Raw genomic sequence first — 72,089 nt, 5'->3', positions numbered from 1 at the left:
CACATATTCCATTCTTCTCTATACAATTTTTGCCATTTACCTTATAAAAATTGCAAAATAAGTATATCATTAATTCTTCTATCTCCTAACATTCAATAACACAGCCTTAAAAAACCAAGTGCGTTTCATACACTTGGGGGTAATTCATGGAATAAATGTGCACCGAAATCAGTGGCGCAAGCAGACGCAAGCGTGAAAAAGCCAGCGCACGCGTCTGAATCGCACGCGTGCAATTCATGGAAGGATCTGCGCGTATAATTTCTGGGATGTGCGCCAAAACCACGCGTGGCGTACACCCGCGCACGTGTCATTTCCACATCCCGAACGCCATGCGCGACACGGACAGCGAAAGCGCACAACGTCAGCGCACACATCAAAAAGGGGGCGGGAAAAGGGGCGGAACACGCGGAATGGGGAACAACGCAGGAAAATAAGGGCGTAACAGGGGAAGTACAGCTGGGAACTACACAGAACGCCCACACGCACACGACCTACACGTATTCATGGAATCAAATAGGGAAAATCTGCGCACGTCAAAACGCACGCACATGCACAATTACGTCCGCCACACGAAAGCAGGCGAAGCGCCCTCCCTCAGTATAAAAGTGTGTACAAACAACAAACAAGCATATACAGCTACGATGAATGTCCCGTTCCTCGCAGCAGTGATCGTGGGACACCGCAGGAGGAGAAGAATAGCCAGGCCCCGCATTTTTTTGCCCAGGACCAGCCTTTTTGGGATGCCAGACAACCAGGTCTATGGTAGGTATAGGTTTCCATCTCACATCATCCTAGAGCGGGTCAGCGAGTGGGAGGATGAACTCACATCACCCACCCTGTGCTCCCAAGCATTGAGCCCCTTGGAGAAGGTGCTCAATGTCCTGCCTTTTTTGGCCACTGAGTCATTTCACCAGACAACTGCCATAGTGGGGGGGGTCTCACAGGCCACACAGTCACGCTGCTTAGGTGTTGGCAATCATCACTGCGCGCCCTTCAGTCCGCAGGCACATATACATGCCCAGAACACCCACAGAAAGGCAGGCCGTGGTCCTGGACTTTTACAGGGTGGCACACTTCCCCAAAGTGCTCAGTGCCATAGATTGCACCCATGTGGCCCTACGTCCACCTAGGACCACTGAGCACATCTATCGAAACCGCAAGCACTGGCATTCCATCAATATGCAGGTGGTATGCGATGCCAAGGGGATCATCAACTCTGTAGATGCAAACGTCCCTGAGTCCACCCATGACAGTTTCATATTCAGAATTTCTGCCCTGAGCCAGGCCCTGGAAGCTGGGAAGCATAGCGACACATGGCTCCTAGGTGAGTACAAATGCCTGTCCACATGCATACTTGTCACACACAGACAAATACAAAAGCCCCACTAATGACAACTATTATCACCTTACCAGGAGACAGTGCCTACGCTCTGAGCACCTACATGATGACGCCCATACGGAACCCCACCACACCACCCCAGTAAGATACAATGCAGCCCATATTGCAACTAGGGCCATAGTGGAGCACACATTTGGAGTGCTCAAGTCACGTTTTTGCTCCCTTGACCACCAGTAGTGTGCAGGATCATTGTGGCGGCATGTGTCCTGCACAACATTGCAACATGGCATGGCGTACCGGTGGACATGGTGGTGCCCCCACTTCCCCAACCACACGCACGGCCACTGCGCATGGGAGGGGAAAGGGCATGTGGCGAGGCAGCCCGTACCCAGGTTGGGGCCACATTTTTCACCTAAACTCCAACCCCAGCGGAGTGCACACAGGCCTGGCACATACCAGGTCACAATCGATTATGAGAAAGGGACAGTTAACTGTCACTACCTTACAACTCTGAGAATGTGTCCATGGAAGTGCCACATTGTGTGCATCCCTAGATACTTAAACACAACCAATCCCATGTGACCAAAGGGAACACATTCAAGGCATCCCCCCCCCACCACCCTGGCTAAACAGGGCATGAAAAGACTGGCATGCCACCCAAACCCTCCCAACACTCCTCGACCCTGACTGCCACACCATACCATGGCATGCAACGTGAAAACATCCAACCATATGCACCACACATGACACAATAGTCATGAAGTGCTATGAGAAATGTATGTAGTCACCAGACAATGATACCTCACCTGGAATCGGAAGAAAGGAGTGACCAAAATCTCACACCCAGAAAATGGTGCCACAAATGCATGCCACCAGTCGTTTAAGCAACAAAAGTCTGAATACCTTTTGCAATGCACACTGGACAATAGCAAATGGCCATATCAAACACTTCACACTGCACAGCACAGTGAGTGTGCATTGCATTTGTGAAAACACCTCTGCATCAGTTCAAAAAAGGCATACAAACAAATATCACCCTTCCATGCATGTCCACGAATAATGACTCGGAAGTGAACATGGAATGTCGTGACACAGCATGCATGAGAAGGCAATCTGGGTGCAATGTCTCTGGGTGCAGTGTTGCCTAAGTGTATTTGTCCATATGGACATGTCTAGAATACATGATTGTGAAATTAAGTGAATGCCAGTGTCCCGTACACAGCACATATGAACATAGCACCAAGGACCCCCCTGTGTCTCAAACCTCAAAATTCCCCTAAATCGTCAAAACAAATCAACACATTGCATCAGCCATTGACCAGCAGAACATATCATGTACAGAGTACACCACATCGGCAATGGCAGACAGTGACCCATCACTGAATCATTGAAATTGATGAAATGAACAACACACACACTTCATCAAATTGCATCAATGAGGGTGTGAATAAGGGAGAAGAACAGTACATTCCTACATGTCCTTCAAACAGTCCACAGTGTGAGAATGAACTGGAAAAGCAAAGTACTTGCCAGGACTAATATGGGAGAGCCTAGGGACGGATTGTAGGATGACATAACTAGCATCAACATTCCCATGCCTGATGGGAACAGTCGCAGTGCAGGAGTCACATAAGGAGGGGAGTGACAGAAGAGGATAGAAGAGGTGAGGAGAGTAACAAAACAAGTGACAAACTATGGTAGGTCTACAAAGATTCAAAAGGGTGCTGGTGAGGTGGAGAAGAAAGAAAGAAGGAAAGGGGGAAGAGATGACCTTTAATCAGTGGTGGAGGGACTAATGATCAAATAAGCTGTCAAAGCAATACTGAAAATGGTGAAGGTGGAGCGTGGAAGGACTGAGGCAGAAGGGCAAATGCCTGCAAAGAACAAGCGCCTATGTATAACCATGGTCAATGTCAATTGGGATAGTGGTTGAAAATGATAGCCAGAGTACAAGGAGGAGGCCAAAGGGGGGTGGAGAGGGAGAGGGTGGAGAGAAGGGAGGAGGGGGCCAAGCTCAAAATGACCAATGGGGGAGATGGTGAAAGAAAGCACTCATAGGGGGTAGAGGGAAACCTGCCGGTAAGGAGAGTAGGGGATGTGATGATGAAGGGAGGGAGACAGAGGGACACTGACAGGGGCAGGGGAGACAGGGTGGTCTGGTCTTCAAGTGACTGAGAAGGCATGTGGACAGGTCTAGACAGGGACACCTTAGTGGCCTTTTGATAGTGGTGGCAGGCTCAACCATCCTGATTGGCCGGATTGTGACAAGGGCGAAGTGCAAACAATGGAAGGGGAGGGGATCAGGTCCAGGACACAAACTGATAATTAAAATGACAAACAACGTAATCATAACTCAGATGTCACATCCAAACACCAGCTAGGGCTGGGAAATGGCCAAAGTGGTGGTAGCAAGGAATGGGCGATTGTGGAAATGCGTGGTGACAGGGGTAACTCAGCGTGCAGCCTTCATGTGGCATATCAAAATCACTGTGGGAATACTGTCCCAATTCAAAATTCTATGCATATGGACCCCTCCCACCATCGTGGTGTAGTATGCAGACAAAGGGTGCATGGTACCAGCTACAGCAGGAAGTGCATCAACATACACATTCAATAAATAACAAACATCTCAAGCAACATGATGAAATGTACAGTTAACTGCAAACATGCATAGGAGAACCCATCAGGAATACTCACTAGCGGTGTACACACAAGTAGAACTGCAGGCTGGCCACATATATCACGGAAGCCCAATGCCCATGTGTGATATGCTCTTACACCGAGCCATCCTTGCAAGCCCATGGAAAAGGGAAGCAGGAATAGCATATGTGTCAGGACCCCAAGCAAAACACATACACAAGACAAGCCTGAATGGGCCGAGCAGGAACATACAGTGGATGCCTTTCGATGCCACAAAGCACCACACTGTAACATGTACGCACAATAGACAAAATGAAAAAGAAAAAAATAGAATTTGAAAGAAAACACAAATAAATTCAAATAATGTATTGAAAGAAATAAAATGAAAAGAGTAACGAATTAAAGAAAAGCAAAATGAACAAAAAAAATAAAACATGAAAAAAATAACATAAATTAAAGTAAGTCAAATAATTCAAAAATAAAATTGCAGGAAAAAAAATAAAAAAATGGCCATATATGACCCATGGGGTAGGGGAGCACCTAGGAGGGGGGAGGTCCAGGGTGCACCTCTACACCCACATGCGTAGATGTTGAGGTAAAAAAAAGAAACTCACTGGGCTCAGCGCCTGCACGGCCCGACCTATGTGGGAGATAGGTTGTCATCGTCGCCCTCTGGATCTGATTCAGAAGGTGGAGGTGGTGCAGTTGATTCACCACACCTACCCACGCATTGTCCCTCAATGGCAGCAAGTAGGCGGGTCTGGTAAGCCAGGTCCTGGCGGGCAATGAGACTGAGGCCAGCTTGCATCACCTCACGTGTCACTCGTGCTTCCTCCTGCAGGGACTTACGGGTGAGACAGAGTTCAGCTTGCATGGCCTCACATGACAAACGGAGTGTCTCCCGGCTTGCACGGAGTTCAGCTGAGTTGGTTCTTTCAAGCTGTGCAAACCTGTCTTCTATCCGCCTACTCTGATCCATCATGAGGTCAGCTAGAGTAGATTGGCCTGTTGTTCCACCCTCAGGGCCTCACGGTGTGCCTCTGCTTGAGCATCAAGTGCATCACACAGCGCTGCCATTTCAGCTCGGCGTGCCCTGTCATATGCCGTCATTCCCAGCCTGAGGGAGCGGCACATGGACTGCGTAGCCCGCTGATGGAGCACCATTGCCTAACAGAAGGGAGAATGGAATGGGCCACACTTTCCATACCTTGAGCAATCATCTCAACTGCTCCCCCTGTTGCTGTGCTATGGCAATCATGGAACGCTCCCACTCAGTTGACCGCATTGCCAGACACCACACCTGCTGCTGGGCCCAAGGAGACATGGTCCTTGCCGGGTTGGAGCCGCCTGCGGCTGCAGGATTGCATCCCTCCTTCGACCTGATGCCCCAGGAACATGGCCAACTGGTGTTGAGTTTGACCGTGTACCCGTAACCACCACAGGTGGACATTCCAACCCTTCCTGGCCCCCAACTGCAGATGTCGCAGACAGAAGACCATCCGACACAGGATCACCTACCGGCAATGACACCTCATGATGCAGATCCGGCTCAACATAGTGGTCAGAGGATACATCAGAGCCTGACTCAGAGTCAGTCTGGACACAATGGCTTGGAGCACCTGTGGGTTCTCGTGGGCTGCCACACCACGACCACCACTGGTGCATGTTTGGTCATGTGAACTGACCACCGTGTCTGGTATGACATCTTCATCCTCCGCCACCAGTGCGTCATCACCTGCAACATAAATAGAAAAACAAGAATACGCACATCAGTACCTCATACCACACACATAAAGTTCACAACATTGATAGACAAACAATGAAACAGCCATGTCACAGGCAAAACAAACCACAACATGCATCCAGTAGCATTGCAAAGCAGGGCCATTCCAAAAGCATTAAAGGATGTGTGCAAAATGTGAATGCAACACATGTATTGCATGTTGCACATCACCAGCATCACACACAACTTCTAGAGTGCATACATGCAATCCAAATATGAGAGATGGTAACAAAGATTCGGCACCTAGCATAAGCATGTGTTACCACACAGAGAGACAGAGCTAGAAATGTAACCGAACACACCATGATACATGTAACATGCATGTTCATGTGTAGCACTCTACTACAATCAACTATGCACAGTACATGTGTCATAGGAGGCATCTACGCTAGTGCATTTCAAAACTGTGATGGGAGGGACATGGTGACATACATGTCAGGTCAACATCACACAGCAACTTCATGATTGCACACGTTCACAAGTGGATCAGAGCGCAAACAAGCAAAGGGAGGGGAACAAGGGAGAACACGAAATCAAAACAACTATCAAACTGGGCACAGTGACATACAGAACACGCTATTGCATGGAGAAGAGATAAAGGGTTGAAGACCCAGGAAGGGGGAGAAGGGGAATGTGCAAAACAGAACAGACCAAAGAAGGCAAATGAAGTGCAATGATAGAATGTACATTCAAATAGTTGTAGTGCAGCCAGCAAGTGGCAAGTGTAAGATGATTTGGACAGGGCAAATCAGATGAGTGCAGACAAACAGTGCTGGACTGCATGGGGAAAGCACTGGACCCATTGATATGGGAGGCCTGTAGGCAGTGCAGCAGGGAGGCAGGGTGAGCAGGTCTGATGGACAGAGTGTGTGCAGGGGAACAATGCCAACAGAGGAAACTGTTCAGCTGGGTAGAAGAGGGGCTAATGCAGGAGCAAGAAGGAAGGTGTTGAGGTGATACCAGAGGCAGATATATCTCCCCTCAAGATTCAATGAGGCCAGTTGGCACTTCAAAAGTGAGCTTCAAGCTTTACACACACATCTGCTCCTACCTCATTCATTATATTTCACGACTGAGCTTCAGGGAGTGTGGGGTAGAGGATGAAAGGACTCAAGGGGGGATGAATTGGTAGATGGATTGTGTAAGGTATCTCCTACCCTGACACAAAGAAAGCTTGTGCACAATGCAGAGCGTCTGAAATAACATCCTTGCATCCACTAGTAGCCAGTGAAGGGGTCACATAGCTGGAATGATGGGATCCAAGGGCTTGTGGCCAAGGACAAGTCTTGCAGTCCTGTACCGGATTAGTGGTGGAGGGTGGAAGCCGGTCGATTATTGAATGAGACTGTCACAGTACCCCAACCATGAATGAACCAGAGCTTGACAGACTGTGAGCATGTAGGAGAATGTTAGGGAGGGCACAGTACCCTTGAGGTGGTGGAGCAATAAGTTAATCCATTCCAAGATACATTACAAATGTGTGGGTAAAAGGGATGTGTTGAGTCAAAGGTGACCCAGAGGTTCATGGCCTTGCAGGTGGAGGCAGGAGGGGGGCCAAGTGGGGCTGGCCAGAGATTGATTGCAAAGGATGGAAAAGGTGCATCAATGAGGAGGATTTCAGTCTTGCTGGCAATCAGAGAGAGACCGTTGGTAGAACACCAAATGCAAATGGCAATGAGGCTATCTGAAATAAGGGAGGGACAAGAGGTGACCAAGGGCAGCCAGGAAATGAGTTGATTGTCATCAGCATAGCATATCAGTATAAAAAAATGATAATGCAGTAGTCAAGAGCTGTTGGGTTCTCTTTGTGATTTGAGGCCGAAAGTTCAGACCCCTGGTGAACAACACAGGTGGAGAGGGAGATTGAGGATAGGCTAAGAGGCAACTTGTAGCTGGTAGGCTCACACATGCCAAACACACTTGTCATTGAGTTGCACGCATCAATACTCACCAGATGATGCATCGTAGTCCATCCTCTCTCCCACTCCACAGATGTGTTCCTCTGGGATGAACACTGAAGTGATCTCCTTATGCTGAGTAAGTTCATCCTCCTCTGATGGTGGCCCACCACCAGTCACCAGAGACATGGAGTAATTGGAGGCACGCTTTTGCCTAGCACTGCATTTGAGGTCATTCCAGTGCTTGTAGCAGTCCTGAGCTGTGTCCCATGGATGTGACGCCATGTGCAACACGCTGCCAGTGGATCCAACGCTGGTGATGTGTTGTATTGCACTGTGGGCCCACAAGCATATCGCGTTGGTGTTCCGACACGTAGCCCACAAGGAAGTCCAGTTCCTGATTGCAGAAAGGCTTCTTCCTTGATCTGCCAGAGGCAGGGCCGTATTTGCGGTCCCAGCCTCTTGTGCAGGAGCACACTTCCTCCTTTTGGATGGTGGTACTGACCATGAGGGGTATGGCCCTGTTCAGTGAGGGCAGTGGCGCTGGTGGACTGGATCAATGCAGTGTGTGGTATGAGGACATAAGGTCTTGATCGGGTCTGAGTCACTGCCGGGGTAGTGTTGGCTGCATCTGCACATGCAGTTACCACCACCCGGCTTCTTGAGGCAGCAGATGTCAGTACTGCCCCAGATATGTGTGCCACAGTCACAGCCACAGTGGAAGCACATGAGCCCACCTTCTGGAGAAGATGGAAATCATCCTGGGAGTCCTCCTCACACAACGAAACATGTGCTGCCTGACCCAGAGCCCGGGTGGAGGTGTCCACAGCTTCACCTGTAGCTACCACCACCGGTGGGCCTGTGACAGCAGAAGTAGATTGCTGTTGGGTGATATGGGCGCCAGGTTGAGATGCAACAGCTGCATCACCAAGAAACACAGGGGGGGTGGCATGTCTGCACCAGCGCATGGCTGTGCACCCTGTCCCAGAGGGGCACCCCTGCCTCTTCTACCCCTGTAGCCAACCTGGCCACCCTTAGCCTTTGGTGGCCTCCCAACCATTGCACTGATGTAAAATGGGCTATGGGAGGTTCACTCAAAAATTGTCCTGAGCAATTGGCTAGAAGGGGGCAGGGTACTTGATGGTATGGGTACCCAAGTTCCCCTGCAAGTCTGTCTGTGATCCCTGGCACCCAGGAACACAAAAAACATGTACGCGTGGAACTGGCGGGCTACAATGACCTCTAAATGGTACGCTTGCACAGGGGGTACCACAGTGGGAAAAAAGCATATGCGACTCTCCGTCTGCCCTGCATGGAAAAAAAAGAAAAAAACACACTCGCTTGTGCGCGTAGGCAACACCCCGCCAAAAGAAGAGGTACGGGCTTCAGACGCTGTGAAGTAATCGCGCGTGATTCCAGCAGAGTAAACACAAGCATCGCTCTCCACGGACAGCACGTACAGTGTTTTGCTGGCCTGCGCTCACCTTTAACCCGTGCATAGAGCAACACCTGCACACGTAACGTCACAGACGCGCTTATGCGCCAAGGGCCTTTACTCGAATTACACGCATTAACAAGCGGATGTGCTGTTTTTTCACGTGCTGAATCACTATGCACCCGTCACAGGGAAACGCCCGCGTGCGTAATGTCACAGACGCACCTACGCGCTAAGGGCATTTCCTTGAATTACACGCTGACGTGCAGTTTTTCCACGTGCCAAATCACTCTGTATCAAGCTGGCCACGCAACAACAGAAGGAAGACCACGCTCCTGCCCAGAAGGCCATTTTCCTGCCCCCAGAGCCCTGACCACGCTCCCACCTGCCATCTGCTGCTGCCTGCCTGCCTGCTGCCCACGTGCACTGCTGTTTGGTGCCTGCACGTCAGCCATCTGCAGGGGTGCAGTTGCTGTGACCACCCCTGCTGGAACAGAAGACTCCTGACTGGGATACCATCGCTCCACAGCACAGCCCCAAGACCCAGTTGCCCACCCACACCTGCCTCGGGGGTTGCCATGTCGGACACAACACCATCTGGCACCAGTGGCAACCCCCAGCAGAGAGGCAGAGGGCTACCAGCTTCAGTGCCAATGAAGTTGGTATCCTGGTAGAGCAAGTCCTGGGGCAGTATGATGCTCTCTTTGGAAGTTTGCACGCCGACAATGAAGGATGGAAGAGGATCTGGATGGACATCGTGACTCCCATCAACGTGGAGGGGGTGGCAGTCCATGACATTCAAAATGTCCGGAAGTGCTGGGAGGACTTCAGGTCCAGGACCCTCAACAAGGCCTGGCGCCTCTTGAAGGCAGCGGATGCTGAGGGGTGCCGGGTCCGCCTAACCAACAACCAGATGAGGGTCCTGGAACATATACGCCCAGCGCTCCACCTCCAGGTCCTTGAGAGGCAGACCCGTCTGGAGTCGAACGGTAAGTGTACATGCGTACTGATTGGACGCAGTGCATATTGAGGTGTGGCAGGAGTGTGCAGGTTGCACATATGTCTTTGTAGGGCCATGTATGGATGTGTATGTACAGAAACATGAGCCTGACCCATGTGATCCTCTCATGTGTGAGACACATCGATGGTGCATGTGTTGGTAAGCATGCCGCCCAAATGCAGGTGTGGGTGCACACATTTTAAAATTTCTGTCTATGTACTGTGGCATGGCTGTGGTGTCACACATGGATGCTGCTTCCATCTGCATGTATCTGCACTATGTACATTTGCATGTGTGTATATTTGACAAGTGTGCAACTGTGATACACAATGGATGCATGTGACAGTGACATGATTGCCAAATGTGACATGGATGGCGATGTTATCAGTGCAACAGGTGGTGGAGATGTACAGATGCATGTCTGTCTGGTGGCGTGTGTGCATGTGTTCTGCACTCCCCGTGCTGCATGTGACGTCAGGCTCACCTTTGGCTGCTCATGCTGTTGTTTGTGTATGGATGGTGCGTCCTGGTGCAACATTCATATTTATTTGCTCATGTGTGTGAGTTGAAATGACATGTGTGTTGAGGAGTGTGATGCCATGTGTAAAGTTTGACACTGCCACTCATGTACAACAGTCATGTGTGTATTAGACCATTGTACAGTACCCTGATGCCTGTGTTCTATCTCTCCCTGTCTGCAGCGTCAACTGATGAAGAGGGCGGAGACGGTGCTGTGGAGCAAAGAGGCAGGGATTGCACCGCCAGCCAGAGACGCAAGGCACAGCCCTCCTCCCATGTTGTCATCTCGTCGGGGAGTGAGGAGTATGGTGCCATGTCTATGGCCGCAGATGCCGAGGGTAGGTCCAAGAGGCAAAGGTCAGAGGTGGACTCCTCGGCAGCAGAAGAGGCAGCTGAGACCCCACAGGGTCTGATGGAGGAAGATGGCAGAGTCATCCAGGTTGCTGGGGGGTTTGGTTGAGGAGGAGGCCGTGGAAGGGACACACACGGGGTCTGGAAGGGGTATTCCATCGGTGCTATTGGTGCAGTCCAGGTGCAGGGACTTGAGGAAGCACAGGCTGCCACGGAGGTGCCTGTGTGTAATCCTGTCCCCGATCCTGTGACTGCCTCATCCCGCACCAGCAGGGATGCCTACATCCAGACCCGTTCTCAGGGAGGGGATGAGCGCACAACAACTGGCCTTCCTCTCCCTGCGGACGTGTCAACGGGGCATGCGAGATGACCTGCAGTGTTTTTGTGAAGACACTGCACGTCATCATGGATGCCTCTTTGACCGTGTCGACCTACACTAGACGGGACACCAGTGCTGGATTCCTCTGGGTGCTGGACCTTGTACCGACCCCCTCCTCACCTGAACCCCCTATGCGCCAGTCATCCTCCGTGCCATCTTCCGTCCCATGTATCACCTGGGTACCCTGTGGAGCTGCCTCTGACCCAGCAGCCAGGCTGGTGGAGGACACATCCCTGCCACAGTCGGGAGTCGAATGTCCAGCAGGGGTGGCCACACCAAAAACTGCACCCCAGCAGGAGGAGGACATGCAGGCATCAAGAGGCAGGGCACAGGCACAGCAGCAGCAGGCTCAAGGTGGGAGCTATGATGGCTCGGGGCCATCAACATCGAGGGGCAAGCATCGGCCGGAGGGCAGGAGGACCCTGGATTGGGAGAGTCTTCCGTGTGGCAGCGGTTCGGCCAACACATAGATGCGGAGCGGTGGCGGGCGGAAGAGGCACGGCTCAATATGGTCAGGACAGAAAATCCATGCGCAGGGTGCTGAGGCGGGCCGAGTGCCTCGAGGCAATTCGCAGGGAGTTGGACATAGGGTTATCCCTGCGAAACCTCGGCACCATGGAACAGGCCTGCTTCCAGGACATAGAACAGGAGTTTGAAGATGCCCTGGCCCAGGAAATCGACAAGTGAGCCATAGGACTTGCCCGCCGCCATTGCATATAGTTAGTTAGTGTTAGGTTTCAGTTATGTTTTTCTTTCATTTGGGGTGCTTGGATTATGCCCCACCTTTTTGTACATAGTTCTTTATTAGGTAGTCTTTTTTGTAGGTTTCATTTCAATAGTTGTGCTCATGGTCCCTGGATTTGTTATTTGTATATAGTTGAACAGTGGATTTAGGATTTATCATCATTTTTTTTTTATTTCACCATGGAGGAATGGATTTTACTTATTTCTTTCCCTTTGGATTTGCTTTGTTGGACAGAGACTTTGGACACATTTTCATTTGGATTTATTTGGATTCTGATTTCATATATTTTTTTCATTTTGGGACATGCATTTTATTTCTTATTTCCATTATTGTGTGTTTTCATTTAATTCCATTCATTTTGTGTTCAAGACATTTTTGTTTCATACTTCAAGGTGTGGTATTCTCTCATTGGTTTCATGCATGTCACGATGTGGGTTTTCACACTCATGGCACCCATTGTGTGTGTGTGTGACGGACATGTGTTGATGGACATACTTGCCATTTGGGTTGTATCATGTAATAGGCATTTCAATGTGGGGGTGGATGGAATACTTGGTTGTGTCTTTGGACAGGGGTGGTGTGCGTTGGGATTTGGGTGGCCATAAGGCCCATGCTTGTGGATCATGATGACATGTTGGGGGGGACCTGAGTCGGGGCCTGCTGGCAGGTGCCTGTCGCTGCTGGGTGGGTTGGGGTGCAGGGGGACATGAGTCGGGGCCTGCTGGCAGGTGCCCTTCACTGCTGGGTGGGTGGGGGTGCAGGGGGCATGATTTGGGGGCCTGCTGGCAGGTGCCTGTCACTGCTGGGTGGGTGGAGGTGCAGGGGGACATGAGTTGGGGCCTGCTGGCAGGTGCCCGTCACTGCTGGGTGGGTGGGGGTGAAGGGCGACATGAGTCGGGGCCTGCTGGCAGCTGCCCATCACTGCTGGGTGGGTAGGGTGCAGGGGGACATGAGTCGGTGCTCACTAGTGCATGGTGACATGTGGGCTGGCTGGGGGGCATGCCCAGGGTGGATGGGTTACCTGCTGGGCATGGACAGGGTGGATGGGCTGCCTGTGGGGCATGGCCAGGGGTGCAGGGTAGTCCCCTGTGGTGTGGGCTGCCTGCAGGGCCTGGGGAGCAGGGAGAGGGCACACCTGGGAGGACCCACACTGCAAATTCGCGTGTGAAACTCCACACGCACCCCCCAGAAATACACGTACCCCGCTCGACCAGCGAAATCATGTGTGTAACTCCCCGCGCACCCCCAGAGATACACGCATGCATCCCATCCACCCTCAACATTCCCCACCTGCAGCCCATCACCCCAGTGCATGCCCAACTGGCTGCCCACACCAAAGGGTGGAGTTTTAAATGCATTTTCGCTAGCGTGAGAGGGGTACGTGTATTCTGAGGAGTGCGCAGGGAGTTTTACACGTGATTTCACTAGAGCGAGTGGGGTATGTGTATTCTGAGGGGTGCACGGGGAGTTTGCCACACGTTTTCGTGGTTGGGGGCTGTATGCTGGTCCACTGGCCTTTGCGCCATGTACTGGATTTGTGCGCTGTTCATGGCACATGGGGCGGGGTTGTGTGCGTAACTGGCGCTGCTGCAGGGTCGCTGCGCCTCTCTGCTACACAACTGGTTTTGGATGTTAAAATCCATGTATACGCTGTGCGCTGAAATGGTTTTTGGCGCACGCGGCTGGTGCAGACTGCCGCACGCGCAAACAGTGCACCAGCCGCATGCGCCACTTGTGCGCCGAATTCTATGAATGACCCTCTTAGTATTCTACTCATTTGCAAAGCATATTGAACTAACATATTGAAAGTAAAATGTAAAGCCTGCACATAGTCAAAGGAAACTGCAGTCACACACTGTGTTCACTTATCAAACAAGAATATTACTACAAAAACATAAAAATAAACGTCTAAATTAACATTAGTGCTATAAACACACAAACTTACTAACTTCTTTCTTTTACAATTGCAGTACAGACCACTCTCCTGAAAATCAGCAACATCTGAAGTACAAACAACAACTCAGAAGAAACCTGCTCATTCCAAACAAAAAAAGTAAGTACAATACTACCATAATATTGTTACTGTTACTTAAACTCACTGTGCAGTTTATTCATGGAGTTTGTGCGCCAAAAAACAGATTTATACACCATTCTACCTACAAATCCCCATTTGTTAAACAGCGATGAACAGGCAGAATAGCACACAAATTCCCGTTTTTAGATGCACAAATGACATACCTCAGCCCCTAGAATGTTAGAATTACAGAACAAAGAACTATTTTAATTCTATACCAATAGATTTAGTATTAGTACTTCTGCTCACCACTAGCTTACTTTGTACTGTCATGTGAACCCAAGTATATTAACACACAAGTACAAGAATAGACTTCCCAACTAGTTGTAGCTGCCCATCGCACAATCACACACCACCACATACATCTTTACCATCATACCTACACACTCATGCACACAGCACACATACATTGCACAACAGCTCAACTCATACATTCTTTTTTTTCAACAGACCCCAAAGAATGCCTACCAAGAACCAAGTCCGTAGAAAGCAACGCAGAAGTAGAGCAAATGGAAATAAAAGTGTCCAAAATAAGCATCCATCTCTAGCAGAATTTGTACAAATACTTAAAACAAAAGATCTAATATAGTCATTAAGTGAAACAAAACAAGGTTCTATACAAAAACTTTCCCTCCTCTTTCAAAATGTAAAACAAAACAACAATTCAACTACCACTACTGCTAACACTGCTCCTATAAATCTTGATGTAGTGACAAGTAACCATACCAAAAAAAGTATATTAGAAAAAAAATTTCGCCACATAGTCCTTCAAAATCTTATAAAAACAAGAGGGAAATCATGCACACCCCTTAAAACCTATCATAGAAAATTAATTTTAGAAGCTTTGATAGACAGTGCAATCCTTCTCAAAAGGAGGTTATTTATTTGAGTGTTAAACAGAATGAAACCACTAACAAAACTAACTAAAAAGACTTCTAAATAAATGGAATGTCAACAAAAATAACTTCTTAAATATCTGTGGAGGTGAATGGAGTCACACCACCAGCACAGATCCATATTTCAATGAAGCATACAAAACAAAAGCAAACAAACATAATTGCCATACATAGCAGCGGAAGAGGCTATGAAAAACCTAATAATACCATTATGGAACAAGAAATACTGCTTACAAAAATGTCCCCAGAAAATTCAGTATCACCTCTCCATTCAACTGTCCCAGAACGTCCAGTATACAAATGGCCATGCACGTCAATGTGTAACATGCCAAAGAATCTTTCAAATGTTTACGCCAGTTCCTCAATCAGTATGTGAAAGGCAAAGACAAAATCAAAATGAAACTACTACAAAATATGGATACCTGTCCATTGTGCAAATACACAGGACTACAAAGACATTCATTAGCCTGCATTTCAGGAACTATTTGCAAAAGCACTTTCCATCATATCAAAATGATATCAACACATCATTCAACTATAAGAAATCTAGTCTATAAACTGTAATATGCTAAAAGTCCTGCTTAAGCACTAGCCAATTTAAATAACAATCTTCTACATGGTACAGACAAAGATCTACTTGAAGAATTAGAGCATATCCAGAGAAAGTATTTTGGAAGTGAAAGGCACTTACAAAATGCAATACCTTTACAACAAACTATCAACAATTGTACAGATGGCAACCTTCTACTACACACCTACAAAAAAGAAATACTAAAATTTAAAAGTACATCCGCTGAAATACAAGACCATGTGTGTGTGTGTTGCCGCAGAACTTTTTTATAAAAGTAACACAAAAACTGTAGATGTGACATACAAAATAGAAGACAATGAAGAGTGCAAATGGTTTGAATTAGCTCTGTACCTTATAGCAGAAAACACATATGAGACAAATGACCCCTTAATCCTTTGCACTTACTGCCCTATAAAACTTGACAACAACCAAACTCCTTCAGTTGCTATCACAAATAACTTGGAATTATTCCCACTACCAAAACCCCTGTAACAACTCAATTTATATGAGAGCATTATAATTCAAACAGTGCACCCATTTCAATCAATAATACGCCTTCAGCCAAAAATAGCAAAATTCCTCCCTCTGAATTAGTGAAAGGCATTTGTGGCAAAGTTGTTTATTTACCATTAGATCTGAAAGAAAATGTAAACATTCTGGGACTACAACATCCAATAGAGAAATCTTTAATTGTAAATGGTGTACCTACAAAAGACAAAACAAATTGGCAACAAATAAATAAATAAATAATAAAGTTAGACAAGTCTTGCAATATCTAAAAGACAATAATGAATATTATAAAGAAATGAATAGTGAAGAAAACTTGAAGGAAATCACTAAAATAATTCAAGAGTCACCAGAAAGTGATCAATTTGAACTTCTAGATTCTGCTACAGTATCCAATATTTTAGATCATTATACAATTCATCCATTACACCCTAGTGACACCATAGATGATGTACTAGAAACATACCAAATGTGACAAACCAAAGGATCACCAATCAGCATATGGGAATAAAGTATAGAAGCATGTGCTTTTCCTCTACTCTTTCCTACTAGAAAAGGAGGAAGGTACGATGATAGACCCATTCAGATAACAGCATTAGAATACCGCTCATTACAAATGTATTCTGAAGATCCCAGATTTAGACAAAATGTGGAATACATATTCCACCTGATCTTTGAATGTGAACTAGCAACTCTGTGCTACGGAGTTGCAAACACATTAAAATCAGGTACCCAATTTCAAAATATGTCAGCTATGCAATTGCTACAAAAAGTACAAGAAAAAGAGGAGGTTCTACAATCAAGCATAACAAATCTGTTAGCAAACATGCGTGCTACTAAAGAGTACTGGTTCAGACGTCACAGAGATGTACGTTGTATGATAAGAAACATTAGCCAGCCCACTTGGTTTGTTACATTAAGTGGTGCAGAATATGCATGGGAAGATTTACATGATTTCCTACGCATAGCAAACAAAAACAAAACAAACATAGATATACTAACACCTGGAGAACTTTGCTCTCTAGATCCTGTTAATGTTTCAAGATATTTCCATAATCACTTCATTGCTATGCTACACTTTATTTGTAATAAAACTGTTCCTCCCCTCGGAGAAGTGCAACACTTCTTTTGGAGAAAAGAATACCAAGCCAGAGGAGAACCACATATCCACATGCCTTTATGGATTAAAGATGCTCCTAAATTTGGTCAATACAGTGATGCCATGTTTTACAGATTATCGAAAAATATGTCACTTGTGAAATTCCATCAGAAGCAACAAATAGTGATCTTCATGCACAAATTGAACAATTTCAAAGACACAAATGTGGGAAATATTGTCATGGCAAATACAAAAGCCAAGGGAAATACTACACCAAATTCCACTTTGGTTTCCCTAGACCAGTTACAGAAACAGGTGAAGTGAACAACTTCATGTCTTCAGTTAGACATAGTGTTAAAGGTAAATCACCTAAGAACACATATTACATAAAAAGAACAGAAGAAGCAACATATATCAATGATTACAATGCAATCATTGCCCACTTATGGAATGCAAACATAGATGTGCAGTATATTGCAGACCATTCCACTGCAGTTGCACGATATGTTACAGCCTACTTAACCAATGCAGAAAAAATAGAGCTGCAAGACATCTGGAATGACCTATCATCAGACGAAACACTGTCTCAGAAATTGTACAGCTTAGGCATAAAAATGTTCTCACATAGGGAACGTGGCTGGTATGAAGTTGCAGATTGTTTAACCAGTACTGCTTTGTATGGAAAATCTGAACATAGAGTACGGCTAAGTCTTTCCTGCTAAATCTAGAAAAAGAGTTTTCAAATCATACGAAGACATAAAAACAATAGCCAAAAATGATCCAGTCAAGACATTTTGAAAAATTATTTATTAGACATGTACTACCCAAACATAAGTACTACTTTGTAAATCATGTGTCTATACCACATAGCCCAAAACTTTACATACAAAAATAATATAAAACCCAATGAAAACAAAGGTAGATACAGAGTGACAAATTGTGAAGGCAGCTTAGTGAAACTTACCAAAAGAAACTTTTAATTTAACTTTTAATTAATCATATACAATTGTCATTAAAAACTCCTCAACATAAAGAACTATATTACATGTCCCTGCTACAACTTCTTAAACCATGATGAAAAGAAGAAGAGATACTAGGTATCTATGACTCTTATGAAGACGCTTTCAAAGAAAATGAAAGCACTATAACCGATGTAAACTTTACACAGTACAAAACAATGTTGCACAAATTGAACAGCAACACGAAGAAGATCTGCAGGCTCAACTAGATAAAGACACTCCTGACAGTAGTCAACCTTCTGAAACAGGAAGCCAAGAACCACTGGGACAGCCACTAATAGCAAATGAGGCAGAATTAGCTATGACAGAAGTAGAAAACACCATGTGTCACTGTGAAGAAGATACAGAATACTTAACTGTACTACAATCAAAACTAAACAAAGAGCAGCATACCATTTTTCAAGAAGTAACAAAAGAAATTGCACATAGTGTACAACATGAAAATCAAGAATGTACCTGACAAACAACAAACTGTCAGCTGTTGTAACTGCCCCCACAGGTTTAGCTACGTAGAACATAGGCGGTGTCACCTTTTACAAACTTTCTACAGAAGCTACAATGGAATTACGCAGAGTGTTAAAACAAGTGAAAATGCTGCTAATAGGAGAGCATGGTAGACATTCTAATGTTGGCTTTGATTCACCTCAGATACAAGAAGTACTCAAAACAAATTACGAAGAGCTCTCCGGATGAAAACACATTGTTTTCGGAGATCGTCTTCAATTGACACCAGTGAAAGGTGAACCTATTTTTAAAACCTTAGGACACAAACTCTGCCATAAAACTGTTAACCTTTGGCAACATTTACAATACAGAGAATTAAGAGAAAACATGCACCAGTCTGCAGACCTCACCTACGCCAACATTTAAAAACATTTAAAAAAACATTAGAGTTGGTGTACTATTTCAAGAAGCACAAGCAATAGTAAAAACCCAGCACATCCATGCACTTTATGGCCATAACCCACATGCTACTGATGTGATGGAACAATAAGGGCACTCAAATGACACTTGTATGTCCTTGATGCCAACTCTTGTAAGCTGTTCCAAGTTCAATGAAACAATGTTGAAAAAAGAAATGCAACCAATAATTGAAATTTGCTCTACAGACAAACTGGACGTACATGGTATGACACTACCCATGTGTCAACAAGCCACAACAAGATTAAATGCCTTAGAAAACTCTTTCTCCAACACAGCTGGTTTGGAGAAAATATTAAAATTATCTTTAAACTGTAGAGTAATGCTTAAATATAACCCTGAAGTGGAGCAAGGGCTAGTTAATGGTGCACTTGATACAGTTGTTGGCTTTCAAACATAACCATGTGACAACAACATTCAGTTTGTCAATATTCTCTTTGACAAACTATCATAAGTAAAAAGAATAGGACACTTAACAGCTCGATTCCTTCTTTTCAAAAACATGTATGTATGCAGAGAGCAATTTTCTCTAACTCTAGCATACGCAGTCACCATTCATAAATCACAAGGTCTTATCCTAGATGAAGCATTGATAGATATTGGGAACACAGTTTTTAAAGAAGGCACGTAGAACTATCATGCTTACGTACACTTGACGGTCTATTTCTAATCAACTTTGATGCAAGTAAAGTAAATGTTGATATTCCTTGCATTTTAGAATACAATAGATTGCGTTCACTATACACCCCGATCTAAAAACCTATCCTGTTCCACAAAAAGCAAATTGTTGTAAAAGAAAACTACTTCAAACAGAAATGCAACAGGATCTCACTGCAAATCCTCCAAAGAGAGTAAAAGAGCCTAATACTTCATCAATTACTACAACCAAAGAAAAATCTACTGCTCAAAGTAACTCAGATACTTCTTCAAAGAAGCAACACACACTCTGAAAAAATGACTTGGACACAGAACTATCTGGTCCATTCAAATTTTCAAATGTAACTGGTGTATATTGCTACGCAAATGTAGCAATAAATATTCTATTTCAATTGCCACCAATTATTAACCACATTTACTTACACAATACTGACCAATTGTGTTTGCAAATGTTAGTCCTTCATAGAAATGCAACCAACAGTCCTGATAACACTTACAGTGTTCATGGAATAAGACAAGAATTAGACTACTCTGCTGGAATGGTGAAATTCACTATAAACTCACAAGAATGTCCACAATAATTTCTAATGTACTTACTACAAGTACTGGAAAACAAAAATATACCTATACATGAAATCTTCCAGATTTCGTACATGTGGAAACATACATGCACTCTCTGCAACAATGTGGCATAGGAACAAATCCCTAATGAACGCTTTGTGTATGTATCCATACCTAACTGTGAATCCCTTCCATTTCAGCAACTTGTACAAAATGCAAACCATGGCAGATTATGTACTACCTGTAATTCAGATAATCGCTCCACCTTACAAATACAAAAACATACTAAATACTTAATACTAATGCTTCTACGTTATAATGCAGATGGTACCAAAAACAACTGCAAGCTGACTGGATTCACACATGGTCAAGTATCACTTGGTCAGAAAACCTTCACAACAGTAGGCATAATCTACCATGCAGGAGCCACAACCAATGCAGGTCACTACACTGCATAGATAAAAAAGAAATCTGGATGGCTTGAATGTAATGATAATACCATTACTCTAAAGCAAAGATTACCAGCAAATCTTCTAAACGCTTATTTAATATTCTTAAAACCAAAATGTATTAATGAATCTCTGCATAAACATTAATAACATTTCAATTAGAAAACTATAAACAGTTACAATAGGCCAACAGGAATCTAACTGCCTCCAAATTCTGCAACAAGCAAACAGATAAATCAACACCACTAAATTATAAAAAGAAATACACAGTTTGAATACACCAACATGTATCTAACTGCCCCATGATTTTCAAACAAACAAACAGGTAAATCAATAGCACTAAATTATAACAATAAATAAACAGTTACAGTACGCCAACAGGTATCTAACTTCCCCAAGAATCTGCAACAACCCACAGGTATATTAGCAAAGTTAATAATATAAATACAAAACTATAATCAGTTACAATTCGACGTCACGTATCTAACAATCTGCAACAATCAACAGATTAGCCAGAAACAACAACTAAACACTAAAAACAAACAAAAAATGTACCATACCATAACATTAAAAGGGTTTTATTAGTCCAACATGGATTTTTTTTTCTCCACAGACCCAATGATTAAAGCACCAAACACAGAAACTGAGAAAATTACACAGTAGCATGGTTTGTAAACTACTAAATATGACGGTCAAAATAAAGCAGAAATGTCTATCATGTAATGTAATACGTTTTATAACCTATCTACACTAACATGATCTTTTCTTTTATCACAGAAATTGAAAAAGAATATCTGCTCCAATTACCCAAGTCATGACAAAAATACATCCAATCACAAAAAATCAAACAGTAAGAATATTATAATAAATACAACTCATAAATACTGTTCCATAACACAACCATTGAAGCAAACATCTAACCATACAGCACAATACAAAATGTTTACTTCCATGGATATGTTATACTGCAGTGCTTGTTTCCAAACTCTACAATTTTAATGACATGACATAGCCAAAGCATCACATACAAACTATACAAATCAAACACAACACAAACTGTATATTTGCAAATATTTGATAGATGTTTGATTCTATGAGTGTGATATGCTGCGGTGGTTGTGGCCAGGGCCTAGAGTCTTGGGTGCATGGCCTACAGCCTACAGCCTTACGGCTCTTCCTATGGGATTAGCAATTTAACCATAACTACACGGCCACTAATGTGGCCGGGTAATATATATATATATATATATATATATATATATATATATATATATATATATATATATATTACATGGCCTGCGGTAGGAAGAGCACTTTTTGGGTGGCTTGTAACTTTGCATCCCCTGAACTATCCTCACCAGACTTTGCAAAGAAAGTATATGGCCCACTCTGAATCGTTATGCAAAGTTTGGTGAGGTTTGGTCAATGGGGGGGCAAATTTATAGGGGGTCCCAAAATGTATTTTTTCCCATAGACACAATGGGAAAAAACGTTGCTCACACCTACAGCCCAAACTGCTCGACAGATTTTCACCAAATTTGCGGCAGGAATGGCAGCTGGGTCCTGAAAGCGTGCTTATGTTAATTTGGTGTAAATACATCCAGTAGTTCTTTTTTAAATGACCGAAATGTAAGGCAACAAAATTAGTGATATCTATGTCCACTCCGCGGACACACTTCCCTGTTCGCTCCGCGGACAGGACACTGATTGTGTTCGCTGATTGGTTGGAGTGAAGTGTGAGGTGAGTCAGATTTTTGGGAACCCTCGCCATCTTGGATTCACGGACATCGGTTGGTGTCCGCGGATATCGCGGTAAAAACATATTAAAAACACAAATTTGCACTTGTTAAACTTAACAAATAATCTCTGGGGATCAAGGGGTGAAGAGGATGGGATGGAATATGGCTGCAAGAAGCAAAAAAACAGGTGATTTTCACCATGAAAGTCTGCAAACAGTTTGGATGTTTGCGAACAGTCCTGTGAAAGTTTGTGGACACCTCCGCATTACTGGTTTGGTGAAAAGCAGTTCTTGGATGGCTTATAAATTTGGCGCCACTTAATGGAACTGCATGTAACTTTGGATTTATATTCCTGACCGATTCCGAATGAGATGCCAAAGTTTGGTGTGATTCTGTCAAGAGGGGGCAAATTAGAGGGGGTGTCCCTAAATAATGTAAGGCTTATAAATGTGGTGCCATTTGACAAATCTACACAAAGGTTTGCAAAAAGATTATAGATCTAGATATAAATGTTTTCGTAAAGTCTGAATGGATTTTGTCAAGTTGGGCCTAGGTTATATGATGATTGTATGTGCATCATTTGACACTTTTGAAAAAATAAAACATGGGTGGATTTCCAGCAAACTTGTGTGAGGAGCATTGAGAAGTAACTGAAAGCATGGTTTTGCAAATGTGCCCGTGTTTTATTTTTGACAAGTGTCATAATGTAGGTACAAAAAATAGTGATATACCTTTGTGACTGAGGTGTAGCATGTGGCCATGTGCAGTGGCCAGATTCTCTGGGTCATGGAATAAGGTAATGATCCCGACAGTCTGGCTACTGGCCATTACCACGAGGGACAAAAGATGGGGTTAAAGTGGCCATGTCCACCTGGGACTGGCTTTGTGGTAAAGTTATTCGAAATTGGGATAGATTTGAAAAGGAAGAAACATGTGCTCGTGGTAATATGGTCATAGAGTTCACTTTTTACCTTCTGCAGGCTGCCATGGAAAGCAAAGAGGGTATGAAACCCTTGCCTTCCCTTTCCATAGTGGCCATCTTGGAAAATGATTTTCCTTCCTACACCGGGACGCCAGCTGTGTCCCGGTGTAGGAAGAAAAATCCATTTTTTAGCACCCTGGGTTCCCACTTTGGGAACCTAGGGTGCTAATGGCCTTCATCCCCCATTACAGGGGCTGGACTGGGTGGATAATGGTCCAGAGACCTCGTCGTCCACCCTTGCTTCTCTTAGGCTAATGAACGCCACAATATTCCCATTAGCATAACACAAAATGCAAATGGAAATGTTGGAATATCTTATTGAGTTTATGTATTTTACTGAGAAATATAAAGTAGATGGAGTCTATATGTTTTTTTTAGTTCTATTTTTTAACAGTGAAAGGTGGCTCCTAAAAGAACATTTCTTTGTTGTTTTTGGATGTATTTATTTTGGCAGGAGAGCTAAGAATGAAAGGTGGGGAGGGAAATGAGGGAAGAGGCACCAAACACTAATATGGAGGGGTAGATGAACAGGGGAAAATGTTGCACATGTGTTATTTCTATGGTAGGGGGCAGTGTTTCTCATGCTCCTTGATTACAGCAGTGGTGGTGTCTCTTGGGGAGGAGGGATGGCATTAGCTGATGTCATGTTAAAATAAATAGCAGTTTTGTTGTAGGAAAATAGCATGCACTGTTAAAAACCCATGAAATTCACTGAAAAAATGTGTTAAAGGGATGTTATGGTTAAGTTGAACTAATAAAATTCTATACAATTCAATGAAAACATTTTGGATAGTACAATAATGAATGCTACCTTATCAGAGTTTTTAGTAATTTTCAACATGTAATAACTAGCTAACAATTCAAGATTTACAACACTTGTGCTGGTACAAACAATACATATGAAGAACCACAATGCATATAAATGAGAGGGAAACTAAAATAAGGAAGAAAGAAACAGTTTAATCATAAAATGTTAATGACATTAAAGTTTATGTTTATGTATACAAATGAATTGTGTGTTTGAGTCCTGCTAATTTTTCCATGTATGTGCACCATGATCTGAGACCAAACCCTAAGGAAAGTACTTAGAGAATATATCACAAGGTTAACTTCTAGATATATAGCACCTTTTTCAATTTTAATATTCTGACTGTCAGTGAACAAAACCACTTGGCCTATATATGTCAGTGAACAAAAACAAGTGGCCCAGATATGTGATGTCATCAGTGATGTCATCAATGACATTTGTGATGTCATCTTTGATGTCCTGTGTGTTAGTCTTAGCAGTGCACAGTGGTGGCGCGAGTGTTGCTTAGCTTACCGTAACTGGCGATTTTCTGGGGGGTTTCGGTTTTACTTGTAACCATAACGTCCCTTTAACAAAGGTTTTTCATTGAATTTCATAGGTTTTTATCAGTGCAACTTAACCATAATGTCCCTTTAACAAAGTTTTTTCATTGAATTTCATAGGTTTTTATTAGTCCAACTTAACCATAATATCCCTTTAACAAAGGTTTTTCATTGAATTTCAAAGTTTTTTTTTAGCGCAACTTAACCATAACATCCCCTTAACAAAGTTTTTTCATTGAATTTCAAAGTTTTTATTAGTGCAACGTAACCATACGTCCCTTTAACAAAGTTCTTTCATTGAATATATATATATATATATATTGTATTTGTTTTTAGAGGTAGCAAGTGAGACCTCAGGGGTAGCAAGGGAGCCCTCAGCATCGTAGTTGTGACCCCTAGCGACCCCCAAATGATGTCCCTGCAGGTGAATCACATAGATTAAAAATCATTAAGTTCATTAATGTTTTGTTTTTTGTTCGTTTATAAAGATGTACTCTATCTTGGTCTCCCGCTAGAATTGCAGTTACTGAACCAAACTGGCCAGGTCGGAAAAAAATACGAATGTCGAAATACAGTTTCAAGACTGAAGGCAGATTTGTTTCTTAAGCGAGCTCACACTTCTTCATGTCAGCAAAGCCTCGCCATTATTAACTGGGAGCTCGTGCTGTACAGGAGAGCTGAAAATGTCTTTCTCTTCTACCCACTTGCTTTTCTTTTTTGCAGAGAATATTATGTTGAAATCAGACGCTGTACAGCATGTGTTTGTTTTCCCCATAGCATGCTTGTCTTCGACTTCTGATGCGTTTAAGTGTAGCATCTCTTCAAACACTCTCCAAGCTCAAGAGGCAACACTTCAAGCTGAAAGAGACAGGCCCTGGAGGTTGGATGAGCATGAATACCTGTAGTCAAGATGCATTCTAGGAGTCAAGAGTCAATGAATGGATCTCTCTAATGTCAAAAGACAGTGCACCTTCCCATGAGAGCAGAGCTGAGGATGAGCAGTGGCTGAGAGGAACACCTGCTCCTTTTTCACATCCATTCGGTAATATGTGGTGTTGAGGTTTTAACAACAGATCACTATCTAAATTCTGCTGGAGGATTGCAGAAAAAAAGATACAAAGATGTAAAACCTTATTCACAAATATCCTTTCATCTGCATGAAGAATAGAGGAAGAAATTGCTCAGGTGTAGACATTCACAAATTAACAAATGCACAGATGTGACTTATGCAGTTTCTTGGATCCTGACAACCGCGCAAGGGATGTGCTGCCAGCTCCCACGGATAGGCTAGCATTGGGTGCATTTGCCTGGCACTAATGCAGCGCAACTCCAATCTGCCCCCCTCCTCCCCTTACTTTTTTCTATGCACTTACTCTTTCAGAATTGTCCATGGACCTAGCATGATAGCAACCATGTCTGTGTCCTCCCACTTCCCCTTACTGTCCCCCCAGACCCTATCCAGCACTATCTGAAATGTTGTCAGGCCTAGTACGATAATCACTTGTTTTGTTCCCCCCCCCCTTTCTGCACCCCTCTCCCTCACCTTTTGTTTTTCTCTGGCTGTACCAGAAATGGCATCAGGCCTAGTATGGTAGTCGCCTGTCTATTTCCATTTCCTTCCCACTCTCCCCCTCCTTTCCTTATCTATGTCTTAGCTCTTGCACTATCTGAAATGTCGTCAGGCCGAGTACGATAGTTAATTTCACATCCTTACTGTTCATGGCCTGTAAGAATGTCATATTTTCCCTTGTTCCCTTCCCTTGACTTGAAGCGCTTGGAAACACATTGTGTAGAGGCGCTATATAAATAAACTATCAAAAAAACGAAAAGAAAATGCTGAAGGGCAAAAACTCTAATCCCATAATGCACTTCCCTTGTTGGGTATTATAGGTTCGGGGGTGTCCCCTGCCTCCATTACATGGAAAGTGGGGGACAAACAAAGGGATCCTGCAACAAGAGTTGTGAACCATAATTGGGGGAAGGAAGTGACGTCGCAGGGAGAGAGCCTTTAGGGAGAGGGCCGTGGAACAAGCAAACAAGGTAAGTGCGCACTGTTTAGGGGTAAAATGGTGGCAGGTAGAGGGAAGTAATTGCACAGTGTTTAGGGGTAAAAGGGTGGCAGGTAGAGGGAAGTAAGTGCACAATGTTTAGGGGTAAAAGGGTGGCAGGTAGAGGGAAGTAAGTGCACAGTGTCTATGGGTAAAAGGTTGGCAGGTAGAGGGAAGTAAGTGTGCAGTGTTTAGGGGTAGAAGGGTGGCAGGTAGAGGGACGTAAGTGCACAATGTTTAGGGGTAAAAGGGTGTCAGGTAGAGGGAAGTAAATGCTCACTGTTTAGGGGTAAGGGGATGGCAGGTAGAGGGAAGTAAGTGCACAATGTTTAGGGGTAAAAAGGTGGCAGGTAGAGGGAAGTAAGTGTGCAGTGTTTATGGGTAAAAGGTTTGTTTGTTTGTTTGTTTTATTCACTTATAATGCGCACCAGACCTGCACTACTACAGAAAATGCAAGGCTTAAGTTACAGGTTAGGGTCATGGGTTACATACAAATACAATATGTTACAGTTAGAGCGGCAATTGCAGTTTATTTTTTTTTTTTTTTATTTGATTTGATTTAGCTGAATTCAATCAACTTTTCAAATTTACATATTTATACAATTAATAAAATGAAATGTTGCAAATAAATAAATACATGGTTCATTATTTGATACAAAATTCGCATTGGTACAAAATATAAAAAAGAACATGCGAGCGATTTAAAATCACATATATACATTGAATTTCAAATAATCACATGTTTATATAAAATCTTCTCGATGCGAACCCATAATGATTTCATTCTCCCATGTTATGGCAAAATAGAATTAGATACATTGTGTAAAATTTAGTCATACCAGTTTAGAGATGTATTTCTGTTTGTAAAATGGTTTCCAGGAAATGTACCATTGATTTCATGATTGAAAATCTAGGACTGTTTACTAGGATACTCCATATCTCCTTTTCATCTCGGTCCACATACAGATTTATAAGTTCGGTAAATTGTTTTGATCGTAAAGATTTTAAGTGAGGACATGTCACTATCAGATGTTGCAGTGTTTCTATGGTGGTACCAGATTTACAATAACGACAATAAATCTGTTCAACATCTATCATTTTTCGTCTCGCCAGAACTTCTCTTGTTGGCCATAAGTTCAGTCTTACACGTAAGAACTGATTTCTAATTTTAGCCGAAGGACACCTCCGAAGATAGCTAGTCATTTGTCCCAGACAGTTAGAGCGAAAGATGTTTATATTGAAATCTTTATACCTTGCACAATTTTCGTAGTTATGAATCCACGCCCATTGGTAGTATTTTGTTTTGGCTCTAGTTGGGTTCTCTATTAGATTCTGTAGAGAGATGTTAGCTTCCAATAGAGTGTTCAAAACTAGATTACGCCATTTATCGGGGAAGTACTGATTTGATGAGATTAGATAGTTAGCAACTGTGCTTAATATGTTATTATTAGACACTCCAAGTAGGCATTTGCGAAAAAAAGCACACATGCTCCATTTGACCCTACTGTTTATTGATTTGATACCTAGTTCGAGTCGAAGGAGCGGCATAGGGACGCAATTTGGCAAATGGAGCACCTTTCTCCAAAAGGTCGCCTCCATTTTATTCCACATCTGATCATTGGTATATAACTTGGATTCAGCACCGTATGTAAGTATAGGACATACTTTTTGTTCATAAAATAACAATAAATGATTTAAAGAAAATTTACCATACTTATAAACTAAAATTTTTGCCTGAGATACAAGAGATATGAGTTTGGTTTGTAATTTTTTTGAGTGGAATTGATCATTCACGCTATTTTGAACGAAGATACCCAGGTACTTATATTCTACAACTGTGTCCATCAGTTTTTGCTGCAAGTACCATGCAAAGTTTTGTAGTTTGCGTTTTCCCAGGGACCTGCAGATCATAATTTGCGATTTCTCAGTATTTATTGATAGATGATTCTCCAGAGCATATTTGGATAGCGCAGATAGCAAATTCTGTAAACCCACAGGAGTTTGAGAAATTAGCACTAAATCATCAGCGTAAAGTAACCACGGGATGCGCTGTCCACCTATCTCGGGTGCATCTGAAAGTATTTGACGAAAGAAGTTACCCATATCAAGAATAAACAAATTAAATAGAAACGATGCCAAGATGCAACCTTGTTTTAGTCCAAGCGAAGTGGCAAAAGCTGCAGAAAGAAGACCCCCAATGGAGAGTCTTACACGCATGGAGGTGTCAGTATGTAGCTGAATGATTATTGCTAACAAGGAGGTAGGACATCCCAGAGTCTTTAATTTATGAAACAGCAATTTACGACTTATAGAATCAAACGCTGATTTAAAATCAATAAAAGCAAAATATAAGGTTTGTTTCCTAATTGCATATTTAGATTTGAGCATGTTTAGCATTATAATGTTTGGAAGTGTACCCAAACCGCTAACAAAACCCGATTGCAGGGGATCAATTTTGGAATCTCGAAATGCCCACTCCTTCAACTGCTTCAAAATAATTCGAGAAAATATCTTCCCAGGCACATCAAGGAGCGAGATAGGGCGGTAGCTTGCTGGTTTAGTCCGCTCGCCCTTTTTATAAATCGGAACAACAATTGACTGTTTCCAGGACAAGGGAATATTCTGTGTTGCATTAATGGTTTCAAATACCATGTACAGAATGTCGGCCCAGATTTCCGGGAAACATTTGAGTTGTTTATTCGAAAGGCCATCTGGGCCAGGAGCTCCCGAGTTACTCGCTTGCGATATGCATAGAAGGATATCATCTCTATCGAACATGATATGAAAAGGTGAAAGCGGACCCGGGCTAGCTATGCCCGATTGATCCGATGGAGCAGCAAAAGCAGTGGAGTAATATTGGATCCACTCATCCTCCATGACATCATTCATTTGAATGGCCACTTGGTGCCCAGATGTAGCTTGGTTTATGATGTTCCAAGTTTGCGCGGAGTTTTTAGTGGCCAAAGCTTTTAGCATGTTAAACCCATCACTTTGGTAAAGTTTGGCTCTTTTACCTCTTATCCAATTTGTATATTTAGTTTTAATTGTAGTTAGGGCATGGTTGCGCAATGACGGGGGAAGCTTAGCAATGCTTCTTTTATCAGCTCTGAATTTGGCTTTTCTCATTCTTATTTCATGATCATGAATGTGAAGGTGAGGAGTCTGCTTGTGCTTATGTATAGTTGAACCTCGCTGAAAGAGTTGCATCAGATCATAATATATTAAGTCACTATATCCAGAGACTCCATTTCTAGCTTTTAACTCGGCTTGATAACAATTTCTAAATGCTGTCAGGGACGACTCAGACCACGTCAATTTATTCCTTGTGGAATTTATGTTACAGATGCCCGGAATATATGCAGACAATGATTGGTTTGTATTTAGAGTAGAAGACCAAATCATATTTAACATGTTATGATCACTAGCATCTGTTTGAAGGATTTGGAAAGCTGTGATCTTATTTAGCATACGGGTCGTGGTATACATGAAATCTATAATTCCCGTGGACCCATTCCGATGCCAAGTGGGTCTCGGAGGGACATCCTGTGGCAAAGTTCCATTCAGCACAAGCAGACTCCTGGACCTCACAAAAGACGACCACTTATCAAGTCGTTCTCTTTCAGAGGTACGTGGAGGACCCAAACAATGAAGATTTAGATCGCCAACCACAAGTATATGTTCTGTTAAACCTTCAAGTAAAACAATGTCAAGTGCCTTAGCCATACAGTCCAGAAAACAGTCATCCTGGATACCCGCCGGGTTCCAATAAACATTTACAATAGCACATGTAAACATCCCCATCCCGACTCTTGTCATTTGTAGAAACGGGTTAGGAGAGTACCATGGTTTGATTTTTAGGCCTGCCGACTGCTTCACTGCCGTCAGCAAGCCCGATGTAGGCCGACCCCACCGACTTTTTACTGCTGGGGTTAAGAGGATATCAAAGTTGTTCCATGAAGGCATCTCTGTGAGCCATGTTTCTTGTAGTATGATGACATCATGATCAACCAAGCATACATTCTTATTGTTTAACAAATGATTATGGCCTCTGGAGTTCCAGCTAATAAATGACACTGTCACACTTCGCAAATCCTTATCCTAACAATCACTTGCTTTGGTGTTGCACTTACATGTTTTTGCAGTTGGGGGTTGGTCTTGTTTTAAAGTATATATTGAATTAGATGTCGGGATATAACTTGATACGGAGTTTGTGGGTTCTATCATTGTCTGGAGCTTGAAACCCAACTCGAGCAATTGAGTTTTTACAGCCCATATGGTGTTTACCACTACTCTCGAGTTGAACCATAAATTAACAGATGTACAGTTTGATTGATTCACAAATTCAACTAGTTCAATATCAATTGTTCCAATATCATCTAACTCTGGAATTTCCCCAAAAATTGCAAGGACAGAAGCTCGATTAAGATTGTATTGCTTTGCTGGTGCGGGTAAACAAGTGAGGGTCAGAGCATGAATAGCTGGACGTTTAAATCCTACAGTTGTTATCTTTTTGTTACCTATCGATGGTAAAGTTTTAGGGTTCGATGGTATTTCCAGACTGGCTTTAGGCTGAGAAAGACCATGGTTCTCAAAGAACTTAACCAACGAGGACTGAATCAACATATCCATATTTCCCGCAATGCCAAGCTCATGAGGGGATTTATTTGATGTTTTTGTTGGGGACACTTGAATCGGCATTTGAGATTCAGAGTTTCCAGGTGCGATATTCGAGACTTTCTGTGTAGTTGTTTGGGTACAATATAATTCAGATGTAGCCAATTTTGGTTTTGCTACCTCAGTTTACATACAAGCATAGTAAGTACACAGTATGATAAAGACAGTATATCTACAGACACTAAATGGACAATAACTCATTGGCTAGATGGGCAGTGTGAAAGTGTCCGCAAGAGCAAAAGTAGGCAGGACGGTGATGTGACTATAGTAGGGGGTCGCGTGATGAAGAGTAAGCGCTAGTGGGCTAATCATTGGCAGACCTTAGCAGATTGATATAGTTGGTTCCAAATTTCGGAAAGGGCTGCTCCTCACGTAGAGGGTGAGGCAGTGAATTCCATAATTGGGCCGCTCGAACCTGGAAGCTGCCTCCCCCCGCCTTAGTTAGCCTAAATCTAGGTATGATAAGGCTATTGGCATTAGACGTTCTAGCTGGGCGTGTATGGTTTCTTTTTTTGAGTTTGTTTGTGAGATAGCTCGGTGCAGCATTGTTCAGGGCTTTGTGAACAAGGGAGGCCACTTTTAAGTTGATTTTATTTTGGGTGGACAGCCAGTTGTTTTGGCACCTGATATTTGAAATGTGCGATCTTTTAGACATTATTTTAGGGCATTATTTTGTAAGATTTGAATTCGATGGGTAATGGATTTATTGGCTCTAATATAGAGGGCCTTACAATAATCCAGCCTAGAGAGGATTAAGGCTCTCGCTAAAATAAGGGAGTTTTTGTCTGAGAGAAAGTGTTTGCCTGCTCTAATGAGCTTACATGTGTAATTGGTGGCAGATGCCAGAGACTTCACCTGTTTGTCGAAAGAGAGGGTGGCATCCAGATAGAAGCCAATAGTCTTCACCTCTTTAGACACCGTAATGATATTACCATCTACCTTGGCAGGTAGAGGGAAGTAAGTGTGCAGTGTTTAGGGGTAGAAGGGTGGCTGTTAGAGGGAAGAAAGTGCACAATGTTTAGGGGTAAAAAGGTGGCAGGAAGAGGGAAGTAAATGTGGAGTGTTTAGGGGTAAAGGGGTGGCAGGTAGAGGGAAGCAGGCAGTCGATATTTTCGGTATGCAAATCTTTCTGCTTCACTAAAACGAGCCTTGTTCTTTTCGGTGTCCTTCTTTCCATGTAGTTCCACCTCAATAGACCTTTAAGGGAAGGTGATTGTGAAGTGTTAAACAGTGTGAATGCTTCTCTATCCCCTATAGAGTGATCTGAATCCATTCAAGAATGCAGCGGCACCAAGGTGGCCACCGTAAAGAAAACAAAAGCACTGAAGGGCTAGAAATGTAATCCCTTACTGCCTTACTACAAGGTCTCTTTGAGGGTCCCTAATTTAACAGCTGGTTTTACCAGCTGTTAAGGGCGGGACCCGCAAAGGGATGTTGGAGGTAATTACGGTACCGCAATTTGCGGTACCGTAATTACCACCTTCCCCAATTCCCATTGAGCCCTATACTGGCATGATACGTAATTCACAAATTTAACTTCCATGTCTAAAATATCAATTACCTATACGTTAATGGTTATGGAAGTAGGCAGGGACAGGTAATAAATAGAAAGAATTTGAGAATGCTATGAATGTGTGTAGATTCGAAACGTAGTACTAAAATTCCTCTGGTCCCAAATGTCTCAAATCCAGAGAATATCAATGAAATAGAAATTATTGAGCCACAGAGAATTGGCTCCTGTAATCCGGGCTCCTGCTACAGTTGATGGGACTCAGGGAGAAGTGCCTGAGATTCCTCTGTCTGCTTCCCATGTTCTCTATCCGGACACCTCCAAAAGCTCTATGACACAATAGAGTTTAGCTCAACTAAATCATCATCTCATTTTGAAGAAACAAGAGGGATGCCCTAGCAATTGGGCACTTCTGTGGCAACCCTAAATCGTGCCTTGATGACTTTAGTAAAACTCTATGGGCCTCATTATAAGTATTGCAGAATGGGTTAACGGGTGCCGCTAATGGTGGCGAACCCGTTAAACCATTCCGCAATATTACGAGGTTCCCTCGCGGGACCCAATGTGGATGTCTGGTTTTACCAGACATCCATACCGGGTCCCGGGAGGGGACCAGGGAGCTAACAACGGGCCAGTCATAATCGGCCCATTGTTAGCTCCCGCGTCCATTCCTATTGAGCCCTATGGGGGCTCCAATGGGAATGGGGAAGGTCCGGGCCCGGGTTCCCTGAGGGAGTAATTACCGGGCCCTCCAAACTCGGAATGGCCCTGTAATTCCCCATTCAGGGAACCCGGACCCGGACACGGTTTTGTAGGCAGCCATGCCCTTACTAAGGGCATGGCTGCCTCCAAAGTCGTAATGAGGCCCCATGAGTCTTTAAATGCGAAGATTGGGGAGCTTCATGAGCTCTACTGACTTTGTCATCCACAAAGGTTTCGTTTATTGAGGGTTACATTACAGCCTGCTCTTCAGTGCAAGCCCATCTAGTTGTTGCCATTTCGGGAGGAGGGTTCCAATTCCAAAGGGGAAATCATTGGACTTGAGGCACCAAAGCAAGGACCAAAGACAACTTCCTTCCCAGTTCATTGTTCTGGAGAACTTCACTAATGTATTGGATGATGGGAATGTCCAAGATGAAATGCCTTTAAACATTCCTTGCTCTCCGATGTTAGAGCAAGATTCCTCTCTGCCTTTAACTTCCCATCTAGTTGAAGATACCATTCTCGCACCTCAAACTCAGGTTCGAGAAAAGTCTGTACATAGAGGGAAGAAAATAAACAAAGGTAAAAAGCATAGAAATACAAAACAGGTGGTGAAATCCAACAAAAGGCGCTCAAGGTAATTCCTCCGAGCTCTGATAATTCCTGTATCACCCTCTGCTAGGTCTCACGGAAAGAGACTGGGGCAAGAAAATAAAAGAAGCCAGCAGGATATATCAAAGCCAAATCCCCCACTTCCCTATGCGGGAATATTTACTTATTTTATTTGTTTATTTGCATTTGTTAAGCACACTTGCAGCCCGTGGACATCGAGGCGCTGTTACAGGAATATGTAAGCATTTTTGATTAAGGTGAACAGCACTCTCTTGGTTACAGAAGGCAGAGATAGTGTGTGAGAACACAGGAAAAACAAAGATAGCAGTACAAAACCAAGTACAGAGTGGTTAGGTATGAATATTGCATACAGAGCGTGGTCAACTAAAGAGTTTAGTTTTGATGGCTTTCCGGAAGGCAAGGTGCGAGTCTATCATTCTTAGGTGAGAGGGCAGAGCATTCCAGTGGGTTGCTGCAAGTGTGGGGAATATGTCCTCAACTGATTGAATGGGAATCAATAGCTGAAGAAGGAGATGTGTTGATGGAGCTATTGGATTACTCACTGGAGGATGGAAGTGGCCTGAGAGCCCCCCGGACCCATTATTGATCAGATAAATATGCAAACTAATAATAGATATACTGTATTGAACCCCTCTGGGATGAGTGGCATTGTTGGGTTTCCCTCTGTACCAGCTAATCAGCATTTGATTCATCAATCTAGTTCTTTGAAAACTATGTCTCCCATTGTACTTTGTAAATCTTGGAACAAAGCCTCAGGTAAGGCAATTGAGATCCTTAATGTTCAGATCATACGGTGTCCAGAACTTCATATTTGCCCAGACTGTATGGACTGGAACGTCTCCCTGTGTCTAATATGTGCATTAACTTGAATCGTGCCACTGTTCTTAATTTGTCCGATATTAATTCCTCCATTGTGCTTAATCCAATCTAGGGATATCAATCAGGTTGAGTTCTGTAACGACCTAGACTTAGATTGAGTCCTTTTACACATTGGTTCGAGGTTGTTGAGGTCTAACTTACCGGAAGCTGCATCTTTGTTGCACCCTTTGGATTAATTTCACACCTTTCCTTTTAGAACATACCAGTGTCATCATCATACACATATCTTCATCAATCATAAAATTACACTTTTAAACGAAGAATATTACTTTAGGCGAATGACTCTTGTTGCATACGTGCTTGTTACATAAATACAGGAAATCGAAAAACAGGAAAAAATATTCAAACCTGAAGAAGGGCGGGAAGCGCCCGAACAGCGTAGTTAGAGATAGGGCATAAGTGACAATAGCAGTCAAATACACTGAGTGACTCATTCTTATCAAAGTATTGGGATTGTGTACAAATAGAAATGTAAAGTACTGTATTTATGTAACAAGCACGTATTGAACAAGAGTGATTCGCCTAAAGTAATATTTTTCGTTTAAACGTGTAATTTTATGATTGATAAAGATATGTATATGATGATGTGAAAATACACTGGTATGTTCTAAAAGGAAAGGTGTGAAATTAATAACACTTAAAGCCTTGATCTTAGTGTTGTTTTTAATTTACCTACTTGATTCCTAAGAAAGAGTGCAATTTATTTGCTTATTATATAGTTTATTCATCGTGGTTGCAGTGAATCTCCCAGTTTTCTTTCATTGTCCAGTAGAGGTAGCACTTTACTAACTGGGTGCACCTAAAACAACATTGAACCGACACCTTTAGTCACTTAACATATTGACAGAGTCTTCAAATTAACAGTGGTGTGCATCTCAACCACCATCTTTTAGATCAATTCACCATCTTGATCTAGTCTGTTTGATGGCTTTTTAATGTTAATGTCCACATTTCTTCTTTTCTATTTAAAATACTGTCTGAGTTCTTGTGTCTGTTGTTTTTCTTTATGAATGCCAGAATTATCCAATCAATGCCATCTTCAGTGTGATTTCAGGTTACAAAATGAAATACGATGGGTGTTATAAGTGTTTTGAGGTGTATCCTTTACCTGTGTTCAGTAATGTGTTTATTCATGAAGAGTAAGGCCTTGTCTATATAGAGCTTAGTGCGAGGGCACTTGATTCAATAAATTACATTACATGGTTTACAATTTGAATTCATTTTGAAATTCCATACAAAAAAACCATATTGAAAGATTTCTGAATTTCTGGTGAAATTAAAAGCTGAAATTAAAAGCGTCTGCATGGACAATGGCTCACCAATTTATGGGAAGCCCCATTTTGTCGTTAGAGTGGGGCAAGTGGATTCTCTTGTTAGGCAGAATGTACTTGCATATGCCTTACGCATTTAGATTTCTTAAAGACCAATACAGGGTTTTTCTTGAAATCATTAAAAGTTGCTGGCATTGCCTAATGTTTCAAGATAGGTTTTCTAATAGCTGAACAATGCATGTTAAATGAAATGAAGCGACAACCACAAACATCTTATTTGTTATTTGTGCCTGGTTTCAAAATGTAATTTCTTTCATTATGCCATGTTCTTTTAAGAGATATGTCCTGTACTTTTTTGGAGTAGCATCGATTCGCCAGTTAACTTCTGAAGGTTTCAGTTTAAAAAATAATCATCTAATTTAGACATATTGGTATAAATCATTCTGTATTCATTGAAAGCAAATTGATCACGTGTTCTTCCATGTCTCAACATTTATGGGCCAACTACTTCCTATAGTCAGATATATTATACATGGAACCTACCAAAATCCGACCAGTATAAGGAAACTTGAATATATGAATGTGATGCAAATGTTTTATGTGAAAAAAGAGAACTAGAAGATTGCATAATGCAATAATTTGGAGCATTGTGCCCATGCTGTTCTGCTCTTCTGAAGAGATAGTCTGTTCTATTTGCTGGAGCAGACGGCTAAGAATATATCTACTGTTTGCCGAGCGGAGTGAACACAATGTTCTGTGTTCTCAGGTCTCGTTAGCCAAGGAGCACAGTGGGTGATTGATTCCAGTGGCCCATGAAGGAATGGTACGGATAGTATGCCACCAACCCTACGCAGTAAATCAAATGCTTCTGACCCGCCTTCAGCACATACTTTACCTCTCAAGGTTATTGACTTTACTAATCCTTCCACTCCGGCCCTGCCACTCATTAAAAGTATGGATGCTGTCTTAATTGTTGAGAAAAACAAAAATGTCTCGTCAGGGCGGTGTACCGCACCATTGAGCACTGGCCAGCTGTTGCCTCTTTCCAAGGTTACCAGACCCACATTATTGGGGGTCATGTATTCACAGGTTTTGCGTCCGGATGATTGCGGCAAAGATATTCAGGCAATCTCACATGTGAAACTTATTTCCACTAATGCAGCAACCAACAATCCCACAGCCAGCACTTTGGGGCATGGATCTCCGTGTTCAGCGACGTTGCTGATAAATTTGGAAAACTCTATTATTCTTGATGAATCCTTTGTTTGACTTTACAGGGAAATGGAGGTTCCCATAAAGGACAATGTGCCTTTTAAATTTAAATTGGATGACATAACAAACACAGTACATGCCTCCGCGCAAGGGGTTGGCAGAAAAATTACTAATCGATTGAACCATCCTAATTTAGATTGTTTTACTCTTGAAAACATTCACCTGAGGAGACACTCTGAGATCTTGGCCAAAATTGATTCTTTGGGACCTGATTTTATTTCTTTGCATTTAGTTTTAGAATAACTATTGAGATTGTATGATAATATTAAAGACATAGCAACTGGGAAAGTTTATGTATTTACAGCAATGAAGGCGAATGTTGAAAGGTTGGACGACTTGTTCAAAACGGGCCTACTGTTCAACCAGCCTTTATAGAGAACAATGTCAACTTATTATTGGAGAACATCAATGCACATTCTGGGCAAGAGGTTTCCACAATCTACGGCTCTGATAGGTATGAGCCAAATGCCCAATAGTCCTACTCCTTTGGTAGACTCTGCATCCAGACTAAGTGCTTTGCCTGAGCTTTCCATTCGCCAGTAGTGGCTAGACCTATTGTGATGGAGAAGGCTTCTTGTCCTGCACATGTGGTTCTTAACCCCAGAAAACAAGCACTCAATGAGACCATAGGAAAAAGAAAATCTAAAAATATGCTGGCAGCTAAAACCAATGGCTGCTATTCGTCATTAAAATGTTTGCGTCAATTACCAAGGGTAGATGATATCACAGACCTTAACATGCAGGATAGCACTATTAGGGGGTTAAATCAGGAAACTGTGTCTGTTAGGCGAACACAAGATCTAGGCTCCACGTTGGCAAAATCTGAGGGACATCATGATAACTCCCAATCTGAATTTGCCAATGGTATGGATTAATGAAGGTTCTCAGAATGTGGGTAAGAGAGTTCATGGCTTGGTTAACCATTCCCTTCTACCACGTTTTACTAATACCAGTGCTATTGTGGTACTGGTTTAGTCAATTAATGGTGTTTTCTTTTCGAGGGGCCGGGTTAACATTTGTTCCAACGATTTAACTTGGGCCTCATTTGAATGCTGTACTTTGATGATTGTGTTGTGGGAAACCAATAGCCAAATAAATGGACTGATACATGTTAATAGGACGGAACTGCTGAACATTTTCCAACAGATTCCATCTCTAAGATCTTTGCACTCAGAATGTATACATTGTATTTCACTCCCATTATTGAACAAACATTGGATGGCATGTTATCTTCATTCTGAGATAATCTCTAACCTGATATGGGAGCAGTGGGTACATTTTTGGACTCTGAGTTACACTCTATCAAATCCCCAAAGGAGGCTAAGTCCTTTCCGGCAACACCCTTACAAGGGGCTATTGGGAGTGAGGATGTTTCCAATCTTATTACTATAGTCGCTCCCATTGTAGGCTGCGTTGTAGCACAACTTAATACCATATTCCAAGAAGGACATGATTGTTCATGAGTTGAGTCGGCTTTAAAATAATTTGCCGTCATCAGACAGGTTCTAAATCAACTCTAGCCACGTTATGATCAATGTCTTATCATGGAATGTCTGTGGCTTTACCAATTAGATAGATTCTTATAGAGCACTGATTTCATGAGTGGATTTAGTATTCTAATGCTTGAGGAGACTATGTCAACCTGACATGTTTACTTGAATGGTTATCAGACCTTTCCTAACCTTGCCACTCAAGCCAATGTGGGTCAACCGAGCGGGGGTCTGTCTATAGCGACTGAGGCCAATCTAAATGTTATATCGGAATTAATGCACACTTCACAGGGGTTGATGGCTGTTAGTATATTTACAAATGTTTCAAAACTTGTATATTTGTATTGGAACCCAGCCAGGGCAACTATGGAATCTATTCTTATGTGTTTTTCTGAGATTCTTGAGTACCACTTTGCCAAGGGACATAAGCAATCTATAATAGTGAGGGGTGATTTCAACTCTGATTCACGGAGGGTTTAAGACTGAATGCACCTAACTATATTACCATTTCTTTCCAGACTACCGCCTGTAGAGTGGAAACTGATGCTACTTGAAGGAATCGCATCAAACGATTCTCTGATTTACACGTGGCATAGGGAAACTTCATTTTCAATGATTCATTACATTTTTGTACTTGAAGACAAAGAGTAGCCCCCTGTCCTACTATGATTTATGCCTAGGGGGCCATTTATTTTTTCATTGCACATTCCAGCTTCCCTTCGTTTCTTATGAGTTGAATCCAGCAGTTGCTTGTCCTTGGATAGGGCGGGCATAACTCTCAAATGGAATTTGCCTATATATTTACCCACATTTTGATGGATACGGTCATGGCCTCTAGCTCCAGAAAGTCTGAAATCTCTGCAGTCTGCCAGGCTAGGTTTGTTAAATTGAAGACCTTAAAGTAGGTTTTCTTCCTGATGAGGCTTGGACTAAGATCATTACTGCCTCCATTATGGGGGCTTTAGATTATTGTAACAGCTTCTATCTCGGCCAACCAGAGATGCTAATTCAGAAGCATCAGATTCTTCAAAACATGGACACCAGACTGGCTCTTAACACTCCTAGGCTATCCCATTCAAAGGATCTTCTCCAGCGCCTTCACTGGTTGCCAGTCTAAGCTAGGGTGAGCTTAAAGATGCAATGCACAGTCCACCGGGCCATAATCTAAGGTTTCCCTCTACCAACCAACAAGAGCACTCGGCTCCACTAACCAATTTTTGCTGTGCGTCCCCCGGTTCAGGCGCGCTCTGGCTGGTGGCAGATCATTTTCCGTCATTATGGAATGCTCTTTTGCAGCATATTTGGAGCAACCATGTCTTATCCAGCTTTTGTAAACAACTCAAAACACTGCTGTTTTACAGTGGGATGCTTCCCATCTTCCTCTCCACCCATACTAGTGCCTAGATGCCTTCCGGTCCTTGCAGCACTTTATAAATATTGTAACAATAAAATACAATGCGGTGTACAAATCTGGTCTACTGTTAATACCCAGTGATCCTCCGAAGAGGAGGTGGGACGCGCAAATGACATCATTATGGCATGCCTGAAATCCATCACTTCTCATCACGCTATCCCTAATAAAAAATTGTTGCTCATAAAACCGCTCTGAGAATAGTGGCATCTAAAAGACTAAAATGCAATAGTATTAAACTGTTAAAAAAGCAATGGCTATGAAAAGAGTATGTTAAGTTCATAAGAATATGGAACAATCACTCAAAATAGAACTTTAGATGAAGGATAATCAATTAATGTTGAACGCTGGTCCTTTTTAAACCAAAATATAAGACCTTCAAGTCTTTCGATTGAATCTCCAGTTACATAAATGTCATGGGAAGAGCATTTTGAGAGTAAATATTGTCTGGCAAAGGTTTTTTGTTATCTTAAAGATCCAACAGAGGGTCCTTTGAAGTTCGGTTCTTGTCCATGGGAGGAGGAAGATATTTTATGGGCAATTATGAAACTGAAATTGTCCAGGGCCCTAGCCTGGACGGTATTCCCCCTTTCATTCTAAGGAACGCTCCCTCAATTTGGGCATATATTTTGAAGCCACTTTCTAATCTAATTTTTGAGACCCACCAAATTTCAACCACTCAGTCACAATCAACCATCATTCCCATCTTTAAAAAAGATACCACTACTAATCCTAAAAATTATAGGCCAATTGCTCTAATTGATGTCTCCAACAAGGTATTTGCATTGCTTCTTTTGAGAGACTTAAACCTTAATAAGCAACATTCTCTGATCCTGCCTTCATTCCAAGAGGGGTTCAGACGGAATATTGGCACATCTACTTTATAATGTTAAACATAGCGCAACTGGGTCAATATGCATGCCTTCTTTGGATATGTCATTGCCATTCGACTGCGTCATACGATCCAATGTGTGGACCAAATTACTTAAGCACAACAGTCCTATCAAATTGGTTCAGTTGTTGGCCTTATTGCATAATAACACTTCTTTAGAAGTTCATCTTATTTAGGAGGGTTCTCTTTGTAGACCCATCTATCCCTCATTGGTTTTAAAGTAGGAAAATATTCTGGCACCCACACTATTCAATATATATCTTAGTGCGACCAATAATTTGCGGCAGGCTAGTAACATTTCGCCCGCTAGGCTAGACCATTTACGATTACACTTGCTTGCCAACAATTTGATATATTTTGATAGGACTGCTTTGGGTCTGTAATCTAAGCCAAATCTACAATATGCTTTTCGCAACAATCTATACGATAATGGATCCAAGTCAAAAGTCATTATATTTTCTAGTTCCACTAAATCAAAAACGATGAGTTGCATCTTGGGATCGGAGAGACTACAGCGGAAACCAACTTTAAGATGTTTGGGGTACAATCTATCCAACACGTCCTTCAATATCATGTTGAAGGCTACTTTAAAGGGTAAACTGTGTCCCTTAACCTCACAGATTAAATGTTTGTATATACATTTTGTAGGTTTTTGATCCTTTCAATTTTAAGATATCATTTGAAGAGGATCAAACCAGTTTTGTTGTATGCTTTGGACTTGTCTCTGATTGACCTTGGATATTACTCTAAGGTTCTCCAGAGCCAAGTATTGAAAGAAGTGTAGGGTGTATCCCCTAGGATACAAAATTCAGTCATTCATCACCAGAAAATCTCAATATCTTTGAAGGCTTGTTACTCTTGGAGACAGTTAACAAACTATGCTAAGATCATTCACCCCCCTGTAAACTCACTTGATTGTGACTTGGGGAAATTGGTGGAGGATTCTTCTGTTCTTCATGCTCAGTGCAGCCTCCATGGGGAAAAAAAGGATGGGCAACATTAGTGCGCTTCTGGCACTCTCATCAGAGTTCTCTCCCAGCTGTCTTTTCGAAGTGCAGGCAAGCTGAGGCTAGTGCAGCCTTTCCAAGATGGCCGGCCCCTTTTTCAACAACTGGAGTGATCCCAAAATGGTCACAAGGTGACCCATTATCCTTTAACTAGCTGCCCACGGTAGTTGTTTTTTTATTGGAAGCATGACCTATATAAGACATGCCTCGGAGTTCCTCCTTGCTTCACGTTACACTGAATCCTCAGCAGAATGCTCAGTGTGGGCTCTGCTTTCCAACCAACACCCCCCAGCGTGCTCCCATTGAAAACTGAACTTACCTGATCACTGCATTTATCTGATCCAGGCTCCAGTTTTTCTCCAGCTCATGGCACGTTTCAGACTCTTCCCTTTCTGAGCACGCTGCATCTCAGGGACAGAAATCACTCAGTGAGAATTACGCCGACACCGGAGCAAAGTCAAATATCAGAAAAAGGGAGACAGTGTGGCCGCAAGTAGAAGTGCATCAAAAAGCAGCACTGCTTTGCTTAGCACAGCAATGCATGCAGCACAAACCAAGGAGCATGCAAGTGAAATGTGAGTTTCCAAGCTGCTAATGGCATAAGAAGAATGCAGTGCACAGGGCAGACAAACTACTAAGCAGAAAGCAGCCCAAGCCAGGAAAGAGGACAGTCAAAACAGGATTTGGGTTGCAAAGGACAGAAACATACAAGAACTTTTCAAGATTTCCAAGGGACATGATCAAACTTTGCAAGTTTTCCATGGGGGAACAATCAGTGCTTGAACGCACCAGCCACACAAAGCAGTCACAGCAAGCCTGGACTAGCAACCACCAGTGAGGAAACTGGATACAGGTGCAATCAGCACCCACATCACTCCACACTCTCTGGTGAGTTTGGTCTTCCCAGGGAGGGTATAAGCAAAATATTGGGGTAGGTAAACATGGCCAGAGAAAACCCTGGCATCTAACACTTTTGTAGGTGAGAACCCAGCACACCTGCAGACCCTGATATATCACACTTCTCCACAGTCAGCAACATGCACTCAACCAGAGGGTACCATTAGCCCCATCTCTTCCTCTCTAAGTTCTGTGGGGGTGTATATCCCAAATCTCATGGGCTTTTGGTGGTAAGTGGTGAGGGCCTAACGTCGAAGACGCCAGGTGCTCCCTGAGAGACCAGGTAAGCGTTACCGTTCTATCAATTAATTTGTTTAAGAAAAAGATGTAGGATCTTTTAAATGAAATAGGTTCAACTGAGGAAGAATTGATTAATCGTCCTGGTGTTACAATATCTAAATTATTTAGATATGACTGGATGTTGACAATTGATTCAATCATATTGTACTCTTCTTATGTGGAGTATGCACACTTTCCACATAAAAGAAAACAACTTCCTCTCTATTTAATACGTTTTCCATGTAGAAAGGTGTGCTGTCTCTATATGCATTTCAGATTGAATCAGCTGCCCAACAGAGAATGGACAAAACACTTGGGATCTTTTAAGGTCACAGACACGTTGACAAATTGCCCATTTTGTTCTTCTACAGACTCTCTGGAAACCCTGCGACATTGGTTCCTGTTTGTCCCTATTTTCTTTTGTCTAGAATAAGGTTTTTTAAAGAGATTGGATGTATAGAGTCTGAATTTGCTACACATTTGTTTTGGATATAGTCTAATGTGGGGGGGGAATGTTTAATGAATTATTGCACTCTAGAATTATTTTAATTTTGTATTAGAACAAATCAATTGACATGAATTGTAACTATGTTCTTTTTCAAACGTTTCGAGTGACTAAGACATTTTGTTATACATTGTGTCAGGTTTGATGTAACCCATATCACAGTAAAAATAACGTGGAGCTTAGAACTTCTAATTAAACTAGTAGCACGATTTAAGTACATTTTATTTCTACTAAAGGAAAGTTTAAACATGAAGATACAGTTAGATAAGATGGTCTTCTAAAAATTTAAATAATGTACACCCTGAACTATGCCCCTCAAAAAAGGCTTATTTTATGCTCACCATGATAATGCCGCAGAAGCACATTTGGCTGTGCATCAGGCATTCAGGTTCAACAATTGGGGAATGAAGGATGCAGGGAAATGGAATTGTGCAAGCGTGGTGGGGGTCAAGGAGTGGAGGCGCTCGAGTGGGCTGGAAACGTTAGTTTGATCTTGAGGATGCAGTATTTTTGGTCTGGAATCCACAAGGTTGGACTTTTGTTACCGGCCATCTGACCTGGATCCAGAAGATTCCAATGGTTTTAATGGTTTTGTCGGAAAACTAGATATCTGACCTTGGACGAAATTGAAAGTTTGCATATAAATCTCTGTGCAATAACACTGGTATATTTGTTAACATAATAAAAATCTATTACTTACACATCATATTTCTAAAAGAGGGTTGAAGGTAAGGAACGCTTTAAATACAGCTCATGCCATTGGGTCATTCGGTAAGAAGACACTAGCTCTCCTTGAGTAATACATGTCAATGAGATACATTTAGAGGATGCCTGATCTGTTGGGCATTCTTTCTGCCAATTCTTCAATGGCAGTAATAGGCTTCATCACTAATTTCCTACTAATTGCACACCCAAGGCTAAGCAATGTTGATGCTTTTTCCATGCAGAGGCATGCTACTGAATCAATTCAAGGCTTTGAATGGACCACACTGTATATGGTTGAGAATTTTGCTGCAGAAGCTTCTGTCTCAAACATTTTTTTGTCAGCTGATACATCTGCTGAAACTTCATTTTCATTGCTCCTTTCTGCTTTGATCAAATGGGCTATAATATAATGTGCAACTCCTATTATGTTACCGCTCTGCATACTGGACATTAATATTTGCATTTCAAAGCACAGCAATGGTCGTATTATAGTCATTAGTAAACTTAGACTGTTCATCACTTTCAAGGTTATGTGCATTTTCAGGCGATTTGTCAATAAGATTGTGGCAGATAGAATAAAGACACTGTAAGCCTGACCAGCTGCACATATTGGCCAAGGAAAACCAAACCTACACTTTGTATAATATTTGCCTTTGTGCTTAAATGTCTGTCTGCAATATTTGCCACACTTTCGAGTCTGGGATCACTGTGCTTGGCCTATCACTTTGCATTATAGGTTTTCTATAAATTCCATAACAGATATTTCAGTATAGTTTCCAAACCGTTGAGCACCTTAAACTCACAATAGGATATTAATCGGGTTTGCTGTATCAGCATGATACTCCTTTCCCTAGAAACAGTGTTCTACTGCACATAACTAAACTGGAACACCCTACAAGCAAGTACCATCTTCAAATCATGCTGCATCCTCTTCAAAACTGTCACTTTCAAGTCCCTATACTACCTTGCTCAGAAGCCCAGCATCTCTGGAGGCCTATGATACACCAAATGCCAGGGCATGTTCACACTTCAACTCTGCAAGTGCAGGAAGGAAAGAACCAGTAAACAGTCTTTTCTGTCTACATCATCATACTATTCAACCTCCTCTGTGTCAATACCAGACTCTCCCGCTCACTCTTACATTTCAGGAAGAAGATCAAAACCCTTCTCATCAAGGAATGACTCTTTTTTAACACCTAGGTCCAAAATGCCCTCAGCCCACCCACCTATCTCAGACTGGGCAATCTGCTCCCCAGTATCCTCTTGTGGCTGTTTTTATATCCCTTTCTAACAGATTTTCTCACGTCCCCAGTTGTTAACTCTGGCATCTTGCATTGATTTTTCTCAATGAGCTTTCCTCACCTTGTACTTTCTACTGTGACTTGTAGAGTTCTCTGTTGCTTCTGGAAGTAAGGCCCACAGACTTATAGCCTGATAATAATTCCCTAGTCAATCTTTTCCAAGATTACTTCAATTGAGAGCAAAGTCCAGCTGGTCCATCGGAATTCCACTGGAAGAGTCAAACTTGAAATACGGATCCTGACGAGATTCCATTGTAGCTTTCACTTCAATTATGGTTCCACTAGTCGGCACTTTATTCACATTGCAAGACACCAAGATTGCATTTTTCAGTGATATATTTTCAGAAGAAGATAGCTCATTGTGGTGTAATGGGGAGCCAGTATATGTATGTGATGGTACTATTACTTTGCTCTTTCACTGGCAAGACTGTGTAGTCCTGTACATTCATAAGCTTGACAGTGATCAATTTTCTGTAGAATTTTAGTCTGTCTTCTCACATTATCATTTTTGATAAAAGTAGAGAGAAAAGCATTCAAAAGTCTACACAACTGTGTGTGAATGTTATATACTTTGACTGAGCAAGAGTATCCTTCATTGCAGAAGAAATATCCTTAACTCTCTATCTTGGTCGGTAAAGGAGTGCTTTATTTTCTCACGTTCATCGATTACCTTATTTCAAATGGGCTATCACTGATTCAGTAACTGCAAAAGTCACATCCGACTTCTTAAGATAACTTTTCTTAATAGAAAATATTTCTAAGTGAGTGTATGAGGCCGCTACCCACCAAAGAGTAGGTCAACACAAGAATGAGTTATTTAAAAAAAAAAAAGCCTTACCTGTTCTGAGAATCATTTTGGTTGCCTAAGAAATATTGTTGCATTATGTACATTATGTACACATTTTTGTATAGGAGCAGTTCCCTGATAAAAGAATATTTTTTTCTAAAATGGGTGAACAGTGACAGAAAAATGTGGGTGTTGAAGTTTTCGTGGTCCTGATGAAGGCCTACAGACAAATTGAGCAGGCACTCCAGGTTGAGAGCACACCCCAGCAAAGAAGGCAAAAACACATCTGTGTCAAATGTTTTGGTGTAATATATTGTACATTACATTATTTCAGGTCTATGATGGAGCATCCCGCCAACAATTTTGAGTGATGTTGATGTCTGCATCTTTGGGCTACCAAATTACTACATTTGTGAGATTAGCATTGGGTGGTGGTAGTCTCTGGCACAAGATAAAAGCAGAGACAGTCTGGACTGGTGCAATAACAAAAGTAAAATGCTCTATAGATCGTTTACATTGAGCATGACTCTTGAACTGACTCACTTATTAAACCCAGCACGTTCACAAAATATGCAATGTTGTGAAAATGTATATTGTTTGAATGCTGGTGTACTAGTAATTTTTTATGTCTGGATATATGTATTTTTGTATTTCTTAAATGCGTTTGTTGAATACAATATTTTATATATTGTTATGAAAACGGTTTCAGCGTAATTAAATGTGCATGTACAAGTTGAAATGAATGTTGAAAGAGGGATATGGTGAGAATAGGCATCAAAAATATCAAACAATTCTCTTTAGAGATTTTGAACAATTCTCTTTAGTTCTTAAATACAATGGTGCTTTTGCATATTTTGACAATACTCAATTGGATCGCATGCTGTTCACCAACAGTAAATATATAGATATTGGGTGGTATTGTCAAATAGTAGCATCTCATAAAAAGGTAAAAGGATGAAGGCATCAATGCCTCAATTTAGGTCTGGACAGATCAGACAAAAGAGATATGACTCAGAATTACTGTTCCATCTATACATTAAACTATTCAGAATAATACAGACATGAGTTATTCAATTCGTATGCTTTAAGAATGGGTACGATCCTAAATAAGATGAAATATGATTGTCAAACATGGTTATCTCAATAAATATGTTTAGAGTTTTAACGGGTTTCATATTTTCAAGTTCAAGTCAATATTTAATTAATAGCATAGTTTAACCCTATTAACGTTGGTTTTGAAATGTTATACTATGTTATGTTCAGTTTTCTTATACCATGCACCATTACCATTAGTATGGTCTCCAGGCGCTCTCGTGGTTCTGTAAGAGAAAGGGGTGGGTCGGTTAGTGGCAGGAGAGGGAGTATGGTAGATAAAAATTGGGCTTTTCTGTTGGTGCTTGTAGCAAGAATTGAATTGATTAATATCGAGGTAATAGCAATACAAATATGCCAACATGAGTAATATAGAATCATATGTAATATAGTGATAAACACCCACTCTGAAGTCTGAATCAGTTAAGTGCTTAGAATGAGAGTCCCTGGATCCTTAATCCCAGATTTGCCCTCTGAATGGGTGTTTATTGCTATTAGAAACTATTACAAATATTCACCTTACTTGGCGAGTTGGAATTTGGCCACTGCAGGCAAAGATTCAATGTTTGGAAGAGACGTGGCATATAGATTGAGGGGATATCCTTGAAACAAGTACAATTTAGGAGGTGAGTGGGTAAGCAGGGGGTGTAGAGAAGGCATCTGGAGACATTGAGGTGTGGAGAAGGTATGGCGATGGGCTGTCATGGATGGAATATCAGAAAGTAAGGGACTTTTTACGATCTCTTAACAATAATACAGAAACTATATCCTCAGCGACCAATTATACTATTTACACTCTACATATTAAGGCTCTGCCTTGCTTATCAAACATTAATGTATCTGCTAGCCCCACAAATTAAAATACTACTACCACTAATAAATTAAAATCTTGTTTTATATGTTTAAACTAGATTGCCAGAGAAAAATGAAATAGTAAGAGGAGACTTTATCGGAGAGTATTCTCTGGATAGCCTTTTTATTACCGAGACATGGTTTACGGATGACTGTGTAACTAATCTTAATACCTCTGTGCCACATAACTATGTAGCATTATATGGTTAAATAGACTGGGCAAATGAGGCAGTGCAATTATTGTAATTATTTCCTTCAAACTATGTTGATCAGATGTTTCTCCCCTATTTTTAGAGTCGAATTATTAATCTTTCTTTTATTAAATGCTTGTTATGTTACCCACCTCCTGGGTCAGCAAATACCTTTTGGGCAAATTTGGAAAATGTTCTTGCGACCATAACGTTAGACTTTAGCAAGTTATTTGTCTTAATGGCAATTCTAACATCGGGTTTGCGTGTTACTCTAAATTGACCACCAGGTTTTATGAATTGCTACTTTTACTTGATATTGATTGCATTACCTCTCCCCCTTCCCATTTGAAAGGTCATTATTTGGATCTGGTGCTGGTTTGAGAGTTAGAAAGCAAACTGATGAACACCATCCCACTTAGTTGGAGTGATTATTTTGCCAGATGTTTTCCTGGTAAGCCACTGTTGCCATAAGAAGCAAATGAGATCTGTTTCCTTTAATATGGAATAGAAAGAAGCGCGACACAATGGGCCTCATTACAACCCTGGGAGTAGCTGTGGCCGGTAAATACTGGCACGGCTGCCGCCGGAGTCATGAATTTACCGGTGCTTGGGAATGGGCCATTACTGGGACATTACAGCCCCAGCGGACCCGATAATTGCCCATTTCTGGGCGCCGGTAAATATTAGTCCCAATTCGCATTTGAGTGCCATTTGACTCAATGGGAATGGGGAGGCTGGATGCACCGGCACTATTGGTGAATGCTGCTGGTGCATCCGACATGGTCTGCGATCGGGTGCCGGTCCACCGGTAGGTCAGACCTGGCAGGGTGAAAGCCAACCACTCGCAGACCTCCTAGTTTGCCGGTCCGGTAACAACAGTGCCGGCAGCTTTGTTACCGGACCGTCAAACTTGTAATGAGGCCAAATATCTAAAAATGATCTGATTTCCTCCTGTTACCCTGGAAGTCCTCTGCAACGATTACTGGAATAACTATCATTTCAGACTCCCAACAGCTCTATGATAAAATAAAAGCTACAATCTTAGTCCACAAAATTGGCAAACCTAAATAATCCTTAGTTTTCAGACCTCCTTCAACAACTAAAAATGTTTTACCTCAAAAAAGAAAAATCATGGAGAAAATCAAGATCCAATGATGATTTGCTTTTAGTTAATATAATTAGGCCCTTATTTCTGCCAAATTCAGTTTTTCCTCTATCAAGATTACTATGTTTGGACATTGTAGCCTGCTTATCTATTGCTGAGTGTTTAATACATACTTCGCATGAAGCTGCTAATAATTTTAATAACTTCATCAAAGGGATTGAGAAAATGTGTTCTAATATACCTGTCAGTCAAAAGAATAATTTAATGCTTCCAGATATGCCTCCTAGCTCTTCATCCACACCATTCAGCTCGTATCCACCTCAAAAGAGTTAATTTAAACTCTTCGCCCAATACTAATACCAACCTGTAAGGATGATGCACTTTCTGCTTTCATTGATTGCCAAAATACGAACACATTGGCTGCCCCTATTGCCTCAGTGCTTACTCTGTCTCTTATTCCAGGAAGAGTACCTCATCCATTTAAGCAGTCATTTGCGGCCCACATTTTAAATAAAACTTATTGGGCTCTACTAACATGAACAACTATTCACCAGTTACCGTACTTTCCTGGCAATTCATACTACTGGAAAGATGGTAGCAGCACAACTTTCAGAGTTTGTGGAATCCCCTGGATTGTTAGATATTCATCAGTCTGGCTTCCTTCCCAAACATGGGATGGAGACAGCCCTCTTAACAGTCTGGGACAATATTTGTGCAACTTCACATAATGGTGTAATATCAGTCTTGACTATGCCGGACTTAGTCAAGGCATGTAACACAGTTGACCATAACATTTTTCTAGGGCACCTTACATCTTTGGTCAATCTGTCAAACCATCCCTCTTCATGGTTTGACTAATTTCTGGCTAACAGATCTCAAAAAATACAATTATTGTTCAAATTCCAGACCTATTCCTTGCAGTGTTATACAGAGGTCTCCTTTGTCCCCCATGTTCTGTAATATATACATTCAACCTCTAATGTTTTAGTTAATAAATATCAGCTTTGTTACCATTCTTATGCAGATGACACAGAACTCTATTATAGGATCACCTGTATCTTTTCTGTTGGAGCATTCCGACCCTTCAACCTAATTGAGTCACCATGATTAGTATTTTTTCCATCTTAGCCTAGATTTGGTTCCGTCTATACTGAGTTACAAATAAACACTGCAATCAGGTCAATATTTCAAAGGAAATTATGGTGGAAGAACACTAGCAGGGTAATTCATAAAATTTCGCACAAAAGTTGCGCACGCGGCTGGCGCACAGTGTGCGTGTGCGAATGTCTGCGCAAGCCGTGTGCGCTAAAATCGATTTCTGCGCACAGCGTATTCATGGATTTTAGCCTCCAAAACCAGCCGTGGCGTAGAGTGGCGCAGCGACCCTGCAGCAGCGCCAGTTACGCCCCCAAGAACGCCCTCGCGTAAAGAAAAGCCATCAAAATTCCCAATTCAGCCCAAAGGGCTGCGCTAACCCTGGACCAGTATACAGGGCTGCCAAACAGCAAACGCCAAGCGGGGAACGTGTATTACTGGGGTGCGCTGGAAGTTCCACACGCGATTTCAGCAGGGTATGTGTATTTCTGGGGTGCGGGGAAGTTTAACACGCGATTTCAGCATCGTACGTGTATTACTGGGGTGCGCGGGAAGTTCCACACGCGATTTCAGCAGGGTACTTGTATTTATGGGGAGCGGGGAAGTTTAACACGCGATTTCAGCAGGGTACGTGTATTACTGGGGTGCGAGGAAGTTTAACACGCGATTTCAGCAGGGTACGTGTATTTCTGGTGTGTGCGGGAAGTTCCACACGCGATTTCAGCAGGGTACGTGTATTTCTGGGGTGCAGAGGAGTCCTGCACGTGAATTGCCAGTGTGGGTCCTCCCAGGTGTTCCCTCTACACCCTCCACGGCCCCTGCAAGCAGCCCACACCACAGGGGACTACCTTGCACCCCTGGTCATGTCCCGCAGGCAGCCCATACACCATGGGCATGCCCCCCCAGCCAAGCCACATGTCACCTTGCACTAGTGATCACCAATGCATTACCTTGCACCTCCACCCCCCAGCAGTGCAGGGCACCTTCCAGCAGGCCCCCACTCATGTCCCACTCATGTCCCCTTGCACCACCACCCCCAAGCAAGCAAGGGCACCTGCCAGCAGGCCCCCACTCATGTCCCCCAGCACACCCACCCCCGGTAGTCAGGGGCACCTGCCAGCAGGCCCCCACTCATGTCCCACTCATGTCCCCTTGCACCCCCACACCCCAGCACTGAGGGGCACCTGTCATCAGGCCCCCACTCATGTCCCCTTGCACCCCCATCCCCCAGCAGTGCAGGGCACCTGCCAGCAGGCCCCCACTCATATCTCACTCTTGTCCCCTTGCACCCCCACACCCAAGCAGTGCAGAGTACCTGCCAGCAGGCCCCCACTCATGTCCCCTTGCACCCCCACCCCCCAGCAGTGCAGGGCACATGCCAGCAGGCCCCCACTCATGTCCCCTTGCACCCCCACCCCCCAGCAGTGCAGGGCACCTGCCAGCAGGCCCCCACTCATGTCCCACTCATGTCCCCTTGCACCACCACCCCCCAGCAGTGCAGGGCACCTGCCAGCAGGCCCCCACTCATGTCCCACTCAAGTCCCCTTGCACCCCCACCCCCAAGCAGTGCAGGGCACCTGCCAGCAGGCCCCCACTCATGTCCCCCAGCACACCCACCCCCCAGCAGTCAGGGGCACCTGCCAGCAGGCCCCCACTCATGTCCCCTTGCACCCCCACCCCCCAGCAGGCAGTGCAGGGAACCTGCCAGCAGGCCCCACTCATGTCCCCTTGCACCCCCACCACCAAGCAGTGCAGGGCACCTGCCAGCAGGCCCCCACTCATGTCCCACTCATGTCCCCTTGCACCCCCACCCCCCAGCAGTGCAGGGCACCTGCCAGCAGGCCCCCACTCATGTCCCCTTGCACCCCCACCCCCCAAGCAGTGCAGGGCACCTGCCAGCAGGCCCCCACTCATGTCTCCCAGCACCCCCACCCCCCAGCAGTGCAGGGCACCTGCCAGCAGGCCCCCACTCATGTCCCACTCATGTCCCCTTGCACCCCCACACCCCAGCAGTGCAGGGCACCTGCCAGCAGGCCCCCACACATGTCCCCTACACCCCCACCCCCAAGCAGTGCAGGGCACCTGCCAGCAGGCCCCGACACATGTCCCCCAGCCAACACGTCATCACAATCTAGATCCCTGGCCCTTATGGCCAGCTCCACAGGCCAAAGACCCACCTAAGTATTGCATCCACCCACATAGAAATGCCAATTACATGATACAATCCCAATGGCAAGTATGTAAATGAACACATGTCCATCACACACACACAATGGGTGCAAGTAAATGTCAAAACCCATATCATGACATGCATGAAACCAATGAGATAATACCACAAATGGAAGTATAAAAAATATATATTAAAGATAACATGAACGTAAATCAAATTAAACACACAACAATGGGAATAACAAAAGAAATGGTCCATGTCCGATAAATAATGAAAATCAAGAAAACATAAGCAAAAGAAATCCAAAAAGAAATGTTGTCCAAAGTCACAGTCCAAAAAATCAAATCCAAGGGAAAATAAAAAGTAAAAACCATTGTTCCATGGTGAACACAAAAAAAATATTAAAAAAGATGAATCCAATGTAGAACTATGTACAATTGAAGAATCCAGGGTCCATGAGCCCAATTTAAGAAATGAAACCTACCAAAAACTACTACCTAATAAAAAAACTATATACAAAAATGTGGTGCATTGTCCAAGCGGTCCAAAATAAAGAAAAAACGAAAGGAAACCTAATACTAACTAACTAACTATTTACAAGGGCAGCGGGCAAGTTCAACAGCTCACTTGTTGATGTCCCGAGCCAGGGCATCATCGAACTACTGCTCGATGTCCCAGAGGTGGTCCTCTTCCATGGCCCTAAGGGTTCGCAGGGATGATGACATCTGGATCTCCAGGTCCCTGCGAATGGCCTTGAGGCACTCGGCCCGCCTCAGGGCCCTATGCATGGAGTTCTCCACCCTGACCATCATGAGACGTGCCTCTTCCACCCGCTGCTGCTCTGCACCTATCTGCTGGCCCAACCGCAGCCACACAGAAGACACTCCCATTCCTGGGTCCTCCTGCCCTATGGCCGATGCCTCCCCCTCCAATGTTGATGGCCCCGAGCCATCATTGCTCCCACCTACAGACTGCTCCTGCTGCTGCTGCTGTCCATGTGCCCTGCCCGATGGTGCCTGCACATCCTCCATCTGCTGGTCTCCAGTTGTGGTGTCCATCCCTGCTGGACCGCCAACTCCCGACTGTGGCAGGGATGGGATCTCCACCAAGCTGGCTGTGTTTGTCAGGCCAGGTCCACAGGGGGCCCTGGTGGAATCTGAGCCAGAAGACGATGTGGAGAACGACCGGCGCATAGCCTCCACAGAGGAGGAGAGGTCCGCCAGAGTGTGCGTCACATGTAGGAACCCACTGACCAGGGCCCCTACCAGCAGTGCCACGTCACGACGCTGCTCTTTGTGATGGCGTGCGTTCTCCACCCAGGAACAACGCACGTCATCATGAATGTCACGCATGCGCAACGCGACACCCACCAGGACGGATCCCATACGGTCACGGGACCCCTCGCCCGCAGGTAGTGGAGAGGCAGGTGATATGGCACTCTCCCCTACCTGCGGACAGGCTTGGGACAGGGCCTCTCTGCTGGTGCATGATGGTGCAGTCACAGGGTCAAGGACAGCGACATGTACAGGCCCCTCCGTGGTGACCTGTGCTGCCTCCTGACCCTGGCCCTGGACTGCACCACTTGCACCAGTGGTACTACCCCCACCAGGCCCCATGTGCGGCTCAGTAGCAGGCTCTTCCTCCTCTGTGGAGACCACCAACCTGGATGTCTCCACAACGTCTTCCGCCATTGGAAGCCCCTGTGGGGGCTCACCCGGCCCTTCCGCTACAGCCGTTGTGGCAGACGCGGCACCAGCCCCCTCGCTCCCGGATGATGGTAATTCCTGGGAGGGTGGCTGGGCCATGCGTCGCCGCCCGGTGGAGGCATCCCCGCCGCTTGGCTCCACAGCGCCATCTCCTCCCTCTTCTTCACTTGACGCTGCGTAGAGGGAGACATAGAACACAAGCATCAGGGTACAGCACAAAATACCCTAGACAAGAAGCAATAACACATGAGTGGCACTGTCAAATGTCACTTCCATCCTGTCCTTCCACAACACATGGGTCAATGCATGCAACACACATGCAGAAACACTCCCGGCACCTGCAATCAACATCAACACCCATGTACAAGGGCCCCTGTAAACCAAGATGTTGTCTTCAAAGTCACATGCATCTATGGCGTTTCAAAGTTAAACACACACTTCTCTGGTGCACACACACACACACACACATGTGTACCATACATGTATATGACATCAGCACCTATTCCTCACCCCCCCTCCATGTCCAGGAACAGAGACTGGCATGCTTTCAGGTGTGCATTCTGCATAGAGGTCCCCATGTTGCATTAAAACACATGCACCTACCATGTTGTTCACACATAACTGGTCCCACATGCATGACCATAATGTCCCTGCACACACACATCCATACATGGCCTATGTCACACATACAGGCAAGTATCAGACTACCAGCACACTGCAACATGCCCTGTCTCACACAGCAATGCTTGGCCACTTACCGCTCAACTCCAGACGGGTCTGCCTCCGAAGGATCTGGGCGTGGAGCGCTGGGCCTACGCGTTCCAGGACCCTCATCTGGATGTTGCTCAGGCTGGCCCAGCCCCCCTCCGCGAGGCACCGGGCCTTGTTGACGGTCCTGGACCTGAAGTCCTCTCAGCGCTTCTTGACATGATGGAATTCGCGGACTGCCACCCCCTCCGCGTTGATGGCAGTCACGATGTCCATCCAGATCCTGGTCCGTCCTTCCTTGTGGGCGGCCGACCTTCCGAAGAGGGCATCATACTGCCCCAGGACTTGCTCCACCAGGACACCAACTTCGGTGGCAGTGAAGCTGGTGGCCCTCTGCCTCTCTGGATTGGGGTTGCCAGTGCCGCCAGATGGTGTACTGCTGGACATGGCAACTCCAGAGGCAGGAGTGGGTGGGCAACTGGGTCCTGGGCTGGGCTGTGGAGCGATGGAATCCCAGTCTGGAGTCTTTGGTTCCAGCAGGGGTGGTCACAGCAACTGCACCCCTGGCTGATGTGCAGGCAGCAAATGGCAGGGCACGTGGGCAGCAGGCAGGCAGGCAGCAGCAGATGGCATGTGGGAGCGTGCTCGGGGCTCTGGGGGGGCAGTTATTCGGTCTTCTGGGCAGGAGGGTGGTCTTCCGTGTGTTTTCGCGTGGCCAGTTTGATACGGAGTGATTTGGCACGTGAAAATCTTGCACGTCAGCGTGTAATTCGAGGAAAGACCTTTAGCACGTGAGCACGTCAGCGATTTCATTGGACCAAAGGCCCTTCGTGTGTAAGCGCTTCTGTGTTGTGAGGCGCGGGGGTGTGCGGGGGCGTTTCCCCCATGACGTGGTCATAGTGGATTAGCGCACGTGCGAAAAAAATGCACGTCCCCGTGTGAATGCGTGTAATCCGAGGAAAGGGCCTACGCGCGTAAGTGACGTGATACGCGCAGGAGTTTCCCTCAGCATGGGTTAAAGGTGAGCGGGGCCAGCAGTTCGCTGTACATGCCTTTCGTGGAGACCGACGTGTGTTGCTGCTTCCTGTTATTTCGTGCGCCATCACCACTTCACAGCTATCAAGGACGTATCTCTTCTTTTGGCGGGGGGATTGGCTACGTGTGTTTTTCTGCATCGTGCTAGTCAGACGGTGAGTCGCGCACGCTATTTTTCCCACTGCGGGTGCCCTTGTGTATCGCACCATTTTTGATGTCATAGTAGCCTGCGTGTCCCACGCATACGCGATTTTCGTGTTACTGTGTGCCACCGCGTACTGTGGGAGGTTGATTCCACACACGTAGGCTGCAGGGTTGCGTGCACGGTTTTCCAGCAGTTTTGGGGTGCCTGAGCGTTGCATGACCCGTCACTGCATCACCGGGGTCACATACAGCCTTGCAGGTGCAGGGGGGCTGTTAACATCTTGCTTCCCACCCCCTTCACCCCAATTGCCCAGGTCAATTGTGGTGTACACCTCCCATTGGCACAACTCCATCTGTGCCATCACTACTACATCTGGCCCATGGTTGGGAGGCCACCAAAGGTGAGGGGCGCCTCAGCTGGGTGTACTCCTCGTGGCGGGCGTGGTCAGGGACGTGGCTGGGGTGACCAGGGAGTAGGGGGACTCCAGGGTGTCCAGGGCAGCCACAGAGGGGGAAGAGGCAGGGGTGCGCCACTTGAGCACGATGCCATGCCATGTGACGGTGCAGTCATGCCACCACCCCCTGTTGTTCCGGGAGATGCAGCTTCTGCATCTGGCACTGGCGCCCGTGTGACCTGGCAGTCCGTTCCATCGACTGCCACGGGCCCAAGGGTAGTGGTAGCTGCAGGTGCAGCTGTGGACACCACCTCCCAGGCTCAGGGTTGCCAGCACAGCCTGCATTGGCACAGGAGGAGCCCTTGGAAGATTTCCAACAGGCCAGGAGGGAAACCGTAGGGGCACGCAGGGCTGCCCTGACCAGGACACGTGTCCCTGGGGCAGTTATGTCATCTGCTGCCCCAAACAGCCGGTGTTGGCAAGTGCAGGGGCAGATGCACCCAACAACACCCCGGTTGTGAGTCTGCCAACCAGGACAGTTGCGGTAATGACCCTGCCACAGCGGATGTTGCTGCGCAGGGTCCATTAGAGGGCACACAGCTGCCACTGACAGAAGTTAGGCCTTTGGTCGTCCCTCCACCTGCCACTCCCTTGGCTCAATCCACCAAACCCACTGGCCATACTGGTCAGGGCGGCATTAGCCTGCCAGGGTCTGAGACACATTCCAAGAGGAGGAAAGTTGCACCTGCAGCACAGGCTGGGACCTCACACACAGCCGCGACCTCCTGCACGTCGAGGAAGAATCCTTTCTGCAACCAGGAACTGGACTTCCTCGTGAGCTACGTGTGGGGCCACAGCCGTGACATGCTAATGGGTGCCAATAGTCAGACTACGGCTGCCCAACGTGATACCCACTGGAAGCATGTTGCAGAAAAGGTCAGTGCATTCGGCCATGAGGTGCGCACAGCGCAAGAGTGCAAAAAGCGTTAGAATGACATCAAACACAGCGCTAAGGCTAAGTGTGCCTCTAATTACAACTTGACTCTGGTGACAGGCGGTGGGCCTGCACCAGAGGAGGAAGTCCTCACTCCGCATGAGTCACTTATTGCGGAGTTCATACCATCTGAATCGGTCAAAGGAGTAGGAAAGATGCCGGACTTTGATGCAGAGTCTAGTGAGTGTTGATGCGTGTTTGTTGAGGACGTGTGTGTTTTACTTGTGGGATGTGTTGTGCATGATTGCCACTACATGTGAGGTGTACATGGTTCGGATGTGCAAGTAATGCAATGCTTCCGTGATGCATGTCTGCTCTGCTGGATGATGGACATGTGGAGCAGACGGGGACTGTCGGCATCAACACTATTGCATCCTACTCACATGCTGGTTACCAGGATGCCCCTCCGATCCATGTCCCATCTCACTGGCCCTTCTGCATGTAGTGTGGGGTGACCTTCCTCTCAGCCCGATGTCATAGCATGACTGATGTGCATGTGTCCTCTGCCTGCATGCGGGTACTCCATGTAGGCATGCTCCCTTGCCCGTCCACCCCCCGCTCTGCACCCCAATTCCACCTTTGCACTGGTCTGCTTCAATATTGCCGTTGGGTACTTCCCTGTTAATGCTTCCTGTGTACATGCTAACTTCCCGCAACCAGTCTGCCAGACATATGCTGTGTGGTACAGCCTTAGTTCTTGATGCAGGGTATCTCACTTGTACTGTGCAGGGGTCAGATGCCCCGCAGGGACATGAGTGCCCATTCATGCTCCATGTGCATTGCACGCATGCCCCTATGTGTCCTTGACTGGATGATCAATGTAATACAAGTCCTGGGTGACATAAATTGCATGGCATTTCATCAGCCTTCCCATGTCTACTGTGGCTCAGTACTGCGTTGCACACATGTTTAGGGTCTGACAATCTGGGTGGGTCACAGGCCTCAGCCTGTTTAATGGCCAAGGACTCTGTCCAACTGGTGTAGTGTCCTCTTCACGTGGGTGGCCTCCAGAAGTTTCATCATGTGTCCTGCTTACTGTCCCATCATCATTTGCAGTGTTGTCACTTGACTGTTGATGCTAGTCAGCAATGGCTGTCAATACACAGGTCTATGGTCAGCCTTTTGATACCATGCTAGGCATCCCTGCTTTTGCACTTGGGTGGAGGGGTGCTTTGCTTGTAGATATGCTACCCATTGAATGCACATTGCACGTGATGCCTGAAGTTGACCTTGCACTGCCTTCACATTTTCTGACACACACCATAGAGTCCTTGTACATGTGGTAGTGAGTAACATACATATTTGCTGCACTGCATAGACCCACTTCAATGCAGACTACCACCTTTCAACAGGTCTGATCAAAGAAGCAATTCCAAGTTGACCCAGCATGCATGCCAGGTTCTATTTTGTGTGTCACATGTCTGCCTGATGTTGTCGGTGTGTGTGTGTGTGTTGTGTGCTTCTGACATGTGTAGTGACCTTTTTTCTCTATATTTTTCAGATGATGACGCAATGGAGCCGGAGGATGGTGTTGTCATGCCAGGCACAGGGTTGGTATCACTACATCAACAAAGCACAATTGGGGGTCGTGGGGTGGCAGGCCACGAAAACCCCCAAGTGCTACAGGCCATCTTGTCTCTGGCTGCCTATGACTCCAGCCCTGATGACTCTGACGTCCATGTCGAGTTGGATGAGCATCAGGTCCATGTGTCAGGGGTGAGTGATTCTGATGTGGACACTCCTCTGTCCGCGACACCTGCACTGAGTGATCAGACAGTCTTGGAACCTCCGCCCGTGGTGGATTGGGACGCAGGGTCACCCTCCACATCAGTCATTGATTTGCCTGGGACATCACGTCGACGGGAGCATGTAGTCATGCAGCCGCGGGTGATGCCAACACGACGAGGACAACCGGTCCTTGGATCCCGCACGGGTCAAGCCCGGCAACGTGGTCGCCGCGTGCAACCGCTCTATACTGAGTGGGAGCAAGACATGACTGCCAATTCAGAACGGCAGGGGGCAGCAATGGAGAACATCGCTGAAAGCATGGAACGTGTGGCCCGATCCGTGCTCCCCCCTGCTAGGCAGGTGCTTCCACAGCAGCAGGCGGCATGGTCCACGGCCCGTTCGCTCAGGCTGGGCATGCCGGCCTCAGACAGGGCACGCCAGGCTGAAATGTCGTCTCTGCGTCAAGCAATTGCTGCTCACGCAGAGGCACACATGGAGGCCCTGAGGGAGGAGTATGCTTCCCTCAGATCCACTCTGGGTGTCCTTCTGATGTCCCAGAGGGAATGGTCAGAGGAGAGGTTTGCACAGCTTGAGCGTACCATCTCGGCTGAGCTACAGGCTTGCCGGGAGGTGCAGCGGTTGTCAAGCCAGGCCTTGCAGGAGGAACTCCGTGTTACACGTGCTACCTTGCAAGAGGAAGCACGTATATCACGGGAGGTTCTGCTTGCAGACCTACGTGTCATCGCCACACAGAACCAGGCTCACCTGTCTGGCAGACTTGCTGCCGACGAGGGGCAAGCTGCGGCTAGGCGTGGCCAGGCTACTGTGCCACATCCTCCTTTCCAGGATGAGCCAGACTCGGACGACCATCTATCTCCCACATAGGTCGAGCTCTGCAGGCGTTGAGCCCGTTGTTTTTTTTCTTTTTGGCTCAGCATCATCGCATGTGGGTGTTGAGCAGCACCCTGTACCTCCCCCCTCCTGGGTGTCCCCCCCTCCGGGTCGTATGTGGCCATTTTTGATTTTTCTTTTAATTTAGTTAGTTAAGTTTCTGTTTGATAGTTAGTTTAATTAGGTAAAGTAGGTTTTTCGTAGTTAGTGTAATTAATTAATATAGTTTAAAATTGCTTGTCTATTGTGCTTTCATGTGACAGTGTGGTGCTTTGTGGCTTTTGAAAGCATCCACTGTCTGTTCCAGCTGGGCCCTTCAGGCTTGTCTTGTGTATGTGTTTGCTGCTTGGGGTCCTTGACTCACATATGCCACTCCTGCTTCCCTTATCCATGGGCTCGCAAGGATGGTTTGGTGTAACAGCCTATTACACAAGTTCTTTGGACTGTCATATCTGTGGCATGTCTGATGCTGTGGAACCTGTGTTAACACCCCTAGTGGGGATGATTGGGGAGTAATTGACCACTGTTATGCTTTTGCTAGATGGGGTGTTTCATGATTCATGTGTACATTCATTGCCATGCATTGTGTAGTATGTTTCTTATCTTTACTGTACATGTGCTTGTTGCAATTCATGCCGTAGATAGTGTGTTCCACACTTTGGCTGTGAAAGACGGACTGTGGTGTGATTTCTGATGTACATCTCTGACATGGTCCATTCATGTGATGCCTGAAGAGACACACACAGATGAATCTAATGCATTAATCATGTGTTTCATGCCCTTTCTGCAGGGGGGTGAGCCTCCAGACCACCTTTGCCAGCAGACATGGGCCATTGGACGTCTGGAATCTGGACACGTTTGGTGGTGCCCACATGCACATGTGTGCACAAGCAGAGGCACAGGGATTGCAATCATACATCCAAAAACTGCTGACGTGTTTCAAGGGACTCCAGGCAAGGTGAGCAGCACAGGGGGGCCACAACACAGCAAACCTTCCACCAGGCCAGTTGCACATGCATGCTTAGTAGCAGCACTGAGGGTGAACTTGGACGAATATTGGTGTTGAAAAGCACAATACAGCTCAGATGTGTTGGTGGACTCATGGCTAGTTGATTGTAAGGTTGTCTGGGGCACCTGTAGGGGCAGTGGCACATTCCCTCCGGTCCACCATGGTCCATTGAGGCACTTGTATCACCCAAGTAGCGTTCCGAGACATGGAAAGAAGCAGCTGACAGGGACAGACGGCAAGGGACAGACTCGGGTGCAGTGCATTTCATTTCCAAGTAGGATTTGAAACATGCACTGCCTCCTTTATTTGGGTCATGGTGGAACACGACTTGTTTGGAAGTCATACCTTGCTGTATGCGTCTGTCTGCTTACCCAGGGAACATTGCATGTTGTGTGATTCGTGACACATTGGTGTTCCATTTGCCTGGCACCCACCGGCGCCTGACTTACTGCATTGACTGTGTATGTTCCATCACAGGAGTAATGTTACGTATGGGTACAAATAATCCATACCAGATTGTCTGTTTGTAGAGTAGTTTGTTACTTTGGGGCATATTTGGTGGTGTGTTTGTGTGTTATGGGCACGCACAGATTTTTAACTGTGGCTCTCTTTGCAGCATTGAGGAGCTCCTGTTACCGGACCTGAGAGTGCGCAGGCAGGAGGCCAGCACTCACCCCAGAGATAAGTTTCTCTTTGACTTCCATCTCAATTGCCGCTATGTTTATGATGAACAAGTTTGGTATGATTGTGTATGTGTTAATGTGAGTACTACATTCTTGGCCATTCCCTACTTTCCTGTGTCAATCCTACTCCCCTCTCCTGCCCCTCATTCCGGTTATCCAGTATGCCAACGCCTGTCCCAACTCCATATACCTGACACTCCTTCCCCACCAGGGTCTCAGAGGCCTGTGTGAGTTTGACCTTGCAGCCACCCAGACCACGGTGGGGGTGGTTGGTTCGTGCCACTCCTGCACCTGTACACGGGAGCAGTGAAAGTACACATCCATTTGTGACATTGTTTTACTGTGCTACCCTGGTTGTTACGTCATTGTGGTAGTACTTGGCCTTTGTGAGGTACTGCTACTTCAAGTCATCTACTGGAGGCTGTTTTGGTTAGTTTTTCTGCCTGCAAGCTTTTTGCTTGGCTTCTGTGTTGGCCTGCTTTGAGTTCTCTTGGATGTAGTGTTTTTGCAAATCAAGGTGGACTCTGAGGGTGCAGGCAACTTTTTACACAAGGTGGGAGATGGTGACAAAGGGGTGTGGCCAGGTGATTTTCAAGGATGTAGGCTCCATAACCCCGGTGCAGTTGTTCAGTGGGCCATGGTGATTTGTGAGGGAGGGGTGGTGCTTTGTTGGTGATAGTTGCCTTGCCCTGCGGTGTGATGGGCACCCTGACATTGTAATTGTGGTATCCTATGTACATGATGTGTTCTGCTGATCAATGCCTTTTTCATGTGTTGTGTTTACCTTTCAGGTCTAAGGGGATAGTTGTGGTTTGACATGCTGGGGTGTACACATGGTGAATGTTAACATGTGATGTGTAGAGAACACTGATGGTCACTTGATTGCACATGCATATGTGGAGTGCATTTCCCTACTGACCCACACACTCGCACTATAATGCACTACATGTATAACCATCCTTCCATGTCCATGTGTACACTCTGTTTTCCTTCTGGTGCCCACTGTGTCCCTGCAGCACATGTCCTATGACCAATTGGGGATCCTGTAGATGCCTAATTTGCTTTTTGATGTGGTTTGTCGCTTAGATGTGATGCTCAGGGTGTGCATCACACGCAATGGCTGTTAACTGTGCTGTGCACTGAGCAGTTTGTTGAAGGAGGTGGACACGGCACACAGAAGCTGCAGTGTTGATTTTTCAATGCACAATGTGCATGTAGACAGGCATTCATTGTTATGTTACAATTTCGACTTTTGGAATGCATTTGGGTATGACTTCTTTTGGGTGAGAGGTTGTTGGTCAGTCATTTCATTTGATTCCATGTCATGCATCATTGTCTGATGCCAATTTACATTTTTCACATGGCAATGTGTACCTTATTGGTACTGTGTTGGTGTATGGCTATTGCTTGCCATGTCATGTTGTGCTTTGGGAGGGTTTGAGTGGCATACCACTGATAGTCATGGCCTTTTTTGCAGGTGTGTGTGATTCACACCTCGCATGTGTGCCTTTTGGTCACACAGGATTGCCTGTGGTTAAGTAGCTAGGGATGCACACAATGTGGCACTTCCATGGCAACAATCTCAGGGTGGTAAGGTTGTGACAGTTGACTGTCTCTTTGTCATCATCGATTGTCACCTGGTATGTGCCAGGCCTGTGTGCACTCCGCAGGGGTGGGACTTTCGGTGAAAAATGTGTCCACAAGCTGGGTCCGGTCATCCTCGCCACATGCCCTATCCCCACTCATGGGCAGCGCCTGTGCCTGTGGTTGGGGATGTGGGGGCACCACCATGTCCACCGGTACGCCCTGCCGTGTTGCAACATTGTGCTGGACACATGCTGCCACAATGATCCTGCACACTACTGGGGGTGCATAGAGTAGCTGCCCACCAGAGCGGTCAAGGGAGCGGAAGCGTGACTTGAGCACTCCGAATGTGCGCTCCACTATGGCCTTGGTTGCAATATGGGCCGCGTTGTATTCTACCTGGGGTGGTGTTGTGGGGTTCCGAATTGGCGTCATCATGTGGTTGCTCAGAGGGTAGGCACTGTCCCTTGGAGAGGTGATAATGGTTGTTATTATTGGGGTTTGTGTATTTGTGTGTGTGTGTGTGACATGCATGCATGTGCAAGGGCATTTGTACTCACCTAGGAGCCATGTGTCGCCATGCTGCCCAGCTTCCAGGGCCCGGCTCAGGGCAGACATTCTGTATATGAAACTGTCATAGGTGGAGCCAGGGTAGTTTGCATAGACAGAGGTGATGATTCCCTTTGCATCGCATACCACCTGTACATTGATGGAATGCCAGTGCTTGCGGTTTCGGTAGATGTGCTCAGTGGCCCTAGGTGGACGTGGGGCCACATGGTTGCAATCTATGGCACCGAGCACTTTGGGGAAGTGTGCCACCCTGTAAAAGTCCTGTACAACGGCCTGCCTTTCTGCAGGTGTTCTGGGCATGTATATGTGCCTGCGGACTGAGGGGCGTGCAGTCATGATTGCCAACACCTGGTGTAGGCAGCGTGACTGCATGGCCTGTGAGACCACCCCCACTATGGCAGTAGTACGCTGGAATGACCCTGTGGCCAGAAAATGCAGGACATTGAACACTTTCTCCAAGGGGCTCAATGCTCGGGAGCAAAGGGTGGGGGATGTAAGGTCATCTTCCCACTCCCTGACCAGGTCTAGGATGATACGGGGTGGAAACCTATACCTGCCGTAGACCTGGTCGTCAGGCATCCCAAAAAGGCTTGTCCGTGGTGAAAAAATGCGTGCCCTGGCTATTCTCCTCTTCCTGCGGTGTTCCACGATCAGTGCTGCGACAAATGGGGCATTCATCGTAGCTGTATATACGTGTTTGTTGTTTGCGCGCACTTTTATACTGTGCGCGGGGACGCTTCCGCCTGCCTTCGTGTGGCGGACGCATTCATGCCTGTGTGGGTCTTTTGCCGTGCGCGGGTTTCCCGTATTCATATCCATGAATACGGGTTGTTCGCGTGCGTGTGGGCGTTCCGTGTAGTTCCCTGCAGCACTTCCCCAGTTACGCCTTCTTTCTCACGCGTTATTCGCCATTCTGCGTGTTACGCCCACTGTTCCGCCTACTTTTGTTGTGTGCGCTGCGCTATGTGCACTTTTGCTGTGCGTGTAGCGCACGCTGTTTGATGATGTGTGTGCCCGCGTGCGACATGCACCGATTTGGCGCACAACCAGTGGGAAACAAGCGCAGCGCCTTTCTTGAATCACACGTGTGCACGTGCGCTTGCTTTCTCACGCTTGCGCCACCTTGCGCCTGCTTGCGCTGGGATTTTCAGTGCACGTTTGTTCCATGAATCGGCCCCTAGATGTTTGAAAATATTTCAGACTTGAATTTAACTATGTTGGCTCAGTATGTCTGTCCGAGAATCAAAGTACAATTCTGTTAAAACGGATTTCTGAACTCTGTCCTGGAGGGGCAGAGGTTCAGAAGGCCAGCCTAGTTTCTTGAAACAGGGTAACCTCTGGACAAGCCAGACCAATCAGGGTAGCGATTGCGGCGGTCAAGACTAGGTCTCAAGAGGGGTGAGGGTGACTGGAACCCGCAATGAGCACACAAAGCAAGGAAACTTACAAATTACTCCAAGCAGCTGTTATATTAAAAATATATACACATTTATTACAAGGTGTTAGGCAGAAACCTGTGCAGTTCCCTTTGGGAACACTGCAAAAGATTTAGGACTAAAGGTGTTAGCAGTAAACCCACTTGGTAGCAGTCTGTACCACCCAGATTTACCTGGTAGATGTGGCTGAGCAGTCAGACATCTCTCAAGAAGAGTTAGGCAGTATGCAAAGTATACACAATAGGCACTCAGATACAACAATACAAGCAAACACTGACCAGAGCTTTGGTATCAAAGTATATCATTATTTATTTAAAAACACACTGTTTGAAACACTCCAGCACTCTTACTGTAAAACACTCTAAACACAGTTAATATTATAATATATACAACCCTTGTTCCTTATCAGAGAAGTCTTAGTTAACACCACTTATTTCCATACAGAGGTGAGCACTTAACTATAGATGGCACTCCAATAAGTTTATGAAGAAGGGAGGGAAAAAGACAAAATATGGGAAGGTACACCACTCTAAGGCTTAAGAACACTATTAGCAAGGCAGTAGAGCAAAAGCCACTTGTGAGCCAAAGTCCATAGGCTGGGCCCACTCTTAGAGAGAGCAGAGCACAAATGCGCCCAAGATCACACAGTTACACTAGGCTTATAAAGTCTTGCAGAGAGTTCGAAAATAGTTTAGAGAGGCTCAGAAAAGTTTAGCCAGGGTGTCCCAGGCTAACCCAGGTTCGAAAGCCGGGGGCTAAATCTACCCCGTACAGTCGGTGGCAAGGGATGCCGGGCGGGACACGGTACCTTAAGTGGGAAGGATCCTCCAGCGGGGGCAGTTGTTCCTGGCAGCGGGTGCAAGTATTGTCGTCGTCCAGGGGAAGAGAAGATCTCGACTTGGAGGAAAGATGGAGGTTGTTGCACTGCCAGGGAAGAAACCAGCCGCGGAGTTTTCCGGTTAAAGGTATTACCTTTTAATTCACGGTTGTGGTAAAACGTGGTATCCCGGTTGCCGGGGTGCTTGGCACAGGCAAGGCGGCCACGAGATACGTCGGGAAGGCGAAAAGACGGTGAAACTGGTTATCCCCACCAGTCAAAGGAAGAAGACTCTCCGGCGGGAGATCTCCTCTGTCGTTGGGAAAAGTGGTGAGACGGTCCAGCAGGGCTCCACCGGTGGTGTTGTCGTGGCAGGTCGGCTCAGCTTGTCCCTCGTCGGATTCTTAGTTCCTGTGGCAACTTCTAAAGTTCCAGTCCCCAAAGCCCTGCTTTTATGCAGAAAACCCCCATTCACTCAGCCTAGCTGTCACTCAAACATGCTAAGTGGTGAGCCGGCCGGCTCACCACTTGGGCCAATCAGGATGGAGTGCGACTTGAGTTGCCTAGCCAACTCAGTCCAGGGTGCCTAAATCCCCCTCCACCCCTCCTAAGTACACCAGACAGAGTGGCACCACTTTGGAGGGCTTCTGTGGAGAAGCCCGCCAAAAAGTGGAACAAAGGGCTCGACTTGGGTTGGAGTCACAGAAGAGAACACAAACGCCATTTTAGAACCGAGTTTTGGCAAAAAATACCAACCGGAGAATTAATATTAATTAAATAAACCGGCGGTATGTTCGAGGCTATCGTAATTAAATAAATAAAGATAGTAGCCTCGAACAATGGGAAAATCCCATAGAGAAATATTCGCGGTTGAATATAAAAAGTAGTATCCACTGCCACCAGCCAAAACTCGATCGGGGGGACGGAGACGTGCCTCCTCGACTAACAGACCCCAGGGCAATCGAATTGCCCCAGCCACTACGTCCACAATATGATGGTTTATACTGGTTCTGTTCAGAATTTAAGACTAGTAAAGTCAATGGTGACTTTACAGACCCTGGGAGACAGCAGTCAGTCCCCGGGTATGGAGTCTATACTGCCAAGTCACTATGACATCCCTGTGTTACTGCACTGAGGGTGCTGTGCAAAACACATCACAAAAACAAATGAAGCCCTATGGAGTAAAAGACCCCATAGCCCATTAAACACATCTAGAGTCAAAGAAACACACTCAAATCATGTCCAAGAGTGAGGGTAAAAGGAGAAAAAAATAAACCCCAAAAATCCAGCAAAGCTGCTGGGGGACTCACTAGGTTAGGAAATGCGGCCTAAACAGAGAATTCTCCCTAACACAAGGCCTTTGTAACATTGACCGTAGCGAGAAATCACAATAAATCTCTATCAAGTGCCCCCTAAAGCTGCCTGATGGCCCCACCCCTGCATGTCAAGCTCATACGCACACCTCCCCGAGCAAACATCACAGTAACAACATGACACACACAGTGAGGGTATGCAGTGATAAAATCACCCCAAAAAAGTCACCTGTACAAAAAATTGCGGCAAAAATGCAGTGGTTTGACCCGTTAAAGGTGTACCCCATTACACCTTTTAAGGGAAGCAGGGCTTGTGGGCCTTTTTGCCACAATATTTTATGTCCACAGCCATTTTTGCTAACACATGGAACCACAGTGAGGCCCCAATCCACATGACTGACACAGAACATATGCCCTGGGAGACAGACAAGGAGACTGCAAGAAGTATGGAATGCATAGAATGAAAAAATGACTGGATTAATACTAGAATTGAATGTTTACAATATAAAGACGCTGCTCCCCAAAGATTTAAACACAAAAATGCATGATCAATAGAACCTTACCTTCTTAAATTCCTATCCCCAAAAATTTGTTCTGGAATATTACGGATGCGTTTCAATCTGTGGCCTACCTGTGGTATTCTGCTGAGGTGCAAATTAATTGTGGGGGGATTTGAATTTCTGTCGGTTTTGTTCAAATAAGGAGATCTGCGAAACTCTAGAGCATATATTGTCTTTATGTCCATCATTGACTTGTAAACGCTTGAAGTTTTTAGCCATTTTATTGTGCCCATTTGGGTATGTTAGATACTCCACAAAGATGAGAAAAAGTATGTATGTGCCTACACTTGTTTGCGCCAAGATGGATGGAATGACAAATTCAAAACAGCTGTTGTATTTGAAGTAGAAACTTTTAATTCTCTAGTTTTTGTTTTCAGCCCCTCTTGGAGGACACATGTTTCGGCGTATAACCAGCGCCTTTTTCATTCATATACAAGAAAAAAAGAGAAATTTCAAAACTCAAATAAAATTCATGTCTCCAAAAACCTTCTCGGTTATTTAAAACACAGTAATACATGTGACTTTCCTAATGTTGTACCCAAATACAGAGTATTACCCAAAACATTGTTACAACAGCACATTACACCTCGTGCATATCTTTGTGAACCAGACTGTAAATGTATACCGGTATTGCAGAGCTAAGGTGGAGGGATGGGGATTGGAATTCACATAATACTTATATTTAATTGTGATCTCCATACTGCTTAGACAATATCATCATCATTAATTGTCATGAATACCACCTTTTTGTTTACCACATTGCTAAATGTGTCACCTCTTACCATTTTTTGTGATGTTGCTGTTCCCCACTGGTAAGTATATTTTTCGTCCTATCGAGTAGCTTAAAGTTCCTGGTTTCAATCCCACCTTCACATGAAAGCACAGATGCATATATATTAACATATGTCTTTCTTGGTTGAATTTATTCCTGTCTAGATTGAATTCCTAAATCGTGTGCTCAATGCCGTGTACCCCTTTTAAAATTAATACATCACGGCAAGGTCTTGCTTATTAAAGCGCCCCCGTGATCGCGTTACTGTCTTAAATGCTGCCATAATAATGTTTACGGTTCATTTGTAAGGTGCCTAGAAAGTGATCAAAAGCTGGATATTACTTATTCAAAACCGCTGCGTTCCCGTTAGTGTCCCGCGTGTTATCGTTTTCGCATATGTTTACAGTTCCCCTCCGTTTCCATTTCCTTATCGAAATACTCAGGTAGCACGATTTGAAACGTGCCTGGTAAGTAAAGGTGGTCTTCCCACCTACTTCCAGGGCTTACCTGCAAATTCTGATGCTCTTGCTTCAAGCATCGGGTTCCTTCTTTCTCGAGGCTCTCTAACTATTATTAAGTTCTCTTTGTACCTAAGTCCTACATCACTTTCCATACTGCAAGCCATTGTGGCGGCCATATTTTGGGATGCCTTTCCATGTTTTGTTGTTTGTCAGATCATCTTTGCCCCTTCTTTCCTCTAGCTGATCATAACCCGTACATCATTGATCAACAAACAATTTTTTCTTACAAACCATATATCCTTAACGATCCTTTCGTTATCTTATTCATTTTAATTATTTTATAATTATGCTCTGCCCTTTTCAATCTCTCAAATATAGTTTATCTTTAAATACTGTGTAAGTTTCCTAATATTATTAAAAATGAACCTCACAACTCAATCCCAAAAGTAGTGCAAAGGATTATGGTAGTGGTAAGCACTTCACCCGGTCAATAAGTATTTGTTGACCTTTTTATTTATTGTGCCTCTAAATTTTGGCTATCCTACTGATTTCATTGTGAACTTTTTCCTCTTTGTTGTGTCTTATTGCAAATAGGATGTACGGCATTGTGGTTATGGTAGAATACGGATACATTTTACATGTAGTTCAATTGCTGATCTCTACATAGACCATGTCCTAACCTAATTTCCTCTTAATTTTTACTTTTAATTTTTGTAGAAACCATATTTTATTTTCAAAATCTAATTTCTTTTGGTTTTGTTTATGACAGTTTGAGCATCGTTTAGTTGTTGCATCCACATTAATCTGTCTGTATTGTTATTGAGAATCCTTAGAACTAATAAATCAAACGTACCTCAAAAACATAATACAAAGATGATATTTTTACATTTTTGACCATAGTGAACATGCAACTCTGGGCATATTAGACTTGCTGTCTTCATAGAAAATGCACCATTTCACTGTCTGAATTCAGACCTTGTTCCACAGTTTTGAAACGGCAAATAAGTCTGGCTTCATCTTGACGCAGAGGTAATTCTTGATCACCTCCCCGTTTGCCCATTTTAATCCTTTTGATGCCCACAAATCTAATGTCTTTTTTGTTCTGTAATTGGTGATAGTTTTGCCAATGATGGGACAATGGGAGGTTCACCACAAAGATGGTCTACTTTTTTGTGTACCTCTAATGTGTCTTTGCAAATAGCGACTGCAAACTTTTTATTTTCATTGAATTTAACCTTTTAAGATGTATGATATTTAGTTATTTTATGTTTGTCATTGTTGTTGTTAAGATTGCTTGATTTATACATTGAAAAGCTGATTTAATTCAGCTAAATCAATTTAAAAAAAATTATAATTGTATTCAAAATGAACTATTTACAATAAAATGATGGGAAGGTTAAAACTGCCAAGGGATAAAAAAAATCAAAACAATCCAAAATGAAACCTAAATCTATGTAACTATGTACAAATGCAGTGGGTTACTCTTCTCCGATCTCTGACAACACCTCCACTATGGCTGAGTCACAATCCACATCCTCTGCCCATAGGGCCTCGGATGTGCCCTTGAGGGCTTGCAGGGTTGCCACCATTTGCCTCTCTGA

The sequence above is a fragment of the Ambystoma mexicanum genome, chromosome 2q, assembly GCF_040938575.1.
Source record: "Ambystoma mexicanum isolate Mex_15411 chromosome 2q, UKY_AmexF1_1, whole genome shotgun sequence".
Taxonomy (NCBI): domain Eukaryota; kingdom Metazoa; phylum Chordata; class Amphibia; order Caudata; family Ambystomatidae; genus Ambystoma; species Ambystoma mexicanum.
Note: the sequence above shows the minus strand (reverse complement) of the source record.